Here is a 68045-nt window from a genome sequence, read left to right as displayed (position 1 = left end):
CGCTGGATCATCCGAGCATGTTGGTGTGAAAACATGCCGACGTGTTTCACAACAGCATAGAGACATAGAGTCATAGAGATCTACAGCACAGAAAAAGGCCCTTCGGCCCATCGAGTCTGCACCAGTCAAACAAGTACCTAACTATTCTAATTCCATTTTCCAGCACTAGACCCATAGCCTTGTATGTCATGGCATCGCAAGTGAACATCCAAATACTTCTTAAATGTTATGAGGGTCTCTGCCTCTACCACCTTTTCAGGCAGTGAGTTCTAGATCCCACCACCCTCTGGGTGAAAAAATTCTTCCTCACATCCCCTCTAAACCTCCTGCCCCTTACCTTAAATCTATGCCCCCTGGTTATTGATCCCTCCTCCAAGGGGAAAAGTTCCTTCCTGTCTGCCCTATCTGTGCCCCTCATAATTTTATACACCTCAGTCATGTCCCCCTCAATCTCCTCTGCTCCAGGGAAAATAACCCCAGTCTATCCAATCTCTCCTCATAACTAAAACTCTCCAGCCCAGCCAACATCCTGGTAAATCTCCTCTGCACTCTCTCCAGTGCAATCACATCCATCCTATAATGCGGATTCCAGAACTACACACAGCTGTGGCCGAATCAGCGTTTTATACAGTTCCAGCATAACCTCCCTGCTCTTATATTCTATATATAAGACATGCACTTGATGGGTTGCACTTCAAAGAGAACTCAGAAGTGAGTGCACAGTAACGTTGTGCAGTGCTTGCGAGGGTCGCCTGTCGGACTTCAAGGTTGAGGCGCGTTTAGTGGGGGGAGGCAAGAGCTGCCCGCGATTGAGTTGGTGGTGCACCAGCACATGTGGGGTTGGTGGGAGGGAAGCAGCCACGTATTAGGGAAACCTTGTATAAAGTGACAATTCCCCCACAGCTGAGACAGTTCAGAGGCAACTACATTTACACGCTTGGAGTTGGGCCTCTAGCTTATCTGCCCACTCAGGCAATGCAGAGACATGGAAGGGCCACCAAGTGTTCCAGAGCTTTTCAACCCTTGTGCACAGACTGCAAACTAATGAGCGTTTTAGTGGACTGCAGAACAATTGGACAACTGCGCATGTTGTACAATCTCCTTGCTAAAGCTGGCTGTGGAGCAGTCACTTGTGGAGGCGTTCACAGCCCTTTGCAAAGTCATCATTCCGGTTTGGACCAGTGTCCCCCATGGTACAAGCTAACAGCGCAGCCTTGCAATGTGGGTTAGGAGAATGCCTGCGCCTGAGCTGAGAGCACAGCAATTTTTTTCCCTTTTTTTTGTTCATTCATGGGATGTAGATATCGCTGGCTAGGCCAGGATTTATTGCCCATCCCTATATGTGCTTTTTCGGAGGGCATTTAAGAGTCAACCACATGTTGTGGGTATGGAGTCACATGTAGGCAAGACCAGGTAAGGGCAACAGATTTCCTTCCCTAAAGCACCAATTGTCCAACCCCATTCATGACTGTTGGGTTAAACAAACAAAAATGTTACTTAACATTGCTTTATGATGTATTGTAATCCATCATTAAGATTTGAATATTCATTTACATTGAAAATAACAGGATTTGCACATTAAAACTTAGTTGTTACTTATTCCACACATTTAGCATTGCTGCGAGTGCAAGCTACTTAGCACTGTTGCTAACAGTGACATTTAGACCAACACCTCCTGGGAGTCTAACTCAGCTTCCTTCCAGAGTCAAGTCAGGATAATGGATTGCAGCATCAGCACAAAGACAAACCGCTTCGCACCCACGTACAGTCGGAGTGTAAATGTGCTGTTAGTGTAGCAAAAATAGTTTCCAAGTAACAGATTATGCAGAATCATATCACTTAACTGGATCAAATGATTAAATAACAGGTTTTAGTTTACTAATTACAGGTAACACTGGAATTCGTACACTGAATTTAACCCCAATAAAAATATTCTTCACAGTTAAGTGCTAAGTGCAGTCTGGCAGCGAAATTAGTGACAATTCGAATATATGCTCATGGACATCTCATGACTACATCACTTAAAACAGACAATGACATCCTGTGTTAAAATTAGCATGGCAAAACAGTTCACTTCATATTCCTTATTTCATTGTGTGAATTCTCCAAGGGTCAGATGTAATTATTTGGAAATAATGTTGCAAATCAAACATTAATCTGCATTGTTAGAAGGATTCAAAGTACTCTTTGTGCTGATTAAATACACAGGAATTTTTGCCAGAAGATATTCCTTTGGATAAGACGTTAAGCCGAAGCCCTGTCTGCCCTCTCAGGAGGACAGAGAAGATCCTGTGGCACTGTTTTGAAGAAGAGTAGAGAAATTCTCTGCGTCCTAGCGAATAGTTATCCTTCCCAACATTTTGGGCTGTAATTTCTGACTAGTGTCAGGAAGTGCTTGCCCACAGGAATTAGAAGACACAAATACCGATTTACCTTGAGAATTACATTGACACTTCTGTTCGCTGTAGCTGGTTGGGGTCTGCATCGAAACATTGAAACATTTTTGCAGGCCCCAGCTGAGTGTAGCTCCAGCGTATTCAAGGAGGCCATCCCCACACATGGGGGTCAGATGGAGGTCCGTGGGGGGAGGGGTTCCGAGGTATGGCAGGGTGGGTGCTGGGGAAGTGGGGTCCGAAGTTGGGGTCAGAAATTGGTTGGAGGTCTGGGAGGGTTGTGGGGGGGTGGGTGTCCGAGGTCTGGGGGCTCATGGGGGGGCATAAGAGGTCCAGGGAGGTGGTGGGGTGGGTGGGTCTAAGATTCCTGTGGGTGGTGGGGGAAGGTCCGAGGTCCGCGTGGGTTGTGGGTGGGGTGTCCAAGGTCCAGAGGGGTTGTAGGGGGAGTCCGAGGTCCAGAGGCAGTGGGTGGGAGTCGGAGGTTCGGGGAGAGGGTCTGAGGTCTGGGGAGGGTTCATGGGGGGGTCCGATGTCCGGGAGGGGGTGGGGGTTGGAAGTCTGGGGGAGGATTCGTTGGGCAGGGTCCAAGGTTGGTCGGGGGAGGTTGGAAGGCCATGGGAGTCGGGGTGGGGTGTTTGAGGTCAGAGGCGGAGGTCAGTTGAAGGTCCAGCGGGGTGGTGTGACAGTGGGGTCAGAAGTCCATAGCGGGGGGGTGTGGTCCGAGGTCTGGGGTTGTGGGGTCAGATGTCGGGACTGTGGGTGGTGTTGGAGGTCAGGAGGGTGGGGGTGTTGGAGGTCGGTGGTGTGGGGGGTTGGAAGTCGGGGGATTGGGGGGAGTCGGAGGTCGGGGGTGGTCGAGGGTAGGAGGTCGGAGGGGTTCGGGGATGTGGGTGTAATCCCGTGGGGTTCGTCTGGGTCTTTAAAATAGTTACACAAAAGTTAGAAGAAGTTTTAATTCTTTTTCTGAGTAATTATTGGTGTAAACCTGGTGGAACCATCTGAAATTTGTGATTTAAATCGCATTTCGGATCGTTCCCAGTGTAGTGCTATTGTCCAGGGGAAGTGTGCACTTCTAGGCAATTGTCGTGCAAACCCTTACCTGGGAACTTCCCAGAGGGATTCCCCAGAGCATCTTTGGGATACCCCCCAAATCCGACGCTGGGGAGCTCAGAAGTTACGGGCCATTATATGGTCATTCTTGGGTTGCTTTTAATGGGGCCTTACTATGCATAAATTGGTGGCTGCATTTCCAACAGTGACTACAATTCAGAAGTACTTTATTGGCTGTAACAAATTTAGGGACCTCCTGAGATTGTGAATGATGCTATATAAAAACCACACACAATCTGGGAGATGAAGAGCTTCCAGGAAGACCAGGCCATTCTTTCCAAGATTGTTCCTGTAATAAAAATCCAGCACTATTTCAAGTGCAAAAAAAGCTGTCCATTTTTACAAATGTCCTCAGTGTTAGGACAAGTGATGAGTTCCAATGCAATAACTCGCAACAATTTCTGTGAACATCCACACTTGCCACACAAATGATGCCCCATTAGTACAATTTTGTATGTAAAATCTGTTAAGACAGTGAAGATGAATATGGACAGGTTTGACTGGTAACAAGTCACTTTCCCAACTCATTTGTCAACTACGTGGATAACTTTTCTGTATGGGGATGATGGGGTGGAAGAGTCCATTTTACAACAACCACCATAATTAGATGACTTTGGGAATGAAATGAATTTTTTTAGATGGCGAACACTTGTAAAAAATTTTCAGTTGTGTGAAGGGGAGACAGAAATTGTTTCAGCACAGCTGCTGACGCAGAAAATAGACACTGAACAAATCATAGCTGCCACCCTAACTCTTTGGTTACAGCCTTAGGGTAAAGTTTTTAGCTCGGCGGGCGCACACCCGACCCACTCGAGCATAAAATGACGCACAATGATGTCCTTGTTGCATAGATGTATATAGAATGCTGTTAGGTAGTGAGTTCCAGGATTTTGACTCAAAAATGATGAAGGAAGAGTCGTATATTTCTAGGACTGTGCCTGGCATGGAAGGGATTCTGCAGGTGGTGGTGCTCTGAAGTGCCTGTTGCTCTTCTAGGTGATAGAGGTTTTGGGTTTGGAAGCTGCTATTGAAGAAACCCTGTTGAGTTTCTGCAGTGCATCTTGTAGATGGTACACACTGCTACCATTGTGTGCCCATGTTGGAGAGGGTGAATGTTTAAGGTGGTGGATGGGTGCCAATCAAGTGGGCTGCTTGATCTGAATGGTATCAAACTTCTTTAGTATTGGAGCTGCACTCATCCAGGGCATCGGAGGATATCTCATCACACTCTTGATTTGTTCCTTGTAGATGGTGAAAAAGCTTTGGGGAGTCAGATTTTGAGTTTCTCACCACAGAATACCCAATTTCCAACCTGCTAGTGTAACCACAATATTTATGTGAGTCCAGTTTATTTTCTGGTCAATGGTGATGCCCATAATTTTGATGGCAGAAGATTTAACTGTAGTAATACCATTGAATGTCAAGGGGGGGTGGTTAAATTCACTCTTGCTGGAGATGGTCATTACATGGCATGTGTGTGGATGTTACTTACCACTTGTCAGCCCAAGCCTGAATATTGTCCAAGTCTTTCAAGGACACAAGAAATAAGAACAAAAGGAGACCACATGGCCTGTTGAGCCATTCAATATCATCATGGCTGATCTTGGCCTTCAACACCATTTTTCTGCCTGCTGCCCATATTCCTTAATTCCCTGGGAAACAAAAAAACTGTCTTTGCCAGCCTCTAATATATTCAATGATGAAGCGCCGTCAACACCCTGAGACAGAGAATTCCAAAGGTCATAACCTTTTAAGTGAAGTTATTTCTCCTCATTTCAGTCCTAAACGATCAACCCCTTATCCTGAGACTGTGCCCCCATGTTTTAGACTCCCTGACCAGCAGGAACAATCTCTGTGACTACCCTATCGAGCCCCTTCAGAATTTTGTAGGTTTCAATGAGAACGTTTCTCATTCTGCAAATTCCAGACAATATAAACCCGATTTACTTTTACAATTTACGTAGACTCTCATCATAGGACAACCCCCTTATTCCATGGATCAAGTTAGCAAACCTTCGCTGTACTGCCTCCAATGCAAGTACATCCTTTCTTAAATGTGGAGACAAAAACTGTACACAATATTCCAGATGTGGTCTCACCAAAATCCTGTACTGCACAATTGTAGCAAGGCTTTTTTATTCTCGTCCTCCAATTCCTTTGGCCAAAATGCTATGTGCCTTCCTAATTGCTTGCTGCACCTGCATGCTAACTTTCTGTGTTCCTTGTACAAGTGTACTCAAGTCCCTTTTCAACATCAACATTTCTTTTTTATTCTTACAACCAAAGTGAATAACTTCACACTTCTCTACATTATACTCCATCCACTCACTTAACCTGTCTATATCTCTTTGCAGCCTCTGTCTGTCCTCTGCAGCCTCTGTGTCCTCCCAACAGCTTACCGTCCCACCTAGCTTGGCACATGATACATTACACTATTTCTTCATTTATGTCATTAATATAGATTGTAAATAGCTGACACCTCAGCACTGATCCTTGAGGCACTCCACTACTCACTGCCTGCCAACTTGAAAAAGCCCCATTCATGCCCACTCTCTGCTTTCTATTGGTTAACCAATCCTCTCTAACTCCAGGAGCCCTTATCTTGTCTATTAACTTTTGTGTGGCACCTTATCGAATGCCATTGGAAATCCAGGTAGATTACACCTAATACTTCCCCTTTATCTACCCTACTAGTTATATCCTCAAAAACTCTAATAATTTGTCAAACAGGATTTCCTTTTAGTAAAACCATGCTGACTTGTTCTAACCATACTGTGCTTTTCTAAGTGCATTGTTAAGACTTCCTTAATAATAAATTCCAGCATTTTCCCTGCATTTTCCCTTCATTACTGCATGCGGGCATGGACTGCTTTGGTATCTGAGGATTGGAAAATGGAGCTGAACACTGTGCAATCATCAGCGAACATTCCCCACTTCTGATGTTATTATGGAGGGGGATTCAGTGACGAAGCAGCTGAAGGTACGTAGGACTAGGACACTGCAGAGTAATTCTTTTAACAATGTCCTGGAACTGATATAATTAACCTCTAACAATCACAAATATCTTCCCTAATGCTTATATGAATCAAGCTGGTGGAGAACTTTCCCTCTGATTCCCACTGAATTTAATTTTACTTGGTCTTTTTGATGTCAAATTTGGTCAAATGCTGTTCTGATGTCAAGGCAATCACTTTCCCCTCACCTGAGGAATTCAGCTCTTTTGTCCATGTTTGAACCAAGACTGGTGGTCCTAGTTGTCCAAGCGGAACCCAAAGTGAGCATTGGTGAGCAGGCTATTGCTGAATAAGTGCTGCTTAATAACAGTCAACAACACCTTCCATTGCTTTTCTGATGGAAAAGTGAATAGGCTGAACTGGTGGTAGATTGGCCAGATTGGATTTGTTCTTTTGTGAACTGGACATGCCTGGGAAATTTTCCATATTGTCAAGTAGATGCACTGTACTGGAATAGCTTAGCTAGGAGTGCAGATTGCTCTATAGCACAAGTCTTCAACACTACGATAAAAGCAAAAAACTGCAGATGCTGGAAATCCAAAACAAAAATAAAAATACCTGGAAAAACTCAGCAGGTCTGGCAGCATCTGCGGAGAGGAACGCAGTTAACGTTTCGAGTCCGTATGACTCTTCAGCAGAACTAAGTAAAAATAGAAAAGAGGTGAAATATAAGCTGGTTTAAGGGGGGGTGGGTGGGACAGGTAGAGCTGTATAGAAGGCCAGTGATAGGTGGAGATAACCAAAAGATGTCATAGGCAAAAGGACAAAGAGGTGTTGAAGGTGGTGATATTATCTAAGGAATGTGCTAATTAAGGGTAGAAAGCAGGACAAGCAAGGTACAGATAGCCCTAGTGGGGGTGGGATGGGGTGAAGGGAAGGGATCGAAATAGGCTAAAAGGTAGAGATAAAACAATGGATGGAAATACATTTAAAAATAATGGAAATAGGTGGAAAAAGAAAAATCTATATAAATTATTGGAAAAAAAAGGGGGTTCGGAAAGGGGTTGGGAATGGAGGAGAGAGTTCATGATCTAAAATTGTTGAACTCAATATTGAGCCCGGAAGGCTGTCAAGTGCCTAGTCGGAAGATGAGGTGTTGTTCCTCCAGTTTGCGTTGAGTTTCACTGGAACAATGCAGCAGGCCAACGACGGACATGTGGGTATGAGAGCAGGGTGGAGTGTTGAAATGGCAAACGACAGGGAGGTCTGGGTCATGCTTGCGGACAAGCCGAAGGTGTTCCGCAAAGCGGTCACCCAGTCTGCGTTTGGTCTCTCCAATGTAGAGGAAACCGCATTGGGAGCAACGAATGCAGTAGACTAAATTGATGGAAGTGCAAGTGAAATGCTGCTTCACTTGAAAAGAGTGTTTGGGCCCTTGGATGGTGAGGAGAGGGGAAGTAAAGGGGCAGGTGTTGCACCTTCTGCGGTTGCATGGGAAGGTGCCGTGGGAGGGGATTGAGATGTAGGGGGTGATGGAGGGGTGGACCTGGGTGTCCTGGAGGGAACGATCCCTGCGGAATGCCGCTGGGGGGGATGAAGGGAAGATGTGTTTGGTGGTGGCATCATGCTGGAGTTGGCAGAAATGGCGGAGGATGATCCTTTGAATGCAGAGGCTGGTGGGGTGATAAGTGAGGACAAGGGGTCCCTATCATGGTTCTGGGAGGGAGAGGAAGGTGTGAGGCGGATGCGCGGGAGATGGGCCGGACACATTTGAGGGCCCTGTCAACCACCATGGGTGGAAAACCTCGGTTAAGGAAGAAGGAAGACATGTCAGAAGCACTGTTTTTGAAAGTGGCATCATCAGAACAGATGCGACGGAGGTGAAGGAACTGAGAGAATGGGATGGAGTCCTTACAGGAAGCGGGGTGTGAGGAGCTGTAGTCGAGGTAGCTGTGGGAGTCGGTAGGCTTGTAATGAATATTGGTGGACAGTCTATCACCAGAAATTGAGACAGAGAGGTCTTGGAAGGGAAGGGAAGTGTCAGAGGTGGACCATGTGAAAATGATGGAGGGGTGGAGATTGGAAGCAAAATTAATACATTTTTCTAGGTCCAGACGAGAGCATGAAGCAGCACTGAAGCAATCATCGATGTACCGGAGAAAGAGTTGTGGGAGGGGGCTGGAGTAGGACTGGAACAAGGAATGTTCCACATACCCCACAAAGAGACAGGCATAACTGGGGCCCAAGCGGGTACCCATAGCCACACCTTTTACATTGGAGAGACCAAACACAGACTGGGTGACCGCTTTGCAAAACACCTTCGGTCTGTCCACAAGCATGACCCAGACCTCCCTGTTGCTTGCCATTTCAACACTCCACCCTGATCTCATGCCCACATGTCCATTCTTGGCCTGCTGCATTGTTCCAGTGAAGCTCAATGCAAACTGGAGGAACAACACCTCATCTTCCGACTAGGCACTTGACAGCCTTCCGGACTCAATATTGAGTTCAACAATTTTAGATCATGAACCCTGTCACCCATCCCCACCCCCTTTCCTATCCCCCCCCTTTTTTTCCAATAATTTATATAGATTTTTCTTTTCCCACCTATTTCCATTATTTTTAAATGTATTTCCATCCATTGTTTTATCTCTACCTTTTAGCCTATTTCGATCCCTTCCCTTCACCCCACCTCCACTAGGGCTATCTGTACCTTGCTTGTCCTGCTTTCTACCCTTAATTAGCATATTCCTTAGATAATATCACCACCTTCAACACCTCTTTGTCCTTTTGTCTATGACATCTTTTGGTTATCTCCACCTATCACTGGTTCTCTATCCAGCTCTACCTGTCCCACCACTCCCCCGTTAAACCAGCTTATATTTCACCTCTTTTCTATTTTTACTTAGTTCTGTTGAAGAGTCATACGGACTTGAACCGTTAACTGTGCTCCTCTCTGCAGATGCTGCCAAACCTGCTGAGTTTTTCCAGGTATTTTTATTTTTGTTTTGTCTTCAACACTACAGCCAGCCTGTTGTCAGGGGCCATAGCCTTTGCTGGATCTAGTCTGTTGAGGCAGGAAACATGGCAGCTGTGGAGGCTAAAATATGCAGAGTTATGGGAAAAAGGCAGGAGATTGCACTAAGTTAAAATGCTTAGAGAGCTGGAGCAGACACGATTGGCTGAAAGGCCTCCTTCTACACCATAACAATTCTGTGATTCTTCCCACTCCTTCCCAACATCCCTTTCAGTTCTGTACTTGTGGAAGTTTTATTGGGCCTTGTTTCTAAAATACAGAAGAATAAGTTCAATGTGAGTAATTTTAGAGAAATCTATGTTTCCTTTTCAGAGAGGCTGTTTGTCTGCTACTTTTTCCATACAAAATCAATGTTGTGATGTTTGATCAACTGAATTGGTAGAATCATTAATTATTTACAATAAATATGGATTGGTATGTGAAAAGCTGTTGAGTCTTTTTGCCCTGTGTTTTTCAGCAGTATGTTTACTTAACTGCATGTTATATAAGAGCATAAAAACAAGAAATAGCAGCAGGACCAGATCATATGGGACCTCGAGCCTGTTTCACTTTTTAAAGCAATCATGGCTGATCTTCTGCCTCAGCTCCACCTTCCCCCTCATTCCCCATATCTCTTGATTCTCTGAGACACCAACAGTCTGTGTATCTCAGCCTTACATATGTTCAACAACGGAGCATCCTCAATCCTCTGGGGTAGAGAATTCCAAAGATTCACAGCCTTTTGAGTGAAGGAGTTTCTGCATCTCAGCCCTAAATGATAGGGCCCTTGTCCTGCATGAAATTAAGTTAAAGGTAATCTATGTAAAATGCATAAGACAGGGTGTTTTCATTTTCAAGATTTTCTTCTGTCAATGCAGCACTGCTTCAATGAAAGCTTCAATTACAAAAAAAAATGTTTATTTTACAAATGTCCTCAGTGTTAGGACAAGCGATGGGTGTCAATGCAACAACGGGCAATACACTCTGTGAACATCTGCACTTGCCACAGTGTGATTTTCTGTCCCATTAGCACAATTTTGTATTAAAAAGCTCATGAGACAGTTGTTTACATTGTTAATGGTATATTAATTATATTATTAAGATTAAGGATACACAAGTGAAAGGCATTAATTGATTAAGCATCTTGAGCACATATAAAGAGAGACTAGAGGTGTCAGCTGTGGCTCAGTTCATAGCACCCTCGCCTTTGAATCAGAGGGTTGTGTGTTCATGTCCCACTCCTGGAAAAACCAAGAACTGTGATTGTACTCAAAGAGTTGCAATCTGTGACTGTTGATAACTCAAAAGAGTATAAAGAGAGACTTGGAGCTAGAGTGCATCATCTCCCCCTCCAAAAAATGTTATTTTAATTTGATAAGTTTCATTTTAACTATTTGTTTTCATTACAATAACCTGAAAATACCCCCTTAAAAGGGGTTATCATTTGTTTAATTAGTTCATTTATTAATGAGTACTCAAAGAGTATAAAGAGAGACTTCTGGGATTCTGGGTGTTGGTTATGGAGGATGCAGATATATATAAATTGCATTTGATAAATAAATCTAGCATTAATTAAAAGATTGGCATCTGGTTTCCTCCTTCAACCACTTGGCTTCAGAATGAATTAATATGCATCCTTCCATCTACATGAGATGATGGACATGCAGCAAATCCACTGTTGATGGAATAGTTTCACATGGTACACTTTTGCATATGGTTGAAGAGACCAATCTGTGACAGACACGTTCTGCATGTGAGGTGATTATCAGGTGTTGTTGTGGGGCAGTTTTCAGTATTGGCACCTGATGTCAAGCTGTTTTGGCCACTGATTGTCATAGTAGGACTTGCCAGTCCCTAGGTACTGCTGCATTTCTCTCCTTTGTTGGCCAGTGCTTCCCATGTGTGAAAACCATGTTTATTGCCTTCATGTCATGTTTGTAAGCATCCTTGAAGTGGACTGGGATATGTCTATGTTCTATCCTGCGAACGTGCCTAAACTAACATAGTCACCTCTGCTTCTTTTTACTCATTCATAGGATGTGGGCTTCGCTGACTGGGCCAGCATTTATTGCCCATGCCTAGTTGCTCTTGAGAAGGTGGTGGTGGGGAGCTGCCTTCTTGAACCGCTGCAGTCTGTGTGGTGTAGGTGTACCCACAGTGCTGTTAGGGAGGGAGTTCCAGGGTTTTGACCCAGCTACAATGAAGGACAGCGATATATTTCCAAGTCAGGATGATGAGTGACTTGGAGGGGGAACTTCCAGGTGGTGGTGTTCCCATCTATCTGCTGCCCGAAGTTCTGCCGAAGGGCCATGAAGGCTCGAAACGTTAACTGATTTCTTCTCCGCCGATGCTGCCAGACCTGCTGAGTTTTTCCAGGTAATTCTGTTTTTGTTTTGGATTTCCAGCATCCGCAGTAGCTTTTAGCTTTTTGTTTTTATATCTGCTGCCCTTGTCCTTCTAGATGGTAGTGGTCATGGGTTGGGAAGATGCTATGTAAGGAGCCTTGGTGAATTCCTGCAATGCATCTGCTTGATGAGTGTGGGCATATTTGGGAAATTTTCCTTTGAGAACACAGTTGCATTTGTGTTTTTGTCTTTCCATGAGATGCCAGGAATGCATTGCTGATATTGAACATGAAAATTGTTGAGCTTCCTTTCTTGATTGCTGTAAGTCATCCATGTTTCAGGCTGCACAACAGTGCTCAGAACACAGACCTCATAAATCATCAAACTTTACAGCAGGCAGAAAATAGCCCTGTTAATTATGAGCGACCAGATGGGCTGTTGTTCTAGCAGTTAGACATAAAGAACAAAAGTTGGACTTTGCCATGAAATTTCAATTATTTACTTGTACATTTGCCACTTGTGTGCCAGGTTTGCTCTGACCTGAAGAGGTTTGTTTTCCGGGCAAAGTGTAGGCGTGCATCGTGCACTTTCAATCCTTCATCAAATGTCCAACGGTTGGAGAATAAATTAGAGGAGATTATTCAGTAAAGTAACTCATTTGAGCGGTGGCAGGTTTATTAATTACGAAGAATGGTCTGCATCTTAGCAGGCAGAGGGCATTTGTGACCCTTCTCGATGACATTACATTCACTGTCCATAGAAGATGCCAGAACTTTACTTCAACTCATTTGTTTACATTTTGAGATTGTGTATTTTGTTGTATTACAACTGTAATCATTTGTTCTTACATTTGCACTAAGCTGCTTTTGCTGCAAAATTGCTGGAGAAAGATCATTTATTTGTGTCGTATAATGTCTTCAAGTGAACGATTAATAGTTACCGTTTACTGGACTCACTCTTATTTGATTAATTTTCATATAGGAATCACATTTTTCAATACATGAACCATTCCGATTGAAAGTTGCAACCTGGCCAGAAACAATTAACTTGGGACACGAAGCCTACGCCAATCTCTCTCGCGGCTTACGCGCAGTTGCTATGGACAAATTTACAGCGCATTCATTTCCTTTTTTTGCACTCGGTGCTTTGCAGCGGCTTTTGTTGCGGAGGTCGGCTGAGGCTCGCGAACGCCTCAGAACCTTGCCCGGGAAAGGAAAGAGTAGCGGGTCACCCGGAACATCGGTACCGGGGACAGAAGGGCAGGGGGGACAGCGATACCCGGGGACAGAGGGGCAGCGGGGGACAGCCACACCCGGGGACAGAGGGCCAGCGGGGGACAGGGACACCCGGGTACAGAGGGCCAGCGGGGTACAGCGTCACCCGGGATACCGGCTCCCGCCCCGCCCGGAAGTGGGGGGGGGGAGAGAGCGGTTGGTGCTGGCTCGGCTCTCCCCCCCCCCCCTCCGGTGTTATCTATGGCTGCGCAAACCTCCCACCAGGACAAGGTCTGTCCGACAATGTGAAGGACCGTTTGGTCCAGGTCAGTAGGTGAAATGAGTTGGTTTGACAAACTCGCGCGTTGTATGTTTTTTTTGCTGAAATGCAGCCTGACTGAATAATTTAAGGGGTTTAGGATTCAGTATGACACAAGAGTAAACTTCCAGGCTCTGCACCTTCACCCGGGGCGGGTCGGATTTATATTTGACGCAACGTTTTGATATAGTTTGGGTGTTTGTCTTTCTTTCTGGTGTCCTTTTTTTTGCAAAACAGCTGTAATTTTCCTCTCCACTTGTTGGGGAACGTTTTTCCCCAGTGACTGACTTGCCCGCTGTTTGTGCTCAGCCCAGTGAGGCGGTCGGTTTATGGGCTCAGGGAGGGTTTTTTTTTTCCGCTCCTCCGCAGATTGGGATCAGACGCCAACGTGAGGAAAAAGTGATACTTTAACTTTTAGGTTTTTTTTTCTCGTACGGTTAAAAATCGTTCTTCTGTCCTCCCCGGATCACCTGGAATGGAGAGGGTGAGTAACTAGTTTCAGGCTTCCCCCGAAAACACTGTCTTATCAGAGAGCTGCTGGAAACTCCAGTGATCTGTTGAAGGGAATTGTTCAGAAACAGATCCAGCTAGCCCAGCGAGGAGCACCTTGTAAAGATCAAGGGATATGGAGCAAATACAGTAAAACGGGGATTGAGGTACAGATCCAATTGACAGGCTCAGAGGGATGAATGGCCTGTTCTTTTGACCGGGGTTAGGTTTGGGAACTCAGCAGCATGGGAGATTTAATCTCAATTTTAATGAATTATTTTAAATTATTTTAGTCACCATTAAGCGAGAAAGGCCAGCATGGCAAAGGTTGTGCTGGGAAAAGGATATTTCTCTGGAAAAAACCATTTGATGAATATCTAGTTCATGGTTCATGTTAATGTTTTAGATGTAATGTTTAGCTTTGTAATGTTTAGTGTAATTTAAGTGTAGAAAATGGGATAAATGCAGTTAAAGTGTTTATTACGCTTAAAAGGTTGGGGTGATATAAGGCAGGCTTGTCCTTCGGAGCCATTTTTCAAAATTCTGGTCAAACGGGCCAGTTTTTTTTCTATTCATTCATAGGATGTGGGCATCACTGGCTAGGGCAGCATTTATTGCCCATCCCTAATTGCCCTTGTTCAGAGGGCATTTTAAGAGTCAACCACATTGCTGTGGGTCTAGAGTCACATGTTGGCCAGACCAGGTAAGGACAGCAGATTTCCTTCCCTAAAGGGCATTAGTGAACCAGATGGGTTTATACGACAATCGACAATGGTTTCATTGGGCTTTTAATTCCAGATTTTTATTGGATTCAAATTCCACCATCTGCCATGGTGGGATTCAAACCCGGGTCCCCTGAGCTTTACCATGGGTCTCTGGATTACTAGTCCAGCGACAATACCACTATGCCATTGCCTCCCTTTCAATGGAAGATTCTGCATGGAGCTGTTCCTCCAATCAAAGCCTGTGTTTGCTGCCAATAGGCTCACTGTGAATTGAGCAGCAGTGAGTGTGATGAGGACTGTTGGGCCGAGGGAAGCGCAGGTGAGTCGGGGCTGAAGCCGGGAATGGGGGTGGGTGGTGGGGATATCAGACGAGGTCACGTCAGGCTCAGTTCAGGATGCCGGGAGTCTCACGAAGTCGCGTTAGGACCCAGTGGAGGGGTGGGGGTGGTGGTCAGACAAAGTCATGGAGGTGGGTGGGGGGGGCGAAATCACGTGGTGGGGAGGAGGGGGCGACCAAGTCACGTGGGGGGGGGGGGGGGCAGGGCAAAGTCACGTGGGGGGGGGGGGGGGCAAAGTCTCAGGGGGAAGGGGTGGGTGGCCAAGTCGCAGAGGGGCGGGGGGGTGGGTGTGAAGTTTTGGCAGTTCTGGGGAGTTCACGGTGCCATAGTGAGTTCGTCGGAATGTGAGCGGGGGCGAGTGAGTGCGAGACACTGAGCGACTGTGTTTGTGGCGGGGGTCAGAGTGCGAATCCACCTTACACCTTACCTTGGGTTTCTCTTCCTCACCACCACATACCAACACATAGACATAGGGAGTGAGTGAGCGCCCTGAGACTGGGAGTGAGCCAGACACACACGCACTCTCTCTCTAAAACTCCCACACTCTGGTCATTTTTATTAATTACTCTTTTTTAATTTAACTTTGATATTGCTGCACTTCTGCTCAGCAATTGTTTCTTTCCTTAAAACCGGGACTTTTTTTTGAAATTCAGTTTATTGTTGTACCAAACCTTATCTTTCTGAAATTTGCTCAGTTGACCCTTAATTATTTTTTTAAACATGGCAGGCCTGCTGCCTATTTTGGTGCCCACCCACCAACCATGTTTTGGGGGTGAGCTCGGAGGTAGGTAGGAAGGTGGTGGGCTGTGCATCCACCCTATTTTACGTGGCCTCCTGCCAAAAACATGGCTGGCAGGAACATGTAAAATCCAGCCCATGATGTCTACACTGCTTGCAAAAAAGTGCAGTCTAGAGAGAGTGAAATTAGCTTAATAGCATTTAGTGAACCTTGAAAGGTGATGTTGTCATGGAAATGGGTGGAGCTTCAGGTCCTCTGGTTTCAGTTTATCTGTGTGTTTGCTGGGGGAGTGAGTGTGCTACAGCAGGGGAAGAGGCTGGATACCAAAAAGCTGCTGCTGTTCACAGGCTTCAGGTAGTTAGGGCTCAGAAGCCCTGGGAGCTGAGAAGTTGGCAGAAGGTTGCTGGTTCTGTGCTGGAGGCAGTTGGCGCTCAGGAGAAGCCCTGGAGCCATTTATAACTCGGTGCAGCTAGGAGACTGGAATTGGGAGAAACCCTGGGGCAGTGCCTGCTTAGTGAAGCTAGAGGCCTGTGAAAGAGTTGGAAGTGTGCTGGTAATTAGAGGCGGGAGTGCAGCTTTGTGAATCCCGTGGAATGCAGTCTCAGGAGTAGAGATTGACCCATCAGGAGGTGAGCAGTGGTTGAGGCAGTTCAATCAAAGCAGCTTGTGAGGGAATTCAGAGGCTAGACCTTCAAAAGTGAAGAGTGGAAGTCCCTCCTGAAGGAGACAGCTTTAACGAGATTTTGTGAATCTCAGCAGTCACTGGCGTCTGGTGGGTTGCTGAGAAATCTGTGGGATATGTCTTAATCACATCTGCCATCTCATGTGCAGTGTGTTTTTGACCAGTTTGTCTGTTAATTCATAGTTACCTTGTTAATTCTGAATGTTGAGAGTATAAGATAGATATTGTAGAGTGTTTTATTTTTCTGACTTTGTATAGTGAAATTTATTTTGTTGTTTAAAAAACATGGAATTCTGTGGCTTTATTCTCCTAGTGGTTAATTGGGTTTTCAAACTGTGTCCACTTTAGCAAAAAGTTACTGGTCCCTGGACCGTAATGCTTTGTCATCATGCCTTTAGTCAGAGCGTTAAAAGCATTTGGGCCTTTTTCAGTTGTACAAATAACCAAGGGTTGTGCATACAGTAGGAAAAGGCACAGAGTTTCAAATATAGTACACAATGAATGTGGAGAAATTTGTAGAGATGCAATCGGGGTGATGTTGGCATTCTGTAGACCAGGTTCAGACTTTGTAGATACCAGTATATGACAACAGTGTACATTTATATAATGCCTTAAAGGTAGAAAAGTGCCCCAAAACACTTTGAGGTGCAATTAGTAAATGGATGACAAGCTAAAGGAGGAGATATTTGGAGGAGTGACCAAAATCTCAGTCAGAGAGATGTGCTTTAAGGAAGGCCTTAAAGGAGGAGAGGGACCAGATGGGCTTAGATGCTGGGAGTATAGTTGCAATGGGAGTTCACGACAGGTAAGAGGAACAGTGTGTTTAGGGAATGTGCTGAATGGAGGAGGTGACAGAGAAAGGGAGGGAGAAGGCATTGAGGGATTTTAACATGAGAAATTTAATTTTGAGGTGATGATTCGGTGAAGATCATTGGGGTGGGGAGGTGATGACTGAGTAGGACATGGTGCTGTTTAGGATACAGATAGCAAAGTTTTGAATGAACTGAAGTTTATGGAGGGCAGAAAGTGGGAGGCTGGCCAGGAGGAAATTGGAATAGTCGGGCGTGGACGCATGGATGGACTGAGGTCATGCCAGTTGTGGACAACGTTAGAATTGCGGTTGTAGGCATCATAGTTCCAGCATTATTTAATGTTAAACAGTGCAATCTCTTACCTCCCTACAAATTTCCGATTGAAAATTGAAGAATTGTATTCAAAGTGATCTTTTCCACTGGGATTTGGTTGAAGTTGTGTTTATAACATGACACACAACTGGAGCTGTGTTTCCTGTGATATTTGGGAGCTCTTTTTAAACATTTTCTTTCTGACACTAGGTTGGCTGCTTACCACAAGCTTCCTGTTGCTTGCAAACTTTTCACCTGATGTTAAAATGGCAGAGTAGAGTTGGTGGGATATTTAAAAGGAGGGACTTACCACAAACAGCAACAAATGTCTGGTATTCATTGTCTTTGGTGCATCCTCATAGTTTACAATAACTAAGATGTCTTTTTAAATAATAACCTCGCTTTCAGGACCTGATCCATCTACAGGAAAGTATATTGTTTTTTGCAAAACTCTAATGTGCTTTGTGAAATAGCTGTTGGGTTAGTAAAATTAGTTTAAAATACCATAAGACCATAGGACATAGGAGCAGGAATTAGGCCATTCGGCCCATTGAGTCTGCTCCGCCATTCAATCATGGCTGATAAGTTTCTCAACCCCATTCTCCCGCCTTCTCCCCGTAACCTTTGATCCCCTTACCAATCAAGAACCTATCTATCTCGGTCTTAAATACATCCTTGACATGTCTTTATTTTCTCCCTTGACTGAAACCTTGTGCTCCATTTTGTATTGTAATCCCAACAGCTCCTGATCCATCTGCCACCATGTAGATACAGAACAGCCTTCTTAATTTTCAAAATGTTGGCTGTGTGATGCTTACCTAACTTGTAACATTTGATCCCAAAGAGTGGTGCATCATCAGCTACTGGAGCTGATATTTTGAATTCTATATTAACTGCTGTTCCAATGCTGTTGAAAAATGAGACTGTGATATAGCAACAACATATACAGTGCCTTTAATGTAATGAAATGTCACAAGATACGTCACAGGAACATTATAAAGCAAAACTTGATACCAAGTCACATTAAGAGATATTAGTAGCAGATGACCAAAAAGTTTCAAGGAATGTCTTAAAGGAGGAAAAAGAGAGGGAGAGCTTTAGGGAGGGTATTCCGGGGTTTAGGACCTTGGCTGCTGAAGGCATGGCCACCAGTAATGGGGCAATTAAAATCGGAGATGGGCCAGAATTAGAGGACTGTAGATGTCTTGGAGGATTGTGGGGCTGGTGGAGATTGGAGGGGTGAGGCCATGAAAGGATTTAAAGACAAGAATGAGAATGTTAAAATTAAGGTATTGTTTAACCAGAAGCCAATGTAGGTCAGCCCTGGATTCCCCTCCCTTTACTCCATTAAGATTGTCCTTGAAACCTACCAGATAACAGGGACTTAGTGCAAGTAGGGATAAGGGCAGCAGAGATTTGGATGACCTTAAGTTTACAAATGGTAGAATGTAGGAGGCCTGCCAGGAAAGCATTGGAATTGTCAAGTCTAGAGACAAGAAAGTTGTGGATGAGGGTTTCAGCAACAGATGAACTGAGGCGGAAGAGGATTCTGACAGTTTTATGGAGGTGGGAATATGTGACCTGTGTGTGGATTTTGGGGTCAGGTCTGTTTCAGCATCAGAAATTTGCTAGGGAGAGCAATTGAGTCAGTATCTAAGAAACAGATTTTGTAATGCGGACTAAAAACAATAGCTTCAGTTTGCCCAATATTTAATTTGTTACAGCTATGTGAGAAGGGGTGAAATTTGACTGTAACAGGTTTTCAGGAAGATTTAGAAGGATGAAGGAATTTACTCAATGTCTGTGTTTAATCATTTATGTACTGATTACAAAGAAACAAGTCTGGCAGGCATTCTTGAGTTTCAAACAAAAAGGGGGTTAGTTGTTATTGAGTTCAAAACACACCCAGGTAAAGGTATGTGGCTCAACCTTTTGCAACCCACATTCACACAAACAAGCATGCAAAATCTATAAGTAACACTATAGGTACTTTGTTAGCCAAATTCAAGTTCAATGCTGAATGGTAAAAAAGTTGAGAGTTCAGTATTTGAGTCCCGGCTGTGGCAGAAGTTTTTTCCACGTTCGTCTTTAGATTTCCGGAGTTGAGTTGAAGCCCATGTAAAATTGCAATTGCTGAAGCCAATTTCTTTTTGGAAACATAATCCGTCTTTTCCAAAAAGTAAATGATTTTTACACCTGATGTTCCCTTCGATGGATTTCTCTGTGCTGGATTTTTAAACAGACAGATATAGGGGCTTGGCTTGAGGGAGAGTAGAGAAGGGACTTCCTTGCTGCTTCATTGGCAGCATTTCCAGGCTACTGATTACTGTGCTTAGCAGCTGTATTAAAAAAAAATTGAAAATGGTTACTTCGATCACATGACCTCTCCCCATAATGATTTCGGAAGGGGTTTGTTTATCTGATAGAAAAACAGAAAATGCTGGAAAAACTCAGCAGGTCTGACAGCATCTGTGGAGAGAGAAACAGTTAACGTTTTGAGTCCACATGACTCTACTTCAGAGCTGTTTATCTGATGCCTGAACTGATGGTTGCTTTTATTTCATGGCTGGGTGGGTGATTAGATTCTGTAATGTCCCACCCATTAACCCCCCGAATGAGTATATGAAAACATCTCTATATAATCATCGTTCTAACAGTGTTCTCTCTGCTAGAGAGGTAGCCTTATAGAGATGCAAATGTTACGTCCAGTACATTTCATTTTTGAAGTTGTTCTTGATACCCTCGGGTGTGAAATTCCATGAGGGTGTCTGGGTATGTCTGAATTGTAATTCACATTGGAACTTTCCAGAAGCTGGCTGACTTGAAATACCAGATGTCAGGTGACTTGTGGCAGCCACCTTTAGACAGTGTCTGTATTCTTGTCTTTAAAAGGTCCTTTTTAAACAGTTCAATATATGTTTGGGATCGACAGGGCCCTCAACTGTTTCCGACCTATTTCCCGCACTTCTGCCCTCACCGCTTCCTCTTCCTCCCAGAGCTATGATAGGGTTCCCCTTGTCCTTACTTTTCATCCCTCCAGCCTCCTCATTCAAAGGTCCATCCTCTGCCATTTCTGCCAACTCCAACATGATGTCACCACAAAACACATCTTCCCTCACCTCCCCTATCAGCATTCCATAGGGACCGTTCCCTCAGTGATATACTAGTCCACTCCTCTATCACTCCCAACACCTCATCCCCTTCCCATGGCAACTTCCCATGCAGTCACAGGAGGTGTAATACCTGCCCTTCATCTCATCCTTTCTCACTGTCTGAGGCCCCATACTCAGGTGAAGTAGCGATTCACTTGCATTTCTTTCAATTTAGTGTACTACATTTGCTGCTCTCAATGCGATCTCCTCCACATTGGGGAGACTAAACACAGACTGGGTGACCCCTTTGCAGAACACCTTCACTCAGCCTGCAAGCATGATCCTGATCTTCCTCTCGCTTGCCATTTCAGTTCACCATCTCATGCCCACATTTCTGTATTCGGCCTGCTACCATGTTTCAGTGAAGCCCAATGTAAAGTGGAGGAACAGCACCTCATCTTCTGATTAGGCACTTTATAGCCCTATGGACTTAACATGGAGTTCAATAACTTCAGACCTTGAATTCAGTCATCTATTTTGATATTTTTTTCCAACCCCTTTTCCCCCACAGGAACCAGTCTGTAACTTGCTCTGCTTTCAGAGAGCACTGACCCTTGTTCTGCTATTAACATTTCTGCTGACTGACCTTTATGCCACTGAATACCTGCCTTAGTCTTTAACACTATCATTACCACTCCACTTTTGTCTCGTGTCCATGGCGTGTTTGTCAAATCTCTCCTGAGCTCCTACCTACCCCATACCTCCTATTTTGCTCCCCAACTTCTCTTCAACAGTATAAATTCCATCACATTTCTACCTTTCTTCATCTCTGAAAAAGAGTCATGCAGACTCAAAACGTTAATTCTGCTTCTCTCTTCACAGATGCTGCCGGGCCTGCTGAGTTTTTCCAGCATTTTCTGCTTTCATTTCAATATATGTTTGATCAGCCTGTGAAATTACGGATTGATATCACTCATGCCCAAGTCTCATCATTGTGACAAAGTGGAGGAAAGTTCTGTGCATCCAGAACTGGATCTTGGACAAGCAGCCTGCCAAGCTATGGATAGTGGAGGAGTCAAAGAAAAGATAGTGGTGTGTTCGAGCTGGGTGTCATCAGGAAACTGACACTGTTTTCAGATTATGTTGCTGAGGGCAACTTGAGATGAGAAATAGGGAGCCAAGTATAGATTTTGGGGGACATCAGAGGTAACCAACGCTAGTTGTTGGGACTGTTTTCTTTAGGGATGAATAAATGCTGCACTGAAATTCCTACTGCAGTTAAAGACTTTCGTTGTTCTTATTTTGTGATTGTCCTTCAGAGCAAAACCTTCCAATATATTCTGATATAATTTTTTTTGAGGTTGAGATCAAGGGGGGCCAATAACTTTCAGCTGATTATAGTTTTTCTCATCCACAGTCCTCTTGTTTTCTACTTTGGTTCATAAAAGGATAAACATGTCTAGTCAGTTGTTACAACTTAAGTGACACATTTTATAGTTAATGTCAAAGTTAGTGAATCATTGGTTTGTTTACCTCTCTTATCAGGTAGCCAGTTTGTTTTTTCTGTCACTTGGCAGAAATGTCTAATCTAGGCACTTCAGTTAATTAGCAAATTATTTGTGCAGCTATCTTTCTTTAAAAGCGCACTGCCCTGACACAAGCTTGATATTTTTACGCTGATAAACTTAGCTGCACTCATTGTCCTTGTTTGCCTTTCTTCTTCTTCCCTTGGATCATTTCAAACAAAACAGCAGCAAAACAGAACTTCAGGAGCATCATGGCAACCCCTGCCTCTTTCAATCTCGAATGTTTAGTTCTGACAGAGAGTTATACCCAGAATATTAACCTGTCCTTTCTCCTTACAGGTACTGGCTGACATATCCATTTTCTGCTTTTGTTCCAGATTTCCAGCAATTTTGTTGTTTTTCTGAGAATGTAATGCATCGGTTATCAATTAACACAAACGTGCATTAAAACATTCTCTTAACAGACTTTCTAAAAACTTTATTAAACTGGCAGTCCTTTTATAAATTTCCACCTGGATCTGTGCCAGTAGAGAAATGAATAATGTCAGCTGTTTATACTATAATCGGAATCAAATCCAATAGTAAATGGAAAAATTTGAAATGATAGTAGTTAAACAAAGGAACTTCCAGGTCAGTTTTTTTTTGTACAAATGAGGACAGGGAATTAATTTGAGATGCAGTAAATTTTTAATAAGGTGGATTGTGAAAATACATATTTCTTTTTTAAAGGCAGCAATAGACCTCATAAAGCTTCTACAGTGTGCACTGGGTGTCATTATTTTCCAACATGGAAATCTTTGCAATGAATCTGAGCTACAGCAGACCTTGCTTTTTGGAATGACTGATTCAGGTTCATTTGCTCATTGAAGCCACTTGGCTGCTGACATGACAAGAAATGACCAGAAATTTGCATTAAATTGCTTTCCAGGAGGAGTGAATCTGTTGAAGAGTCATACGGACTCGAAACGTTAACTGTGTTCCTCTCCGGAGATGCTGTCAGATCTGCTGAGTTTTTTCAGGTATTTTTATTTTTAAATTTTTTTTTTTGTTGTCAATCCGATCACAGCAGGTACAATTATCTGAATGCATCAGCTGCTGGGAATCTAATTAGCTGATTTATATGCAGATTTCCTCCTATTTGGTGTATAATATACACTTCTTTCCATACAGCAGTAATGAGATACTGATCTGAAGCATGGAAATTTGCTGATTTTTGCACAAAAAAACTGAGGTGTGACTGTATTTGCCAGGACTATAATAAAAGCAGATACTAGAAATCTGAAATAAAAACAAAGTCCTGGAAATACTCAGGCCTGGCAGCATCTGTGGAGAGAGCTAACACTTCAAGTTGAATATGACTCCTCCAGAACTGAAGGAATGTAGGGTTTTATGCCATTTAAAGCAGGAAGGTGGAGGTGGGGGGGGGAGAACAAAAGGGAAGCCCTGGGATAGGGTAGAGAGTGGGAGAAATTAAATGACCAAAGATGCCATGGAACAAAAGGAAAAGGGAGTGGTAATGGTTGTAGAAAAGAGACAAAGATTTGCCCATTTGAAAGAGAAAAAAATTTTACATTTATATAGTAGTCCCAGACCAACAGCATCTCAAATCTGCCTTACAGTTTTTTTTGTAAAAATATACTTTATTCATAAAATATTTGAAAGAACATTACAAAACATTTCTAAATGGCCATCACAAAAAGTGCAATCAGATTCAACTTTTACATATGGATCACAAGGTGCTTCAATATAATGAATGAATATTACAGTCATTTCAATATGGTCATTACAGACAGCTCCAATCCCATTGTACTATCGACATACATCACGTTGCACTCTAAGGTGCTCCAATACAATTTAATACATTTAGTGTTCGCTACATACATTTATTGTGAGTCGTACAGCCCGAGGGGCCTTCACAATTCCCAGCCCCTGGGTGCACGATGACTGAAAGGTCTTAGACAGTGACCTTTCCCCATGTGCCTTTGCGGTGGCTGCCCCAAGCTTTAGTACACCCCTCAGCAGGTAGTCCTGGACCTTGAAATGTGCCAGTCTACAACACTCGGTCGGGGACAACTATTTGCACTGGAAAACCAACAAGTTTTGGGCAGGCCAAAGAGCAAAGAGCTTTACAGTTCTTTTTTGAAAAATATACTTTATTCATAAAATATCTGGAAGAACATTACAAAACATTTCTAAATGGCCATCACAAAAAGTACAATCAGATTCAACTTTTACACATGGATCATGAGGTGCTTCAATACAATCAATGAATATTATAATCATTTCAATATGGTCATTACAGACAGTCAGACAGTGCAATGGTATTGGGGTTATCAACATACATCATGTTGCACTCTGAGGTGCTTCAATACAATTATAACACAATTAGTATTCAATGCATACATTCATTGTGAGCCGTACAGCCCGAGGGGTCTGTACAATTCCCAGCCCCTCGGTGCACTATGGCAGAAAGGTCTTAGACAGCGACCTTTCCCCATTGCACCTTTGTGGCGGCTGCCCCAAGCTTTAGTGCGTCCCTCTGCACATAGTCCTGGACCTTGGAATGTGCCAGTCTGCAACACTCGGTCGGGGACAACTCTTTGCACTGGAAGACCAACAAGTTTCGGGCAGACTAAAGAGCGTCTTTCACCGAGTTGATGATCCTCCAGCTGCAGTTGATGTTTGTCTCGGTGCGTGTCCCTGGGAACAGCCTGTAGAGCACAGAGTCTGTCACTGAACTGATCGGGATGAACCTCGACAGAAACCACTGCATCTCTCTCCAGACCTTCTTTGCAAAGGCACAATCCACAAGGAGGTGAACAACGGTCTCTCCCCACCACAGCCATCTTGAGGGCAACGTGCAGATGGGGTGAGACTCCTGGCATGTTGGAAGGATCTGACGGGGAAGGCCTTTCTCACCACCAGCCAAGCTACATCTTGGTGCTTGTTGGAAAGTTCTGGCGATGAGGCATTCTGCCAAATGACTTTGACAGTCTGCTCGGGGAACCATCTGACAGGATCCATCATCTCCTTTACCCTCTGGGCCTCCAAAACATTATGTGCTGACCACTGCCTGATGGACTTGTGGTCAAAGGTGTTTCTCTGCATAAATATTTCCAGGAGGGACAGGTGGTATGGCACGGTCCAACTACTTGGAGCATTCTGCGGCAGTGTGGCCAGACCCATCCTTTGCAACACCGGGGACAGGTAGAACCTCAGCACGTAGTGACGCTTGGTGTTTGCGTACCAATTAATGAAGTACTTCTGAAGTGTAGTTACAGTTGCAATAGGAAATGTGGCAGCAAGTGTGGGCACAGCCAGCTTTCATGAACAGCAATATGATGATGTCAAAATAAACTGTTTTTGTGGTGTTGATGAGAGACAAATATTGGCCAGCATTCGGGAATAACTCCCTTATTCTTCACCAAAATTGTGTCATGGGATCTTTACATTCAACCAAGCAGGCCGACAGGGTCTCAACCTAACATCTCATCTGCTTCTCCCAACAGTGCAATACACTCTCAGTATTGCACTGGAGTGTCAGCTTTGATTTTTGTGCTCAAGCCTTAGAGTGGGACATGAATCTGGAACCTTGTGACTCAAGAGGTGAGAATGTCATCAACTGAGCCAAGGTTGACACACAGGAGAATTGGTTTTATGTGAGTCATTTTAGAAAAACCCATGTTTCCCTTTTCATAAAGACAGTTTGCCTTCAATTTTTTCTATACAAGATCAATTTTGTGCTGATTTATCAAATTAATTAGTGTGAATCAGTAATAGTTTATAATGTATATTGGTACATGAAAAGTTGTTGAGATTTTCATCCTGTACAGCAGCATGTTATCTTAATTGAATGTTATGATACCCTGCTTTTTAGTAGATATAATTTACGTAAAATGCACAATCATACATTTTCAAAAAACATAGTGATGCGAAATGTTTTTGGGGCATAAATTGGTTGATGTTGATTTTCTGTAATCAAAGTTTTTTTTATTCATTTACGGGCTGTGGGTGTCCCTGACTAGGTGAGCATTTATTACCCATCCCTAATTGCCCCTGAGAAGATGATGGTGAGCTGCCGCCTTGAACCACTGCAGTCCATGTGATGTAGGTACACCCACAGTTCTGTTAGGGAGGGAGTTTTAGGATTTTGACCCAGCAACAGCAAAGGAGCAATGATTATATTTCCAAGTCAGGATGGTGAGTGGCTTGGAGGGGAATTTCCAGGTGGTGATGTTCCTATGCGTCTGCTGTCCTTGGCCTTCTAGATGGTAGCAGGAGTGGGCTTGGAAGGTGCTGCCTAAGGAACCTTGGCGAGTTTCTGCAGTGCATCTTGTAAATAGTACACAATGCTGCCACTGTTCGTTGGTGGTGGAGGGAGTGAATGTTTGTAGAAGGTGTGCCAATCAATTGGGCTGCTTTGTCCTGGATGATGTCGAGCTTCTTGAGTGTTGTTGAAACTGCACTCATCCAGGCAAGTGGAGATTATTCCATCACACTCCTGACTTGTGCATTGTAGATGATGGACAGGCTTTGTGGAGTTAGGAGGTGAGTTATTTGCTGTAGGATTCAAACCCACAACCTGCTCTTGTAGCCACAGTATTTATATGGCTGGTTCAGTTTCTGGTCAATGGTAACCCCCAGGATGTTGATAATGGGGGATTTAGTGATGGTAATGCCATTTAATGTCAAGGGCCGATGGTTAGATTCTCTTGTTGGAGATGGTCATTGCCTGACACTTGTATGGCGTGAACGGTACTTGCCACTTGTCAGCCCAAGCCTGGATATTGTCCAGGTCTTATTGCATTTGGACATGGACTGCTTCAGTATCTGAGGAGTCGCGAATGGTGCTGAACATTGTGCGATCATCAGCGAACATCACTTCTGACCTTATGATGAAAGGAAGGTCATTGATGAAGCAGCTGAAGATGGTTGGGCCTAGAATACTACCCTGAGGAACTCCTGCAGTGATGTCCTGGAACTGAGATGATTGACTCCCAACAGCCACAACCATCTTCCTTTGTGTTGGGTATGACTCCAACCAGTGGAGAGCTTCCCCCCGATTCCCAATAACTCCAGTTTTGCTAGGGCTCCTTGATGCCATGCTCGGTCAAGTGCTGCCTTTACGTCAAGGGCAGTCACTCTCACCTCACCTCGGGAGTTCAGCTCTTTTGTCCATGTTTGAACCAAGGCTGTAATGAGGCCAGAAGCTGAGTGACCCTGGCAGAACCCAAACTGAGCATCAGTGAGCCGGTTATTGTTAAGCAAGTGCTGCTAGATAGCACTGTTGGTGACCTCTTCTATCACTTTACTGATGATGGAGGGTGGGACTATTTGGGTGAACATGTAATTTTAATCTTGAAGGTTCTAATTCAGAAGGAACCCCATTACGTCATTGCCGGCACTTGCTCTTCAGGTGGGACTATCTCCTGGAATTTACTTACCCTGGCCTACCTCAATAAACTTTTTTTCATTTTATATTCTAGAAGTTGTAGTCATGAAGAAAGGCTCAAAACTGCTGGAACAGCAAATTAAGGGGAAATCTAATAAGCTAACTCACACTTTACAAAGTTAAAAAGTGGAAGATTGTTTCTGCTGCTTGCATCTGACATTGATGCCAATCCACAGACTAGCTGGATTGGGGAATCTTTCAAAATGCAAAGTAATTTTTGATATAGACTTAGAAGGAATGTGTGTATGCTAGTTCTTTGTAGCCTTGTTTCTCAAAATATGGTTCAATACACACTGAAAACCTAAAGAGATTTAGGTTTGGGTTTGACTTTTCTTCCATGCCTCTTTGGCTAGTGCACCAACAGCAACTGTGTGTAATTCACTTAAGCAGCTGGTACTGCTTAAAACTAGCTGAAGAAATTTGAAACAGCAGACCAGAGCAGCTCTCCTTCTGTCACCATGCAGATGCAACTCAACCACTTCCTTGACAGCGTTGCAGCTAAGACCAACAACAACTTGTTTATATTGTACCTTAAAGTATTTAAATATCTCAAGGCGCTTCACAGGAGTGTTATAAAACAGAATATGAAACCGAGCCACATAAGGAGATATTGGGTCAGATGACCAAAGCTTGGCCAAGAGGTAGGTTTTAAGGAGTGTCTTAAACAAGGAAAGTAAGGAAGATCGGGAATATAAGCTGAAGGAATTGAAATGGTGCCCTATCACTCTGTTTTAACGTGTTGGAGCTCCAAAATGCTGTTCCATCTGCACACGCTAATAAAAATTAATCTGTTGTGCATGATTTTTTTTTCAAACTGCAAACATTGGCACGTTTCCAGGAACCTTGTCTTAATTTCCAAAAGAAAACATAGGTGTCAGAAGGAAAATTTTTTTATTGCAGAAAATATTTACTACAGTTTATATATAGCAATTGAAATAATAAAGGGCCAAATCTTCCTCTGGGCTCAGGAAATCCCAACCTGTACACTTTCACGGCTTGCAAACTGCACACCTGACCCACATGTGACTTCCCACATTGTTTTGTCTTTTCATGCCAGGGCTGGGTTTGTGATGCAGTTGAGCAGCACTGGAGTGCAAGAGCTGTGTGGCTGCTGAGGTGGGCCATTTAGAAGACCATTTAGAACTTGGTTCTCCAACACAGGATTTCAGTTCCCACCAGTGTTTTAAAGGCTCCCTAAACCTCATCCCTCAATCCCCCCCATTCACCTCTATGTAAGCACATGCCCCCTCAGATACACCTATGTATCCTCCATGCCCCCTCAGATCACCCATGTATCCTACATAGCCACTCGCCCAGTATGCACCATGCAATATCAACGGAAAATATTTTACATTCCTTGGGGAAAGGAAATAAACCCCTTACTATCTAACAAAAGTGTCCATATCATTGGAAAAAAATGCATTTTAGCCTGTGAAAAAATCTTGTAATACTTTTCTCTTAATCCTATTGGTTTGTGTCAACTAACTAGGAACCATATCAAAGGGGCAATCTGCTTTTAAAACTTCTTGAAACTGTTATTCATTCTCGGATAACTGGAACACCTACAGTGCTGAAACTCATTAGCGATTGAAACTCAGCGAAACATTCAGAATGGCCCCAGCTGTCCAAACAATAGATTACTTTCTGGAAGGAAAGAACAGAAGGCGCTTATTTCCATTTCAAAGCAGAATGCCTGTCAATCAATGTAAGGGAGCAGGTGGTTAGTTTTTTTTTCAAGTGTCAAAACCAGGCTTTTTTTTATTAGTCAGAGCCGTTTATTTCACAACAGAAAAGATGACCATACGGGCTGACAGGACAATTTGTAACATTTTTCATTGCATTATGGTGCTTTCTCCATTGGAAAAGCACTATAATGCATGTGAACAAATACACAAGGCTGGTCAATGTAAGGGTCAACTTACCTTTAAAGGACAGACCCCTATGATGAATCACTGCATTAAAAACATACATTACCATACAGCACCTAAATAGTGATATTTGAAGGTGTGAAAATACTTTTATATTTACCTTTCAGAGTGCTCCAGACTCCACAGCAGGCTTTCCATTTTCTTCAGGAACTCAAACCCGGTGTGCTTTTAATGGGTTTCCAAAACCCTGCAGCACCAGCAGCAACATGGTTTGCAGGAGGAAATCTGATTTTTGTCCCTCATTTAAAATGGGGAACCAGACCTCAGCAAGGGTGGGTGTGCATTTTGCACACTAGGCATTCCTGACTCACGAAAAGGCCAGAGGAAAGTGTTGTGGGGTCAGAATGCAGAGGAAAATCTGATTTCCTTTGTTTAAAAAAAAAATTAGATATGGCCATTGACGCACTGAAATGTGCCATTGTACCCAGATGACAATTTGGTCCAAAAACTTGAGTAAACCCCATGATCTCTCAGATCCTGAATGGATTCCCTTGGGTCTGGAAAAGCTGATTTTGATGGACTACAGCATAGGGAATTATAACTTTGGGGAATATTATCTTAGTGGAGCAAAAGTTTCGACAGCCATCAGATGCCTTTAAAAATAACCCACATTACTCAGTGTTGATATAAAAACTTGGGGCTTGTAGTATTCTGTTTTTCTCACCTAGAAACTGGCTAACAAATACTGCATGGTGTTGATGTGTATGAGAGTTTGTGTAATTGCTAATTCATTCGTGTTTTTCTTTTCACCCAGGAAAGAATACATATGCAAATATTACCAAGATGCTTGATCTACAGAGGGTAGTTTCTTGAATGTCTCAATTAGATACTTCCAGCTGACGGCATAAATTTAAAGAATGGCTTCAACTGATATGATTCCAGAAAATTTGAAACATCATCAGCTAAAGAGCAGGAGGATTCCCAGTAGGTCATTTAACCATCAGACTGAAGCAGATGGCAGTTTTCTTTTTGAAGCAGATGAAGCTTGGAAGGAATATCACCGTGCTCTCTATCAGTTCTATGAAGCCAAAGAACTTTGTGATGTAACGTTGAAGGTGAGAGGAATATTTGTCCCTCTGTCTGTGCATTTATCCTAAAACTTAATTTCTCTCATCAAAATATCCACTCCTTACAGCTTCAAGTGGAAAGTAATTTAAAATGTGAAAATCAATCTTCATATGAAGATCGTCCTTATTAGGAGATTTTTAATTATAAACATTCTTTGCTGTGATAAATTATCTAATTTTATTGAGCTGACTATCACAGTTACAACATTAGTGCAATTTAGAAAACGCTTAACAGTAATGTTCCAATGTCTTAATAAACTTGTCCAAGTCCAAACATTTCAGAATTTATGCTTATTAGAAGCAAGATTTGTAGCAGTTGCACTACAATGTTGTATTATAATCCTTCTGGTGGCAGAATTTAATGCACTGCTTTTGCTGCTAATGGAACTCTTTCTTGCTGTGTCATTGCCTATCCCTTGTGTGTAAAGCGTTGTTCAGTCAGGATTGGTGGAACATGTAATGGCATGGGGAAATTTCTGACTTGAAGATTGAATTTTTGAAAACCGTCAGAGCTAATCCTCCAATGCAACTTCCCTTAATACAGTCTGGATCAATTTTATTGTTTTGCTAATAAAGCCCAACAGATTATATTCCATGTTGTGGGTCACTGGGTCTTGCTGCGCTAAGGTTGTCCAGGGAAAAGCTTTGAACCCTGACCTATGCATGTTTAATGTTTTGAGAGTGTACACAGCAGCAAGTGCATTCTCATTGCAACATTAGAAGGACTTTGCACTCAATTTCATTAATTCATCAGGCTGTCCAAATGAGACCTCAGTCATTCTACACCTGCAAAGCTAGAGAGATGTGAAAGCACCTACTGCAAGTGGCTTACTTATTGGCCAAAATGTCCTTTGGAGTCTGTAAACTAATTACGCTCCTGATTTTGTGCTAATGTTTCCTTGTAGAACCCACAAGAAGTATAAAGGCAGTCTAAATATTCTTTTCACATCCTTTATTTTCAGACAATTACAGTGACAGAGAACAAAGTTCTACATAGCCTGAAGTATTTTTGCATGTTCTAATTGAGATAGTAGGCATTTGATCTAGTTCCAATCAGCAATATGTTGGATGTCTTTTAATGCAATGCAGTCTGTAGTAGATTTGTTTGTCAGCAATATAAATAACAGTTAATGTGGTCAACTGGTCAATAATCAGAATATAATGGTGCTTAAATATCTTTTCCCAATTGGAATTAAACAACCATTTTATTTGTCACCTTTAAATTCAAATTTTTGTTTTAAAGTAAAATACAATACTGTAGTTGATAAATGAAAACTATGCCCAATGTCAACAAGCTTAGTTTTTTCCTCTTCACCAGCCCCTCTACACCTCCATCCCCACCAGGATGGTCTGAGGGCTCTCCACTTTTTCCTTGAACAAAGCCCTGAACAATCCCCATCCACTACCACTCTCCTCCACCTTGCTGAACTTGTTCTCTAAATGAACAATTTCTCCTTCCTCCAAATAAAAGATGTGGCTCTGGGTACTCGCGTGGGCCTGAGTTATGTCTGTCTTTGTGTATGTGGAACATTCCTTGTTCCAGTCCTACTCTGGCCCCCTCCCACAACACACTCTTTCGGTACATCGATGACTGCATTGGTGCCGCTTCATGCTGTCGTCTGGATTTGGAAAAATTTATCGAATGGTTTGTTTGTTTGATTATTTATTTATTTAGTTTTGCTTCCAATTTCCAATCCCCTCTCTCTTTCGCATGATCCATCTCCAACACTTCCGTTCCCTTCCTTGATCTCTCTGTCTCCATTTCTGGTGATAGACTGACCACCAATATTCATTACAAGTTCACCAACTCCCATAGCTACCCCGACTACAGCTCCTCACACCCTGCTCCCTGTAAGGACTCCGTGCAATTCCCTCAGTCTCTTCACCTCTGTCACAGCTGTTCAGATGATGCCATCTTCCAAAATGGCACCTCTGAACTTTTTTCCTTAACTGAGGGTTCTCCCCCAGACCACTGATTGACAGGGCCCTCAACTGTGTATGACCCATTTCCCGCACCTCTGCCTTCATCCCTTCTCCTCCCTCCCAGAATCATGATCGGGTCCCCTTTGTCCTCACTTTATACCCCACCAGCCTCCGCATTTAAAGGATCATCCTCCGGTATTTCTGCCAACTCCAGCAAGATGCCACCACCAAACACATCTTCCCTCACCCCCTCCCGTCAGCCTTCCATAGGGACCGTTCCCTCTGTGACGCTCTGGTCCACCCCTCCATCACCCCTTATTCCTAATCCTTTTCCCACAACACCTTTCCATGCGGTCGCAGAAGGTGCAACACCTGCCCCTTTACTTCCCCTCTCTTCACCGTCCAAGACCTCAAACTCCTTTCAGGTGAAGCAGCGCTTCACTTGCACCTCCTTCAATTTTGTCTACTGTATTTGCTGCTCACAATGCGGTCTCCTCTACATTGGGGAGACTAAACGCAGACTGGGTGACTGTGTTGCGGAACACCTTCACTCGGCCCTCAAGCATGACCCAAACCTTCCTGTCATTTGCCATTTCAACACACCATCCTGCTCTCATGCCTACATGTCCATCCTTGGTCTGCTGCAATGTTCCAGTGAAGCCCAACATAAACTGGAGGAACTTCATCTTCCGATTAGGCACTTTGCAACCTTCTGGACTCAACATCGAGTTCAACAACTTCAGACCATGAACACACTTGCCTCCATCTTGAACCTTTTTTTAAAAATCCAATTGTTCTTTTTTTGGTTCCTTTTTATTTTTTGTTCATTCTTTATCCTTTTTCCCCAACCTTCCCCCACCCCACCCCAAACAGGGCCATCTGTCACTGGTTTCTATGTTGTGCTTTCACAGAGCGCTGATCCTTGTTCTGCTATTAACACACTCTGCTAGCTGACCTTTATGCTACTTTCAGCACCCTCTTTAGTCTTTACCACTACCATTAGCACTCCCTTGTCTTGTGTCCCTGACATCTTTGTCAATCTCTCCTTAGCTCCCACCTATCCCTGAAGTCCTATCTTGCCCCGCCTGATCACCCCCTCTTAAACAGTATAAAATCTATAACATTTCTGCTTCTCTTTAGCTCCAAAGAGTCATATGGACTCAAAAGGTTAACACTGTTTCTCTCTCCATAGATGTTGCCAGACCTGCTGAGTTTTCCCAGCATTTTTGTTCTTATTTCAGATTTCCAGCATCTCCAATATTTTGTTTTCATATTTTTTTTAATAATAGTGAGGTTTGAAAATTATTTAAGTTGTACGTAATTAGTACAGTTTTATCTTTGTCATTAGCTGGTTTAGGAAAGTACTGATAAATTAACTGGCCTGCTGGAGTTTAACTGTAAATTACCAGCTTTCTAAACTAGGGGTTATCTAATTCTGATAATGCAAGTAATAGATGAGTTTAATTCTAATAAGTTTTTTTTTAAAGTTATTTGACTCCTTTCTTCAAATAGTAGCAGCACTTGTCTAATGTTGGTGCTATCACACATATCACACCCACTCAAACTCTTCTTGACTTTCACCTGTTTCGGGGTTGCTAGTGATCTCTCTTTAAATAATAATTTTTACTTTCTTTTTACAATGAATAATATTAATTAATGTTTAGCTTTTCAGGAGCTAGATTTCACACTTAATACGTTAACCTTAATTTTGTTCACATACAATCAATTTATCTGATTATGTCTAGTCAAAACTGCAAAATAAATTAGATGATCAGAAGCATTCAAAATACTCATGCTAATCTCTTATAAATATTATTTGCTGTTTATTGCTTATTGTAGTTTTGTAAGGAAAGTAATCTGTCATAGCTATCATTCCCAGCTTAGTAGAGTTGGATACTTATCAAGTGTGCGAACGCACCCAAAGACCATAGGTTTAGCTCCATTTTAAATTGTTACTAAAGTGATATTCTTTGTTCCCTCTTCCTAATAGGTTGGGTCCAAATTAATCCCATGCCACAAATTGGTGCTAGCCTGTGTGATTCCATACTTCAGAGCAATGTTTCTTTCTGACATGGCTGAAGCCAAACAGGACCTGATAGAAATTAAAGATTTTGATGGCGATGCAATGGATGACCTTGTCAAGTTTGCATATTGCTCCAGGATTACACTTACTGTAGACAACGTGCAACCTCTACTATATGCCGCTTGCATTCTGCAGGTAGAACTTGTGGCTAAGGCTTGCTGTGAATACATGAAAGCCCATTTTCACCCATCAAACTGCTTAGCAGTCCGGTCGTTTGCTGAGAGTCACAACCGAGTTGACTTGATGGGCATGGCTGATAAGTACGCCTGTGAACATTTTAATGAAGTAGTAGAATGTGAAGACTTTGTAAATGTTTCGCCGAAGCACCTCATCGCACTCCTTTCATCCAGTGATTTGAATGTGGAAAAAGAGAAGCAAGTATATAATGCTGCTATGAAGTGGCTGCACTCAAATCCACAGCATCACACCAAGTGGTTGGACCAAGTGGTTGCCCAGGTAGGTGACACTAATTTATAGTTGGAGATTGGCAATGTAGTCTCTTTGACAAGGTTCAAAAGATCTAATTACTTATTTAGAATTATTAACTTATAGCGCCGTTGATCAATGCTCAGGGTCCAGTGTGGCATTCAGTAAACATTATTGATGTAATGGTATTAATGCTGTAGAAAAATAGCTTTTTAGGTTACTTCTGATCACTATTGCTCCATACAATTCTATTTAAAATGAGAAGCTTAATGAACAGGGGTATTTGAGCAGTATGTGAAGGATCTTCAGGGCCTTAGGAGGCATGGGTTATATTGAAATTAAACAAAAGACCAGACAAACTGGTGAATAACACAATTTCAGGAGTAACTGCAATCTATCATTGACCTTTAGTAGCCTGATGGCGTCTGGTTCACTAGTGGTCCCTTTTCTTCTGGACGCTCTTGTCTCCTCCATACTGTTTTGGTCACTGTTTTACCCATCGTCCATATCTGTTCATTGTCAGTGCAAGTGCTGGGTGACTAGTCATGGTGGCACAGGCTGTGATTTTTGTTCACAGATTTGACTTCATATTTGTTTTGAAGTTAGCAAGTTTAGAGTAAATCTTTGCCGCTGCCTACGTTATTAAGCCCCTGAAATGCTTGGGTTATAAGGGGCATTGCAGCTGAGTAAACCAGGCAGAGGACTTGGAATTTTACCGGGACGTGTTTCCGATGGATCTGTGCCCATTTTATATATCATAAAATTCCAGTGGAGGCTGGGGCACTGACTGAGTTCCTCCTCATGCTGATGTCAGAAAAGAGGGTGGGATTGGCAGGATGGTCTCAGCTGCCATATCTCACCAATTGCCTCTCTTTGGTCAGCCATCACTTTGACCAGGAGTCCCCCCCCACCCCCACCCCCACTGACCAGCGGACCCTTCCACCTGCCTCTAGTCATTCCCCTCCACCTGGACCCCTTCCTCTGGCCTCTTACTGTTCTTGATCTTTTCATTGTGAACTCTCAATGTGACATCAGCCATTTTAATTTCTCTGCTTCCCTCACTCAAGCTAACCTGTTTCCCTCTGAACCTGCTGCACCCTGTTCTCTTGGGTCAAACCCTGACTTTATCAAAACTGCAGACAAGGATAGTGCTGTTGTTGTCTGGCCTACCAATCTTTACCTTGCAGAGGCTGCCTGCCAACTCCCAGACACTTCTTCCTACCTCCCCCTCGACTATAACTCCACCATTGAACATCAAGTCCTTGTTTCCAAGACTGTCACTGACCTCATCTCGTCTGGAGATGCTCCCTCCATATAATCTCATAACACCCCTCCCCTCCCCCACCAACCTCAAACAGCATCTACCTCCTTCCCAAAACCTATAAACAGGACTGTCCTGGTAGACCCCCCCCCCACCCCTGCAATTTGTCCAGCCTCTTTCCATTTACACCCGTGATATCTCTGAAGCTCTATGGCATTTCAACAGTTTTCAGTTTCTAGGCTCTAGCCACCTCCTCCTCTTTATGGACATCCAATCCCTCTACACTTATGCAGCACCCCCCCCCCATCACCACCTGCCTCTGCCTAGCTGAACTTGTTCTCTCATTGAACACTTTCTCTTTCCAAATGAAAGGTGTTGCTATGGGCACCGACATGGATCCCAGTAATACCTGTCTTTTTGTTGGGTATATGGAAAATTCCTTGTCCCAGTCCTCCTCTGGTTGGGGGAGGAGGTCCCCAACCTTTTTCCGGTACATGAATGACTGTATCGGTGCCACTTCTTGCTCTCACCCAGAACTGGAAAAACTCATCAACTTTGCCTTCCAATTTTCACCCTTCTCTTACCTTCCCATGGTTCGCCCCCGACACTTCCTTCCCCTTCCTCGACTTCTCTGCCTCTGTTTCTGCGGATAGGCTGTCTACTAATATTCGTTATAAGCCTACTGACTCCCACAGCTACCTCAACTACACTTCTTCACACCCTGCCTCCTCTAAGGACTCCATTCTCCCAGTTTCTCCATTGCATCTGTTCTGAAGATGTAACCTTCCACAACAGCGCTTCTGACATGTCTTCATTTTTACGCAACTGAAGATCTCCCCCCCCCCCCCAGCCCGCACCACTGGGGCCCTCAACTGTGTCCGACCCATTTCCCGAAATTCTGCTCTCATCCCTTCCCTCACCCTCACAGAACTATGATAGTGCCCCCTAGTCCTCAGTTTCCACCCCATCGGCCTCCACATTCAAAGGATCATCCTCTGCCATTTCCACCACCCTTCAGCATGACGCTAGCACTAAGCACATCCCCCTCCCACCTAAGTATTCTGAAGGGACTGTTCCTTGTGCGACACCCTGGTCCATTCCTCAGTTGCCACCAATACCTCACCCCCTTTCTAGAGCACCTTCCCATGCAGTCGCAGAAGGTGTAACATCTGTTCTTTTACCCTGCTTTCTTCTCCTTCCAAGTGAAGCAGTAATTTCCATGTACCACTTCTCTTAGTTTAGTGTACTGTATTCACTGCTTACAATGTGGTTTCCTCAACATTGGCGAGACCAAACGCAGATTGGGTGACTGCTTTGCAGAACACCTCCACCTCTGTTTGCACGCATGACCCCAACCTTCTGGTTGTTTGCCATTTTAATTCTCCACCTTGCTCTCATGCTCACATTTCTGTCCTTGACCTGCTGTAGTGTTTCATTGAATTTGGGTGCAAGCTTGAGGAAGAGCACCTCGTCTTTCGATTAGTCACTTTACAGCCTTCTGGACTCAACATGGAGTTCAGCAATTTCAAACCATGAACTCTGTCCCCCATTTGGATTCTGGTTTTTTTTGCTGTTCTGAACCTTGTTTTTCATGTTTTTGCTTTCATCTGAGCTGTTCATTATTCTGCCATTTGCACTCACTCTGGATAAATGCTTTACTTCTTTACTACAACCTTCTGTTTAATGACATTTTGTCATTTAATCCACCCTATACCAGACTTCCCCTATTATTCTTCATCCTCCTCTTTCCCTCTCATCCCCTCCTCCCCCCTTTCAACAGCATAAAACCCTCACGTTCCTACCCTCCTTCAGCTTTGAAGAAGAGTCATATTTGACTCGATGTTAACTCTGTTCACGTATGTTTTCTGCCTCCTTCCCCAACAGACTGGAATGGTGCCACTCTGAAGCCACGCTATAAATATAAACAAAATGCTGGAAAAACTGAGCAGATTTGGCAGCATCTGTGGAGAGAGAAACAGTTAACGTTTCAAGTCCAATGTGACTCTTCTTCAGAACAGAGCAAGTGCCCAAGAATTTTGAGCTGTAAACTTGCATCACAGATGTTCTTTTCAACGCAAGCTTGAGGAACAGCTCCTCATTTTTCGATTTTAGGCACTTTGTAGCTTTCTGGAGTTCAGCAATCTTAGACTGCAGACTCTGCCCCTCTATTTTATTTCTTCTTTCTTGCGTGTTCTGGCCTAAATCTTGTTTTCATGTTTTGGCTTTTGGGCACAGCTGTTCATTATTCTGCCATTTACACCCACTGTGGACAAATCTTTCGTTTCTTTATTACAGCTGTTGCCACCACCATTGCCTTTGTTCCATGGAATCTTTTATCAGTTATTTTCTCCCACCCTCTATCCTGTCACAGAACTCCCCTTTTGTTCTATCTCCCCTTTCCTCCTTTCACTTGCTCAAAATTTGTTACATTTCTACCTTCCTTCAGCTCCTGACGAAAGGTCTTGACCTGAAACATTAACTCTGTTTCTCTCTCCACAGATGTTGCCTGACCTGAATATTTCCAGCATTTCCTGTTTTCATTTATGTTTTGTCATGTGGTTTTACTTCAAATCACAGGATTGTCTATGGTGATACCATGTAGAGTTTAGCTGGACAATGGAAAAAAAAATGGTAGCACTGTTTTTTCCCTCTATCCAGTTGGTTCTGTTTTCCATGTATGCAAAATTATCTAATCTTTCAAAAAAAAAGCCAAACTCTGCGGGCAAAATTGTTTAATCAGTTACTTTCATTTGTTTCATGCAGCCCTCTCACTTTTTGTTGTTAGAAGATTGCCTGTCAACTTTGGAGGCACTAAGCTTTGACTCTTGACATTCACATCTTGACTACTCTGCAAAAGGGTTTTTGTTATTCATTTAGTTATTAATGTATAGTTCTTTATATTAGCTCTGTATGAAAGAATTCCTTAGTTTGAAAATCTTACTTGCTAAGGAAGGGAAAATGAATGTTGCTCATGTTGCTATTCGTGCCCTACCTCTAATGTGCATGCCTACTTGAATTAAAAAGGCTGTTTCACTGTTATAGCATTTGCTGCCAGTAGAAAGCTAAACAATGCACCTAAGATAAAAGCAAAATACTGCGGATGCTGGAAATCTGAAACAAAAACAAAAATTGCTGGAAAAACTCAGCAGGTCCGACAGCATCTGTGGAAAGAAAGACAGAGTTAATGTTTCGAGTCCTGATGAAGAGTCATACGGACTAAAGAAGTAAAAATGTGGTGAAATTTATACTGTTTAAGGTGGGGTGGGGCAGGTGAAGCTGGATAGAAGGCCATTGAAAGGTGGAGTTAAAGGAGAGATTGCAAAAGATGTCATAAACAAAAGGCCGAAGGGATGTTGGTGGTGGTGATACTGCCTAAAGGAGGCGCTAATGGTGACATTAAGAGTAGAAAGTAGAAGGAGCAAGTGACAGATGGCCCTAGTGGGGGTGGGGTGGGGGGAGGGTACGGTGTGGGGGAAAAAAGATCGAAATAGGCTAATGGAAATAAATTTTTAAAATAATAATAAAAAATAGGTGGAAAAAATACTGTTTCGGTGTCGCTTCACGCTCTCATCTGGACCTGGAAAAATGTATTAGTTTTTGCCTCCAATTTCCACCCCTCCATCGCTTTCACATGGTCCATCACTGACACTCCTCTTCCCTTCCTTGACGTTTTTGTTTCAATTTCTGGTGATAGACTGTCCACCAATATTCATTACAAGCCTACCGACTCCCACAGCTACCTCGACAACAGCTCCTCACACCCTGCTTCCCGTAAGGACTCCTGTTCTCTCGGTTCCTTCGCCTCGGTCGCATTGGTTCCGATGATGCCACTTTCCAAAACAGTGCTTCTGACATGTTTTCCTTCTTCCTTAACCGAGGTTTCCCACCCACGGTGGTTGACAGGGCCCTCAACTGTGTCCGACCCATCTCCTGCGCCTCTGCCCTCACACTTTCCTCTTCCTCCCAGAACCATGATAGGGTCCCCCTTGTCCTCACATTTCACCCTACCAGCCTCCACATTCAAAGGATCATCCTCTGCCATTTCCGCCAACTTTACATGATGCCACCACCAAACACATCCCCCCCACCCCTCCCCAGCATTCCGTAGGGACCGTTCCCTCCGGGACACCCTAGTCCACTTCTCCATCACCTCAACCCCCTCCCATGGCACCTTCCCATGCAATCACAGAAGGTGCAACACTTGCCCTTTTACTCCCACCCCTCCCCGCCACCGCCCAAGGGCCCAAACATTCCTTTCAAGTGGAGCGCATGCACATCCTTCAATTTGATCTACTGCATTCGCTGCTCCCAATGCGGTTTCCTCTACATTGGAAAGACCAAACGCAGACTGGGTGACTGCTTTGCGGAACACCTGTCTGTCCGCAAGCATGACTCAGACCTTCCTGTCACTTGCCATTTCAACACCCCATCCTGCCCTCATGCCCACATGTCCGCCCTTGACCTATTGCAATGTTCCAGTGAAGCTCAAAGCAGACTGGAAGAGCAGCACCTCATCTTCCGATTAGGCACTTTGCAGCCTCCAGACTTAACACTGAGTTCAACAACTTCAGATCATCAACTCTGATGATCTGAAGTTGTTGAACTCAATGTTAAGTCTGGAGGCTGTAAGGTGCCTAATCGGAAGATGAGATGCTGCTCCTCCATCCTCACCCCTTTTTGATCCCCTTTTTTCAAATAATAATTTTAAAATTTTTTTATATATATATATATATATTTTCCCACCTATTTATTTTTAAAATTTTTTTTATTTCTATTCATTGTTTTATCCCCACCTTTTAGCCTATTTCGATCTTTTTCCCACACTGTTCCCCTACCCCACCCCCACTAGGCCATCTGTCACTTGCTCATTCTGCTTTCTACTCTTAATGTCACCATTAGCACCTCCTTTAGCTAGTATCACCATCATCCGCACCCCTTCGACCTTCTGTTTATGACCTCTTTTGCAATCTCTCCTTTGCCTCCTCCTATCACTGGTCTTCTATCCAGCTTCACCTGTCCCAACCCCCTTAAACAGTATATATTTCACCACATTTTCACTCCTCTAGTTCTGAAGAAAAGTCATACGGACTCGAAATGTTAACTTTGTCTTTCTCTCCACAAATGCTGTCAGACCTGCTGAGATTTTCCAGCAATTTTTGTTTTTTGTAAACAATGCAACTGTCTGTCAACTTATTTGATGTGGCAGAGGATTCTGTTTTCTGAATTTATATCATGCCGGCCTCCAGGTTAAAAAATGTATATTCCGTTTCTTTGACATGATCTTGAAGTATGCCTGCTTGAATCATTTAATAGGCCTAGAGTTGAAATGTTGTAGCCTGTTTCTGACATCTGTTTCGATCCTCTTTTCTGTCAGTGAGACTAAATTCTGTGAGGCTATGTTCCAGAGCAAAGCCTTTCTGGAAGGGAGTGCAAGTTACAGATGGCACAGATTAGGCAATCTAGATACAGTGCTAGCAGAACTGCTCTTGCTGGGATGTTGTGCACACCTGAAGTGGAATGAGCTGACTTTGTATCATGCTAAGAGATCAGATCACAAATTGCTGGTGCACAGTCCATGATGTTCTGGGGAGCACACCTGGGTTGAGGGAGTGGTTATCTGGTGCCAGCACCTTTTACAAACTGTTATTATTGAAGAAAGGTCAAATGGCGAAGTAAGCAGGCAAGTCAGAAATGCCTCATTCAAATAAGTAGCTTTGGAGGCCCTGCACAGACGAGTGATCTTTTTTTGAGGCAGAGGTTATCCATCAGTCAAGAGCAGCCTAGATGGAGGTGGCTGAAAGAGTGTCGCCTGCAACCTGAACCTGGCAGTAGGAGGAATTCATAGTGCTCTGGCAGGTGTTCTCAAAACTTTACAAAAGCACAGGTCTATCCAGCTTTCATTAAGGCACTCTGTCGCAGATGCATCAATGCACTAAATAAAGGGTCCTGGAGTATCAAAAGGTGCACAGGCAGCTAACCAATACCCCATGTAACCTACATTGTAACAGTGACTACACTTTAAAAGTACTTAATTGGTTGTAAAGCATTTTGAGATACCCTGAGAGACATAGGACTTAGGAGCAGGAGTAGGCCATTCAGTCCTTCGAACCTGCTCCGCCATTCGAGAGGATTGTGGCTGTCTACTAGTTCTAGTCTTCTCCACAGGAGGAAGCATCTTCCCGTTATCCACCCTATCAAGTCCACTCAGGTTGAGGTCATAAAAGGGCGCTATCTAAATACAAGTCTTTCTTTGTTACTTCCTTCGCGATCAATCAGCATAACAGCGACAGCAGGAATTCAACCTGTTGGGTCGTTCTTCCCAACAGGAATTAAAAGCTGGAGAACCACATTAATAGGAATTACAATAAACCTTTTTTTTTCAAAAGACCAAATGTTCATACTGCCTCTGGAATTGAACAAATATTGGCTGAGAAATGTCACGCCATTAGAAATCTTCATAAATTAAAGCACTCAACGTAATATGCTTCAAGGCAGTGTATGGTATGAAAGGGGAAAAACCACCAGTTTGATGGCAATGAGTAAAATGGTAAATAGAGGATAGCACATTTGTTCTGACTCCATAAAACTCTACTGTTGAACACTTTTTAGTGTTTTCTTTAATGGGGAACTTTCTGAAAGCTGTCATGTGAGAACTTTTATGGTTCATGAAGAGAATTGTAAGTTATGTTGAAGCGTAGCAATCAGAGTTAATGTTAATTTCTGTTTGTGTTTCCAGCATTTTCTGTTATTTAAAATTTTCAGTATTAAAAATTCTGCTTTTTATCTTCCTTATACTTTCAATCCATGCTGAAGTTGGATTTTTTTTAGCCTTATGAAGGCTGCGTCGAATTTCATTGTGATATTTTAGTATTTGTACGTTAAGCCAAATTGGCTATGCAATGCCAAATACAGCAGGAACAAAGGGTCACTTTTGACTATGTTCAGAAGGGCAAAATCCACTACTTTTTGCAACATCACAACAATATTCCTTTTGGTTTCTGAAACTCATTATAAAATCTATTTCTAATTTAAATAGTCAAGTGTTCATGCACAAGGGGAAACAAAATAGTTAAAAACAGTTGCAGTTCTGTAACAGCTGTACAAACTCTTGTACAAATTTGCAAGTAATATAACCTATTAGTACCTTATCACATTGTCAACGTCACATACCTTTTCATACATTCAATTACTTTTGATGTGCAGTGGTTGTTAGGTACGCAAGTACAGATTGAAATACTTAACTACTGTATAAGCATAGAGTAACATGCAGATAATTTTCTATAAATCTCTGCTTTACTGACAGGTTCGATTGCCTTTATTGCCTGTTGAGTTTCTCATGGGAGTTGTGGCTAAAGAGAGCATAATCAGACAGAATCTGAAATGCAGGGACCTGTTGGATGAAGCTAGAAACTACCATCTTCAGCTGAGCAACAAGCCAGTACCAGACTTTGAATATTCCATACGGACAACATCAAGAAAACACACTGCTGGTAACTATTTTTATTTATCTGACTAGAATAGCTGTATTTTAATGAGGATATGGAAAAACTTTCCAACTGTTTCTTAATATTATATTGACAGGAGCAGTAATGGCTAATCTCACTTTTTGCCTAATAGAGTTGCTGCTATGAATCCTACTTCAAACATTTCATTGAGTATCAGTAACACTCATCTCCTGTACACAGCCTATATTTCCCCCTCCACTCTTGCCTGGGTCTGACAACGATAAGTTTAAAATTCAGGCCTTTGAGCAAATGAGGCAGCGTGTTTGATGAGTGGTAAATGGTCTGCAGGGACCTCTAGGCTAGGGTCTGTTTTGTGTCACTGATATACGTTCCATATTGGTCTTCAAGTATGACATCAGCACACAGCAATTGAGGTTGTAAATGTGGAATCTTTGTGCACTGTATCAATTGATGAATGCATAGCAAGACCATTTCATGAACAATAGCAGAGCATAGGTTTGACAAAGGTAGGAAGCCTCCAACTGCAAATTTCCACAAAAGAAAAAATGAAGTGCTATACATTAGAGTGGTATCAAGTAGCTAGAAGCTGTCCTGTGCCTGGGGGCAGTGAAAATTATTATGTGGCTTATGGGGGAGCAGTGTTGGAGCCAAATTTATGGTTAAGTTTAAAGGTTTGTTGTGGTGCTTTTGTTTATGTAGGTTGGGAGCATTTAGTGTATGAGAAGAGCGTATATAATGAGCAAAACTTGTATCAATTTTTTCTGGAATTCAAGTCCAGGTTTTTCTCTTTCCGTATTATCTTTTGTGACTCTCATTCTATTTTGGACTATTTTTTTTCCTCAAGCCGCTTGGCAATCTGATAGCTCAGTGGGTAAAACAGTAGTTTCATTTGAGCCATACAGATCAGGAAGATCCTGTGTTCTAGCTCTGGTTTGTGCTGAGTTAGCTAACCTAATCTAATCAAAAGAATTTGTAAGCAGGAAGGGAAGGGTGGAGATGAGTGTAGGTACCAGCATTATCAGGCTAGGGTGGGGAAGATAGAACTGTGGTCTCTCTTTGATTATTATACAGCAGATCCCAGTGGGAATTCACATCTGTAGACATTGGGTGGAGTTGAGCTCCATTGTGATGACACAATGGTGGAATAAACTGTAGGCAGTTTTTATCCAGGCTACAAAATGGCAGCTTGAAAAGAGGGGTGAAAGGGGTAAAAAAAAGGTCAGACTGCCTGTGTCTGTGTAGGCAGAAGAAAAAAAAAATCAATCGTAGAACTAAATATAGTTCTAAAAGGGAAACTGTTATAATAGCTGTTGTGGCAAAAATGCATTTTTCTGTATGAACAAGATTGTATCTCACCAGATCATCATTATCCTTCATATAAACAAAGAAATCTACAGGCTTTTTTTTTGTTTTTCTTGAAGTTCGTTTCCCACCATGTGAAATTTGAGAGCTTTTAATCAGCCATTTTAGTATTACAGTACTGTCAAAATTTCTGATAAATTGGGGAAAACTGCAGTTTTTCTGGAGGCATTGTTTTCTTAAAATAGGTTATGTTAAATTATTTATATTGACTGTAGGTACAGCACTGCAATTCTTAATGTAGTTTGCCTTGAAGATGTGTGAGTACTTTTAAAGAATTCAGTTTCAGTGGACATTGCCGTAAACATATCGAAATCACATATTCTTATTTAACAAGACCATGTAAATTTATGCTGTGCCTGAAAAGGATGGCAATTTGTTTCTACCAGTTAATGTATTAATTTTAATTTGAAGTTAAGCCGTACATAGCCTGTACAAAACAGAGTTTAGGCCAGACTAAAGTCAGTCTCAAAAAACGCTGGAAAAACTCAGCAGGTTTAACAGCATCTGTGGAGAGAAAGATAGAGTTAACGTTTTGAGTCCGTATGACCTCTTCAGAGCTAAAGGGAAGTGGAAATGTGGTGAAATATATACTGTTTAAGGGAGGTGGAACAGGTGAAGCTGGATAGAAGGCTAGCGATAGGTGGAGGCAAAAGAGAGATTGCAAAAGATGTCATAAACAAAAGGTCAAAGGGTTGTTAATAGTGGTAGTACAGGCTAAAAGAGGTGCTAATGGTGACATTAAGAGTGGAATTCAGAATGTGATAATGGCCGGACCAGGGTAAGAACTCTGGAAAGTGACAGATGGCCCTAGTCGGGGTGGGGTGGGGGGAGGGGACGGTGGTGAGGAAAAAAGACCGAAAAGGCTAAAAGTTGGGAATAAAACAATGAATAAAAATGAAAATAAATTTTAAAAATATATAATGAAAATAGCAGGGTGGGGGGGGGGGAATAAAATATATAAATAAATAATTTAAAATGAATATAGAAAAAAGTTCATGGTCTGAAGTTATTGAACTCGATGTTAGGTCCGGATGAGCTGTAAAGCACTTTAATCGGAAGATGAGGTGCTGTTCCTCCAATTTGCTTCACTGGAACATTGCAGCGGGCCAAGGACAGACATGTGGGCATGAGAGCAGGGTGGTGTGTTGAAATGGCAAGCAACAGGGAGGTCTGGGTCATGCTTGCGGACAGACCGAAGGTGTTCTGCAAAGTGGTCACCCAGTCTGCGTTTGGGGCCTCCAATGTAGAGGAGCCGTATTGGGAGCAGCAAATGCAGTGACCAAATTGAGGGAAGTGCAATTGAAGCGCTGCTTCACTTGAAAGGAGTGTTTGGGCCCTTGGACGGTGAGGAGGTGGGAAGTAAAGGGGCAGGTGTTGCACCTTCTGTGATTGCATGGGAAGGTGCCGTGGGAGGCGGTTGAGGTGTTGGGGGTGATGGAGGAGTGGACCAGGGTCCCGGAGGGGGGTGGTGAAGGGAAGATGTGTTTTGTGGTGGCATCATGTGGGATGATCCTTTGAATGCAGAGGCTGGTGGGGTGTAAAGTGAGGACAAGGGGGACTCTCTCATGGTTTTGGGAGGGAGAGGAAGTTGTGAGGGCAGAGGCGCGGGAGATGGGTTGGACACGGTTGAGGGCCCTGTCAACCACTGTGGGTGGGAAACCTCAGTTAAAGAAGGAGGAAGACATTTCAGAAGCACTGTTTTGGAAAGTGGCATCATTGGAACAGATGCGACAGAGGCGAAGGAACTGAGAATAGGATGGAGTCCTTACAGAAAGCAGGGTGTGAGGAGTTGTAGTTGATGTAGCTGTGGCAGGCGGTGGGCTTATAATGAATATTGGTGGATAGTCTATCACGAGAAATTGAGACAGAGAGGTGTCAAGGAAGGGTAGGGAAGTATCGGAGGTGGATCATATGAAATTGATGGAGGGGTGGAAATTGGAAGCAAAATTGATAAATCTTTCCAGGTCCAGACGAGAGCATGAAGCGGCACCGAAACAGTCATCGATATACCACAAAAAGAGTTGTGGGAGGGGGCCTGAGTAGGACTGGAACAAGGAATGTTCCACATACCCCATAAAGATAGAGGCATAACTGGGGCCCATGCGGGTACCTATAGCCACATCTTTTTATTTGGAGGAAGTGAGACCAGTTTAAGGAGAAATTGTTCGGTGAGAGAACAAGTTCAGCTAGATGGAGGAGAGTAGTTGTGGATAGGGATTATTCGGGCCTCTGTTCAAGGAATAAGCGGAGACCCCTCAGACCATTCTGGTGGGGGATGGAGGTGTAGAAGGATTGGATATCCATGGTGAAGAGGAGGCAGTTAGGGCCAGGGAACTGGAAATTGTTGATATGATGTAGGGCATCGGAGGAATTGCGGATGTAGGTGGAAAGAGACTGGACAAGGGGAGAGAGAACGGAGTCAAGGTGGGAAGAAATGAGTTCCGTGGGGCAGGAACAGGCTGACATGATCGGTCTACCGGGACAGTCCTGTTTGTGGATTTTGGGGAGGAGGTTGAAGCGGGCTGTCCGAGGTTGGGAAACTGAGGTTGGAAGCTGTGGAGGGAAGGTCTCCAGAGGAGATGAGATCACTAACAGTCCTGGAAACAATGGCTTGATGGTAGGGTCATGGTCCAGGGGGAGGTAGGAGGAAGTGTCTGAGAGTTGGCGCTCAGCTTCTGTGAGGTCGAGGTCAGTATGCCAGACAACAACAGCACCACCCTGTCGGCAGATTTGATAACAAAGTCAGGGTTGGAGAGAATGGAGTGTGGCAAGTTCAGAAGGAGACAGGTTAGAGTGGGTGAGAGGAGCAGAGAAATTGAGGTTGCCGATGTCACGCCCACAGTTCTCAATAAAAAGTTCAAGGGCGGGTAAGAGGCCAGAGGGAGGGGTCCAGGTGGAGGGATAATACTGGAGGCGGGTGAAAAGATCTGTTGAACGGGGGCTTCTGCCCAAAAAAGTGAGCACGGAGACGAAGGTGGCGGAAGAAGAATTCAGCATCATGACGAGCCCGGAATTCATTGAGATGAGGGCGTAAGGGTATGAAACTGAGTCCTTTGCTGAGTATTGAACGTTCAGGGTCAGAGAGGGGAAGGTCGGGGGTATGGTAAATATACGGGAAGGGGTCAGAGGAATGGGAGGGGGTAGAGGGTCCTGGATGGGCATTGGTATCAATGAGTTGTTGGAGTTTACGTTCCTCGGCCATTTCCGCCAGCTTCAGCATGATGTCACCACAAAATACATCTTCCCTTCAACCCCCTCTGGGCCACGGCACCTTCCCATACAATCACAGAAGGTGCAACACCTGCCCCTTTATTTCTCTCTCTTCCCCCCCCAACCCCTCACCATCCAAGGGCCCTAACACTCTTTTCAACACTTGTACTTCCCTCAATTTAGTCTACTGCATTCGCTGCTCCCAATGCGGTCTCCTCTACATTGGGGAGACCAAATGCAGACTGGGTGACCACTTTGTGGAACACTTTCAGTCTGTCCGCAAGCATGACCCAGACCTCCCTGTCGTTTGCCATTTCAGCACACCACCCTGCTCTCTTGCCCACATGTCTGTCCTTGGCTTGCTGCATTGTTCCAGTGAAGCTCAATGCAAATTGGAGGAACAGCAACTCATCTTCCGACTAGGCACTTTACAGCCTTCCGGACTTAACGTCGAGTTCAACAACCACAGACCATGAACTCTCTCCTCCATCTCCACCCCTTTTTGATCCCCCCGCCCCCCCCCCCCCCCCCCCCCGCCCTTTTCTATATTCATTTTTAATTTCAAATTGTTTATTTATATTTTATTTTTTCCCTCACTTATTTTCATTATTATTGTTTTTTAAATTTATTTCCATTTTTATTCATTGTTTTATCCCCAGCTTTTAGTCTTTTCGATCTTTTTCCCCACCACCGTCCCCTCTCCCCACCCCACCCTGACTAGGGCCATCTGTCACTTTCCAGAGTGCTGACCCTGGTCCTGCCACTATGACATTCTGCTTTCCACTCTTAATATCACCATTAGCACCCCCTTTAGCCAGTGCCACCACCATCAACACCCCTTTGACCTTTTGTTTATGACATTTTTTGTAATCTCTCCTTTTTCTCCACCTATCGCTGGCCTTCTATCCAGCTTCACCTGTTCCACCTCCCTTAAACAGTATATATTTCACCACATTTCTACTTCCCTTTAGCTCTGAAGAAGAGTCATACGGACTTGAAACGTTAACTCTGTCTTTCTCTCCACCGATGCTGTCAGGCCTGCTGAGTTTTTCCAGCATTTTTTTGTTTTTGTTTCAGATTTCCAGCATCCACAGTATTTTGCCTTTATCTTATTATAGAAGTCAGTCTCTATTGTTACAACCTTGATCAGGTTTCTGGTGGTATGACCTGTGAAATGAAACAATATCTTGCATAATACATCATCATATTTTTACATTTAACTTATTTATGCTTTCTCTGGCACAAATACTGTGCACATTACTGTAAAAACACCAATGAAAGGGGAAAGGAATCTATTTGCAGCACTTATATTACTCCATTTTGGGATTTATGTTAAACATTTATTTTGTTTGTTGACCAACTAAAAGTTTTTTATATTTAAATTCAGTACCTATCTTTAATCTGCTTGCTGCAGGTGTCTTGTTCTGTGTTGGTGGCAGAGGAGGAGCAGGTGATCCATTCCGTAGTATCGAGTGCTACTCAATTAGTAAAAACAGCTGGTTCTTTGCACCTGAAATGAACAGCCGGAGGCGACACGTTGGAGTAATCTCAGCGGATGGTGAATAATAATTTAAAGAATATTCCATTTATGTTTGATAAACTGGTATCATTTCTAATTATTTTTACTTTGTTGAACCACAGGGAAAATCTATGCAGTTGGAGGGCATGATGGAAATGAGCATTTAGGCAGCATGGAAGTATTTGATCCACTAACAAACAAATGGATGATGAAAGCTTCCATGAACACTAAAAGGTAGGGTTATCTTTAAATGGATGCATTTAATTTCTGGGTGCTTTGGCTTGATTTTGGTACAATAATCTGAATCTCCAACCTATGCTGTAAAATGCTGGTCCCTTCAAATCTTGACACTGTGTTTCTTGTTATGACAAATTGAAGCAATCACTTCAGTGATTTAGAAGAGGAAGCAAGGAGACATGGGTGGGTGAGCTCATGGTGTCTTGGGAACACCCAGCTGGTTCCAGTGCATCTGCTACCTCTATCCTATCCTGCACTAAGCCCTGCTCACCTTTCATTGCTGACCTACATTGGCTGCTGGTCCCCTCTACTTTAGAAATTTAATTTTAAATTTTTGCTTCTGTCTTTAAATCCTCAAAGGCCATTCCCTACCTCTAATCACCTGCAGTGCTAAAAACCTTTCTCTTCAATCTCTGTTCCTGGCCACTTCCTTCCTTCACCTTACCTTTTGGTGACTGTCTTCAACTGCCTACATCCCACACATTGGAATTCCATTCCTCTTCTCCTCCATCCCCACTTTTCAAGACCCTCCTTTAAAAGTCACTTCATTATCCAAGCTCTTGGTCATCCCTCCTAATTATTTCTTTGAGCTTGTGTCCATTTTCTTCACATCTGTGTGAAGCAGCTTCAGACTTTTTCTATGGCGAAGGCGCTATATAAATTCTTCTAGCACTACTACCACAGCACTATAACCACTGTAACATGACTTAAAACCATCTTTTAACGTGGAAGTTTAATTCCCTTGGTGACAAACTCGCCAACTGACCTGTCCAAATGCCAGCTTATGATGTTTCAGTTGATCAAAGTGATTTGCAAGGCAGCAAGTGAAAAGTCAATGGCATTATACAGTAAACGGATAAAAGATTGAGTGAAATATTCAGAAATCCACGAGTTATAAGTTCTGGTGAAAGAAAAGTCCTTTTCCATCAGGGTTGAATGCTGTTTTGCCCTTTCACTTGTTTTAAAACAGACTTTCTGCAAAATGATAAGTTGGGCTTTTGATTTCAGAATTTTAATTTCTTCATTTGCACTCTTTGTTCACACTCCTCCTGGTGGACAGGCTACTCATGCTGGAGAATGAAATAATTTACTATTTTAAAAGCAAAAAACTGTGGATGCTGGAAATCCAAAACAAAAATAAAAATACCTGGAAAAACTCAGCAGGTCTGGCAGCATCTGCGGAGAGGAACACAGTTAACGTTTCGAGTCCGTATCGGACTCGAAACGTTAACTGTGTTCCTCTCCGCAGATGCTGCCAGACCTGCTGAGTTTTTCCAGGTATTTTTATAATTTACTATTTGCCAGCCAGTGACCACATAATTAGCTGCCTGATGAAGTGTAAACACAGGCAGCTGAGATTACTTGCATTAGCCAATTGTGTTTAAATATCTGCTTCCAAGTTGCTGTCGCCTTCACCACGTATTATTTTTCCTGCTCTAGTGGAATTTGTAGGTGTACTCTTTTCTGAAGTTGAATAAGGAACACAAATTATAACTTGTTCAAAGTTTTTTAGTGTATAACTTGATGCGATTCTGATGTTAATGTGATTTTATTTTCTACAGGAGGGGTATTTCTCTGGCTTCACTTGGGGGTCCAATTTATGCCATAGGCGGTCTGGATGACCATACATGCTTTAGTGATGTTGAGAGATATGATATTGACTCGGACCTGTGGAGCACTGTGGCAGCAATGAACACACCAAGGGGTGGTGTAGGTTCCGTTGCGCTCAGGGCAAGTACTGCATCATTTCTTAACTAGGAAGTTACCTTTATTTCTGAACATTTTAAGAAGATTATTAAAACGATTTAATAATTGACATCAATAGCACACCATGGCACAATGAAGGCACTTGCTGGTATCCATTGACATGTTATAAATATGAATTCTAAAGCTATAAATTTAAAAAAAACTCTTGGGTTCTTTTTTAGAGGCATAGATTTGAAAAACAGAGATTTTGTTAAACTTAGAACCTTGGTTAGACCACACTTAAGACTACTGTGAAAAGTTTTGGTCTCCATATTATACAAAGAATATAGGACTGGAGAATGTGTTTAAAAATAAATTATTGGAAACCAGAACTGAAAAAGATTATACCTATCAGGGAAGATTAAACAGGCTGGGGCTCTTTTTTCTTTAGAAAAGAGAAGACTGAATGGAGGCCTTTTAGATTATGGGAGGGTATGGCAGAAGAAACCTAGAAAAGATGAAGAGTGAAACCAGTACTTAGGCCCATAAATATAAGAGAGTCGCTAATAAATCCAATAGAGAATTCAGAAGAAACCTCTTTACCCAGAGCTTGGTTAGAATGTGGCACTTGTTATCACAGGATTGAGGCGAACAACACAGATAGATTAGAGGGGAAACTAGCTAAACACAAGGAATATATATGATGGGATTAGATGAAGAAATTTTGGTGGATGCATATATGGAGGATAGTCACTGGCGTGGACTAGTTGAGCAAAATGCTTTGTAAAAGGAACCCAAGCATTTGAATTCACTGTATGATATTTAAAGGGAATTCTTAATGAGATTGCAGGTTACCATTGAATTGTCCATTGGTCTTCCCAAACTGAGGGGTGCTGTCCCTGGCACTGCTGCTAGTAACCAAGGAGAAAAGAGGAAATTTGAGCTTGTGCACCTCAGGCAAACTCCAGTGGAGAGCACCTAGGAAATATGGCAACAGTAATGGTAAAATCAACCAATAACTGGAAAAGTAGGAAAGGCTGTGTACGGGGAGTATGAATTTAAAGCTGAACAATTAACCTCTGCTCCTGCAGCATTCCAGTTTTCTTCCCAATGTAAATAACTCGTGCAGATTCTGAATATAGTATTGGGTCAGATCTGTCAGGTGAGGGCAATTGATTTAAGGGTGAGGATGACAGCAATGGGTGGCTGCTTTGAGATGTGATAAAACATACAGGTAACGTGACAGGAGAAATAGGGCATATTGCATGATCTATCCTCCAGGAGTATGTTGAATGCAATCCTTGATGCAAGTTATCCATTTCATGGCAAAATTTGTTCATTGGCAGCTGTCCTGGATTTGAGCCGCAGCAAGAGCCCCCAAGGCCCCAGCAGGGCATTAAACTTGCGGGATTGTATATGCAGACTAGCAATGGATGTTGTTAAGGATTTCCTAGTCTATATTATGGCTGACAGCATTATTTTAATCTTTTCTTGAATAATATTTAAAGGTAACCAAGAGTGAATATTCAATTTTTTCAAAACTATGACCAAGATTGTTACTTGCTTTCCCATTTTAGGATTTTGTCTGGTGTTCACTTTTTAACTGTTAACATACAAGTAAGATGAGGATGGCATTGCTGGAGCATCTACCTTTTACTGTAATGACATGATGGTCAGTGCTTGCCAATTCTAAGAAGCCTTTATCCACTGACCTGAGCCAGAAGGTTGAACAATTTATTTTTAAGATGTGATAATTGGCTATGGTGTCTTTCAAAAGTCTTAGTCTAAAACAGTCATAAACACAGGAGAAGGCAGTCATTTGCCTCCGTTTATTGGACCTTTTAGGATTTGGTCTTTTTTTTAAGTCTGCCGTCTGAACGCAAACATTCAAAAATGGATTTTTAACCCTATCGTATCTTGTTTGCACCACTCTTGTTTGCAAAATTGTGTGAGCACAATGCTGAGCTTCAGTCTGCAGCAAAAGTCTTGCCTCTATGTGACTTCCTACTCTGGCTCATTTTCCTGTTTCATGATGGAACTGTATCTAACCTTTTGTTCATTTCTCCACATTTAGAACTATGTGTATGCTGTTGGTGGGAATGATGGGGTGGTATCTTTGTCTAGCGTTGAGAAATATGATCCCTATTTGGACAAATGGATGGAAATTAAGGACATGGGACAAAGAAGAGCTGGAAATGGGGTTGGTGAATTAAACGGCTGCTTGTACATAGTAGGCAAGTATTAACCTTATATTGACACACTTTCAAAATATAAATGGTTCACTGTAAATATGAATCAATGGAATTAAGAGAACATATCTTCATAAATGTAGACATTCCTTGATTGCCTTCATGTATCCACCTTATGGTTAATTCATAAAGACATTGGCTGAAGCTGGCAATAAGTAACTTGTTTAACTGTACACAACATGTGGAGACTAGGAAAAAAATGGAGAAAAAGATGGAAATGTTACTAGAAGCTGTGTAGAACCTACCTATGAACTCCTAATGAATTGAAATATCCTAATTGGGGCTTACCAATGCAATAATACTGTTGCAACGTGATTACTATCTACTTGCAATGCAAAATTACAGGAGTCTAATTTCCACTGTTTAGCCTTTAAGGAGCAATGAAATGCACCTAGTAGATCAATAGAAGCCACTGTCTGTGGAATCATTTCTCTCTCCCAGTTACACCACTTATGAGCTTGTTTATTCTTAATTTTGTTTTCCGAAAAACAGAATTTAGGAGGGATGTTTCTGATTTGGAGAAATATGTAGCACCTTCTGGTTCAGCCGCTCTCCCTCCAGAAGAAGAAAATGCGGCATGTTCTCTGAGTTGGGCAGTTTTTGAATTGGTGTTAATTGTCATTACACTAAAGTAACTACCTACCTTTTTTTTAACTTGTTTCATAATTTTGATAATAGAACTTTTATTTTCTTGTATGCAATGTTTTGATTTATGTTTGTTTTTTGAAGTTAATAAGCTCTCCTTTCCTTCACCTTTCTGTGGTGGGGAAGGAGGATGCAATTCATTCCCACTACTTTTTTAATTGGCTGCCGTGCTGTGCACAATGCTGGCCCAGTGAAGAGCCTGTTGGCATTCATCTTCCTTTTTAATTAACAGTTGATTGGTTGAATCTGGTGCATCCTGGCTGTCAAGATCCAATGCTGGAAAATATTGTAACATGTATACCAACATTTGGTGATGCTTCACACTGTTCTACCATTACAGCCATTTTATTTTTATCCATTTGTGCCCATGGTATGTTTGTATTTTTCATTTAGGTGGTTTTGATGATAACTCTCCGCTCAGCTCTGTGGAACGATTTGACCCTCGTATGAACAGGTGGGAGTATGTAGCAGAGCTGACGACACCCCGCGGTGGCGTTGGGGTGGCGACGCTAATGGGTAAAATCTTTGCAGTTGGTGGTCACAATGGCAATGTTTATCTGAATACTGTGGAAGCTTATGATCCGGTGATGAACAGGTAAATGCCCGTCTGGTTGCTCAGTAAGTTGTATGTGGAACAAAATGTGACATTATTGGCATGAGTTTTTTTTCCAGGAATGTTGTAATATTTTATAACTTTGTCCATTAATGAACATTCTAGAAAAGAGAACATTGGCTGATCTGCATCCCAAACTACTGCATTTACATAAGTTGTAGCTTGATGCAGTGTAAGACTCGTTATGTTTTACAGCCAACCTTCTCCACTCTCAAATTTCAAAATTCATCCCTCCAGTCCTCTCTAGTGTTGTTGCAGATTTAATGTTAATTTTGTATCAGTTGATGTTGTGGGCCCTGTTTTTCAGAAAAGGAACCCCCTCCCATGTATAGGTCCAAATTTGAAGGGCCAGCTTGAGCGTGAAAGTCTCATGTATACATCACTAAAATGATAGCGGGAAGGAAATTAATTTTCACCTGATGATCTTGTCCTCCCCAAACATTAAAATGAGTGAAAACACAGCCCCCCTACTACTGTATCACTGTAACACGAACATGCTATGATCTTTTTACATATTTGGGTACTCTAACCCCAATCGGTGTTACATTCCCATAACTTGGTTGTTTGATGAAGCAGACCATTGTGTGCCATGATGTCCCCACCCAGCCCCTGAATAATGTAATCATCAGCAATCTTTTCAAATGCTTCATTTTTAAATAGTGAATCATATTATTCATTCTTAGCATCTACCCTATCAAGTCTTCTAAGATTTTTTTACGTTTCAATAAGATCACCTCTCATTTTCGTAAACTTTAACATAGACCCATTCTACTCAATTTTTCCTCATGACAACCTTTTGCAATAAAAGCGAACATATTGTTTGCTTTTCTAATTGCTTGCTGTGAGTGGTGTACAAGGACATCCAAATCCCTCTACATACCAACATTTATTAGTCTTTCACACTTTGAAAGAAAAAATAGAAAAACAATTTTTTTTTAAGAAAAGTGATAATTTCACATTTCTCCATATAATACTCCATCTGCCATCTTCTTGCCTACTAACAACTGATCGTCATCCTTTTGCAGCCATTTTGTATCCTCCTTGCAGCTTATTTTCCGATCCAACCTGTATTATCAGCAAACTTGGATACATTACACTCAGTCAGATTATGAATAGTTAAGACCCGAGCACTGATCCTTGTGGTACCCTGCAAGTTACAGCTTGCTAACCCAAAAATGACCTGTTTATTCCTGCTCGCTTTTTTTTGGCTGTTCGCCGTTTTTTGATCCATGTTTATATAATATCACCAATCCCATGAGCTCCAATCTTATGTAACAACCTCTTTTCAAATTTTTTTTGAAATTCCAACTTGCACTACATCAACTGGCTCCCCCCAATCTACCTGACTACTTACACCCTCAAAATTGCCAAATTGGAGGTGTGCAGGTAACTAAGTTGTGGGGTTGGAGGAAGTTACACAGATAGGAACAGGCAAGATTATGGAGGGATTTGACAACAAGGATGAAATCGAGATGTTGCTTAACCAGAAAGCAGTGTAGGTCAGCCAGCACAAGTGATGGGTGAACAGGATTTGTTGCAAGTTAGGACACAGGTGGCAGAGTTTTGGTGACCTTAAGATTGTAAAGGCTAGAATGTGGGAGGCCAGCCAGGAGTGCTTAACAATAGTCAAGCCTAAAGATAACAAAAGGCATAAATTTGGGTTTCACCTACAGATGAGCTGAGGCAGGGGGGCGGGTATCAGGTGATAGCATGCAGATGGAAATAGGCGGTCTTAGTCATGGCACGAATATGTGATCGGAACTCATTTTGAAGACCTATATCACACCAAGGTTGTGAACAGTCTGGTTCAGCCTTAGACCATTGCCAGGGTGAGGTATAGAGCTAGTAGCTTAGGAATAGACTTTGTGGCGGGCCTGAACACTGCCTTCAGTCTTCCCAATATTTAGTTGGGAATTCTTGCTCATCTTGTACAGAATGTTGGATAAGCAGTCTGATAATTTAGCAGCAGCAGACGGGTGATGGTGAGGCAGAGCTGGACTGTACATGTGGAAACGAGAGAGCACAGCGGGTGGATAAAGTGGCGGTAGAGCAGCATCAAGAGCAAGTGTACAGAGAGACCAGCGGGAGGGTAAAAGCATGGCAGCAGCAGTATCAAGAGCACAGACACCAGCAGGAGTGTTAAAGTGTGGCAGCAGCAGTATCGAAAACAAGAGCACAGAGAGAGCAGCAGGAGGGTAAAAGTTTGGCAGCAGCAACATCGAGAGCAAGACAACAGCAGGAGGGTAAAGAGTGGTGGCAGCTGCACAGAGAGACCAATGGGAGGGTAAAAGAGTAGCACTGAGATCACAGCGAGAGGATTTTAAAAAAGCTAGGGGGGTTCAAAGCCAACCGACTCTGGAAAAACAAATGAAAGTGTGCATCACAGGAAAGCAGTGATTGGTAAATGAGTCTTCCTCTAAACTAGGGCATTCGTTCAGATTAGCAGCTGGGAAATTAAAAACTTCAAGCTAAGTATAAGAGTAAGTGTATTAATAAAAGTATTAGCACAGAGCAGGCCTAGAGACATTAATTAAAACGAATAGTTTAAAAAAGGTACTACTAGATTAAAGAAGAGGGAAAGGGGGTTATTTTAGATCACAGATGGGCATCTGAAACTTGTTGCTTGCAATTCTTGCACCATGTGGGAACTTTTGGACACTTCTTGTCTCTTGGGAGACAGCTACTTCAGTTGCTGCAACTCGTGCTCAGGATTTCTGGAGTCACTGCAGAGCTTCAAGGAGGATCAGTGTTTCCTGGATTGTGTGTTCCAGGGGGTGGCCACTCCATGGTCACTAAGAATTCAGGGTAGTAGATAGATGGCCATCCATAAGAGTAGGAAGAGACAAGAACTAAAGGAGCGTGTTCAGGGACAGGGTGACCTGGGTTGCATATGCATAGATCTTTGAAGGTGACAGGAAATATTGACAGTGTGATTAGCAAAGTGTATGGAATTTTGGGCTTAATAAGTAGAGGTATTGAGTGCAAAAACAGGCAAGTTATGCTTAACATTCGTAAAGCTCTGATTAGGTCACAATTCGAGTACTGCATGGAATTGTGGTCGCCATACATTAGGAACGATGTGAGGGCCCTTGAGAGCGTGTAGATACAATTTACCAGAATGATTCCAGAGATGGGGGATTTTAGCCACGAGGTTAAGTCACATACGAACATACAAATTAGGAGCAGGAGTAAGCCCCTCAGCTCCTCAAGCCTGCTCTGCCATTCAATAAGATCATGGCTGATCTGAATGTAACCTCAACTCCACATTCCTGCCTACCCCTGATAACCTTTCACCCTCCTTGTTAACTAAGAATCTATCTAGCTGTGCCTTAAAAATATTCAAAGACACTGCTACCACTGCCTTTCGAGGAAGAGAGTTCCAAAGACTCTGAACCACCTGAGAGAAAAAAATTTCTCCTCATCTGACTTAAATGAATGGCCCCTTATTTTTAAACAGTGACTCCTAGTTCTAGATTCTCCCACAAGAGGAAACACCCTCTCCACATCCACCCTGTCAAGACCCCTCAGGATCTTAAAGGTTTCAAGTAAGTTGCCTCTTACTCTTCTAAACTCCAGCGGATACAAGCCTAACCTGTCCAGCCTTTCCTCATAAGACAGCCTGCCCATTCCTGGTATTGGTCTAGTAAACCTTCTCTGAACTGCTAACGCATTTACATCTTTCTTTAAATAAGGAGGCCAGTACTGTGCACAATACTTCAAATGTGGTCTTACTAATGCCCTGTACAACTGAATCATAACCTCGCTACTTTTGTAATCAATTCCCCTCTCAATAAATGATAATGTTCTATTAGCTTTCCTAATTAGCTGCTGTACCATGCATACTAACCTTTTGTGACTCATGCACTAGGACACCCAGAGCTCTGCAATCTCTCACCATTTAGATAATCTTTTTTATCCTTCCTGCCAAAATGGACGATTTCACATTTGCGCACATTATACTCCATTTGTCAGATCTTTGCCCACTCACTTAACTTATCTATGTCACGTTGTGGCCCCCTTACGTCCATTTGCAATTTACTTTCCAACCGATCCTTGTGTCGTCAGCAAATTTAGCAACTATTCTTTCAGTCCCTTCATCCAAGTCATTTATATAAAGTGTAAAAAGCTGAGGCCCCAGCACTGATCCCTGTGGCACACCATTCATCACATCCTGCCGACCAGAAAAAGACCCATTTATGCCAGCTCTCTGCTTCCTGTTAACTACCTGTCAATCTTCTATCCATGCCAATATGTTACCCCCTGCACCATGAGCTTTTATTTTCTGCAATAACCTTTGATGTGGCACTTTGTCAAATGCCTTCTGGAAATCTAAGTATAGTGCATCCACCGGGTCCCCTTTACCCACAGCGCATGTGCCTCCTTCAAAGAACTCCAATAAATTAGTTAAACACGATTTCCCTTTTACAAAACCATGTTGACTCTGCCAGGTTGCCTTGAATTTTTCTAAGTGCCCTGCTATAACATCTTTAATGATACCTTCTAACATTTTCCCTATGACAGATGTTAGGCTAAGTGGCCTGTAGTTTTTTGCTTTTTGTCTACCTCCCTTTTTGAATAATGGAGTTATATTTGCTATTTTTCAATCTAATGGAACCTTCCCTGAATCTAGGGAATTTTGGAAAATTAAAACCAGTGCATCAACTATCTCACTAGCTACATCTTTCAAGACCTTAGGGTGAAGTCCATCTGGACCTGGGGATTTGTCAGCCCGCAGACCCAACAATTTGCTCAATACCACTTCCCTGGTGATTGTAATTTTCCCGAGTTCCTCCCTCCCTTCCATTTCCTGATTTACAGCTATTTCAGGGATGTTACTTCAGTCCACTCACTTTGTTAACTCTTCTCTTATTTAGATATCTATAGAAACTCTTGCTACCCGTCTTTGTTTCTAGCTATCTTTCTCTCATACTCTAATTTTTCCCTCCTTATTAATCGTTTTGTTATTCTTTGCTGTTCTTTATACTCTTTCCAATCTTCTGACCTGCCACCCATCTTTGCGTAATTATATGCTTTTTCTTTAAGTTTGATACTGTCTGTAACCCTTTTAGTTAACCACGGATGGTGGACCCTCCCCTTGGAATTTTTCTATCTCATTGGAATGTATATATTATGCATATTCTAAAATATCCCTTTAAATGCCTGCCACTGAACTTCTATTGTCATATCCCTTAACATAATTTGTCAGTTCACTTTAGCTAACTCTGCTTTCAAGCCCTCATAATTACCCTTACTTAAGTTTAAAATACTAATCTTGGACGGACTCGTTTGTCCTTACAATTGAATTTTACATTCATTTTGATTATAATTGCTGCTACCTAGGGTGCCTTCACTAAGAGGCTATCAATTAATCTTATCTCGTTGCTCAGTACCAGGTCTAGTATAGTCTGCTCTCTGGTTGGCTCCAGAACATGCTGTTCGAAGAAACTATCCTGAAAACATCCTATGAACTCCTCAACTATGCTACCTTTGCCCATCTGATTTTTCCAGTTCATATGTAGATTAAAATCCCCCACAATTATTGCTTTCTGGCAAGCTCCCATTTTCTTTTCCTTTATACTCTGTCTTACTGTGTAGTTATAATTAGGTAATTGGAGAAGCTAAGGTTGTTTTCCTTGGAGCAAAGGAGGTTGATGGGGAGTTTTGATGGAGGTGTACAAGATTGACAGGTTTGGATAAGATAGATGAGGAAAACGGTTCCCTCCAGCTGATGGCACAGTACGTCCCCGCTTAACGATGAGTCACTTAATGTTGCTTCATTTTAATATTTAATTGCCTCCATATATCCATTTAATGTTGCCAGTTTTGCTTTAATGTCATTTGCCACAAACCACCTCTTCTGTGGCCTGCCTGCACACATGACCTTTCCTGCAGTGCTTCTGCTCCCGCCCTCAGTCCCTCTTCCCCTCACTCCTGCCCTTACCTCCAGGTGTTGACTCTTAGCCTTGCCTCCCAGAGTTGCTTCCCTCTGGAATTACCTGCCCCCCACCTTGCCTTGCCTCTTGCCCTTTGTTCTTAACTTAGTTCCAGAGTCTGTTCTTCAGTTGCTCTGCTCCTGGCCCCTGTTTTGAACTTGCACTGAAGTCCTGGGCTCCATCTAGGGGCAGAAGTTGGTTGATGCTGATAGTTCTGGGACTGACCAACTTCTGCCACTAGATGGAACCTGGTCAATCTAAAAGTACTGTAGGTGAGTATAATTTTAAAAAAAATATTGTATATTGTATTCTATTTTATTTTGCAAGTTATTTTAGCTTGGAATGCACAGTGCAGTACATGTATGGTACAGTATTTCAACTTGTACATTGTTTTTTCCAGCCAGAAAATGCCTGAAGGAACCTAACTCTGGCTTTAACATTGATTTCTCTTGGAACCTATGATTCACATAAAGTCGTTTCACTTAAAGTTGTGATTTTCAGGAATGCAACCAAAACTTTGTGAGGACCCCCCGTGCAAAGACTAGGGGGACACAGATTTAAGGTTTTGGGCAAGAAATGCAGGAGAGATGTGAGAAAGAGCTTTATTATGCAGCAAGTGGTAATGACCTGGAACATTCTACCCATGAAGGTGGTGGAAGCAGAGGCAATCAATGATTTTGAAAGGAAATTGGATGGGCACTTAAAAGAAATAAACTTGCAGGGCTACAGGAGGTAGTTGGGAATGGGACTGACTGGTTTGCTTGACAGAGAGCCTGAATGGTTCCTTCTGTGCTATATATTTCTTTGAACTGACTCTTTGTTTTCAGATGATGTCGCTGAGGGGTAGCATGTAGATGAGAAATAGCAGGCGTCAAGGATAGATCCCATGGGGCATCAGAGGTAATGGTGCAGGACCAGGTAGATAAGGCATTGCAGATGATTCTATAGCTACAACTGGATAGGCAAGTGTAGCCATGTCCAGCAGAGCCACACGACAGGCATTGGAAGAAGAGGAGGAAGGATAGTTTACCTTTGTCACACATGTTAGATGTTAATTGTGACTTTGATAAGAGCTGTTTTGGTACTATGGAAACCTGATTGTAAAGATTCAAACCTGGAGTTCAGGGGACGATGTGCATGGATTTGGAAGGCAACAACACATTCAGGAATCTTGAGAGGGAAGGGAGGTTGGAGATAAGGGTGGTAGTTTGCAAGGGGTCAAAAGGTATTGGTGAGGACAAGCGATGATGTCAAATTCTAACCCGAGGGGGAGATGGTACCTGAGGAGAGGGCACCATTGACAATATCAGCTAAATTGGACCTTGGGAAGGGAAGTTGGGTGATCAGTTTAGTGGGAATAGGGTCGAGGGAGCTGAAAGTGGATCTCGTGGACAAAATAAGCTCAGAGAGGGCATATGGGGCGATAGCAGCAAAACTAACAAGAGTTGTGAGTTCAGGGCTAGGGCATGATGAACCTAAGAGGAAGTTTGGCACGGTGGACAAGGTAAAGGGAGGGAAGTCACAGAAATATTACGACCGGTCCCCGGGCGAGGACCCCCAATCTGTTATGATCCTGGATGAGATATCCCAAATTGTTAACTTCCTGAATGGGACCACCAATTTTGTTTTGCTCCCAGGTGAGGAGGAATGAGCTGGCTCCCCTTCTTTATTCAACCCACTTGGTTGGACACAACAAGGTTAATTTAAAAAGGATCCCTCCCCTTATGGATACCTTCTCCCAGTCCAAATGTATTTATGTTTTAGAAGGAGCCAATTTAACCAGGCTTTCTTGAGTCAAAGAAAGAATAAGTTGATTAGTTACTAAAAACCCGAGAAATATAATAAAAACGCAACACACATACACACAGATCAGAAAAGAGAAGTTGAGTCCAAAAATAAAAGTTAAAAAAGACATAAAAATCAGTCCTTGGCTTGTCTGTGAGGAGTAGATGGCGAAATGTTGTGGCTGTTGAGTTGGGTGATTCCGGTCGAGGTAATTTGGGGTTGGTTTGGAGACACTTGGTTCTGCAGGTTAGCTGAAGGAGCTGTCCTGTTTTCTTTTTGACTGAGGCTTTGCTGACTTGCCTCCAGTCAGAGAGAAAGAGGAGAGACTTTTATCTGCAAACTGCAGGGCTGCCTAGTTGCTATTCTTTTGCTCTGACCTTCACTAGCCCACCAGAACTAGAACACACCAATCAGGTTTGCAGCTGGCTTTTTAACCCCTTTCCTTGTGTATTCCTGGAAGGGAAAAAAAACCATGTCTTTCGTCCTTTCAACTCGGATCATTTCTGCATTATGAGATATAACTCAACAGGCAATGATTTCTGCTGAGATGTGGTGATTGGTTCCCATTGTCTGTGCAACCACAGGAGATTAAAGTTCAGTCTTTTACATTGCATCTCCCCCTTTCAAGTGTCTCTGTCTGAAGTAGGCCTTGATGCCTTTTTAGGTGCAACATTCCAGGGCCCCTTTGGACTAGTCGGCCAAATATAATCCACATAGGAATTTTCCAGAAAGTGGTTACTTTTACATTCTCAGCCAGCTTTTGCTAATAGGTCTTTTTAAAAAAAAACACATCTTTCTTAAGTTCAATATGTCCACAAGTAATTCGGGGCTGTGATCCGCTGTCATGACATCAGAGTAGCTGATCAGGTGGTCTCAATCTTAAAGAAATCCACGAACTCCTCAGACTTTTTGGAGGGGAGAGAGGTTTAAGATGATGGCTTACAGTGGAGAAAAGAAGCCATTTGTATTCCAGGATGATCCTGGGTCTGGCGGTGAATAGCTAAACCAGTTGTCTGCCATGTTCAATCAAGCCTACCACTTTTGGTGTTAAGGGAGCATTGATAACGATCGTACCAGGAGAATGGTGGGGGTGAGAGGGAGTGAATAAAAACATTGTTCACTTTGTCTAGCCATGTTATGATTTTCTTATTGCCTTGAGCACAACCCTACTGTTGGGCAGAGTATCCACTCCATGCTTAATGTGCACTTCATGTCCCTCTGCAACTTTTCTGGCTTTTTCCCACTATGCTTGGGAATCCTTTTTCAGTCTTGTAATAGTGTTATAAATTGAGATAGAGCTATCCCAGGATTCACAAGTGAAGACAGTAGATCCTTTCTGTTGGTGTTAAGAAGGCTAAGTTAACTCGTACGTTTCAATAAGATCACATCTCATTCTTCTAAACTCCAATGTGTATTGGCCCAACCTGCTCAATCTTTCCTCATAAGACAACCCTTTTGCCCCAGGAGTCAACCTAATTAACCTTCTCTGAACTGCCTCCAATGCAAGTGTATTCCTCCTTAATTAAGGAGACCAAAACTGCCTGCAGTACTCTAGTTGTGGTCTCACCAATGCCTTATACAGTTGTGGCAAGACTTCCCTACTTTCGTACTCCGCCCTCTATGATTGCATAGTGTGGTTAAAATCTAATATTCTGATGAATTTCTTTCCTCTGTCTCTGCATATGATTTAGCAAGAATACAAATACAGAGCATTTGGACTGGATGTTCCTTTCCAGTTAAAGTGTAGGAAACATGATGGTTGATACAAGGGCTACTATGATACTAATATCTGCTTTGGCCACCTGCAGTTAACTCAATTTAGTTTCCTTGCTGGTGCACCAGCATGCTGACAAAAGATACTTAGATGAGAGAGTCAATAATCAGGATGCATTCCTAAATTAGGGTCATGAGAATGGTAAGCATCAATATAGATAATCTCTCCCTGGGAGGGAGGAAACTCAGTGGCTTTATCAGCTGGTGCTTTTCATAATGTCTTTTTTGTTTCCTTTTCCTTTTTACTTCTATTATAGGTGGGAACTGGTTGGATCGATTTCACACTGCAGGGCTGGAGCTGGAGTTGCTGTGTGTGCCTGTCTGGTCAGCCAAATCCGAGATGTGGGTCAAGGATCCAGCAATGTTGTTGACTGCATGTGACTTTTGCAAAGCCTGTGGAATACAGTGAAGTTTTCTGAAGAAAATAATGTCACAGGAAAGTTTCATTCCAACTAGCCAGTTACTGCAGAATGAGAGAAGGCACGGAAAATTGATCATACACTCTGATTCAATTGTTTTCATTCAATATATAAAGTATATAGCATTTTCTTGAAGGTAGATTTGATTTCTCAGAACTGTTCTAAATGGTGATCTTTTCCATTGTAATGAATGGAAGTGGTTTTGTAAACTGAGCCCCTGTTGGTGTCCTGCCACCTCCCTGGTTGGTCTCAATTGCATTGCTGCTCACTTTGAGAGTTGAATTTCTTAGCATCAACCATAGGTTGAGCTTTGCAGTAGTAGCCTCAGACATATAAATCTAGTTGGAGTATTCCCTGCAGCGTGGTGGCAAGAACAGATGCTGGAGAAAAACAAGCTTGGTGGTAGTTTTAAAATGTGACCAGCGAAAAGCACAAATTTTGTAGATTATATTTCTCATTGAAAATGGGTTTGTTGTTATGAAGTATCTTAGGACATATTAAATATACTTTCTGCTCCACATCTCCTGTCCCCAAGCTTTCTCTTTATAAGCCATTCGTGGTAAGTATGTGGCCTTGTTTTCTCTGTAAAACCTTTAAGCTGTACATAGGTACCTGGCTGTTCAGCAAGAAATTTACCAAGCAGTAATTCACCTGTTTTGTGAAGTTAAATGCAATGGTGCACTATCATTTTATTAGCTAGTACTATCTACAAGATTGTGCTAGAGTGCTATGATTTATAAATCTTGTTTTTGTCAATCCTTAACATTTTTGTACAAAAGCGTCTTGCAATTATCAAATTGGTTGCTAACCAATTAGTAGGTTTTTTGACTTTTGCTTTATGTCCAAACTGAACAGCTTGTTAGTGATCTGCTTTCCTGTGCAAATTGAAAGTGGTAGCATTTTCCAAATTATATTTTTTTGGGAGACCAAAATGGGCTAAAAGTTTCACGAGTATCTTTGAACCTATTTTATATCATCTTGTCATATCTTTTAAAACTATATATTCTATAAATTCTTTGAGAAAGAACACACCTTAAACGTTGCATTAGTCAACATAATTTCAGATCTCTATGAATTGACTGTTTATTTTGACTGAATTTTTTCTTGTAATTTTATTTTCAGTATAAAGGAATGATTATGGATTTTTGAGAGTGATTGAAACAAAAGTGTATATACATAATGTGCTTCTTTTTAAATTCGGGAAAGCTTTGAGTGCTTCTGTATTTTTGCACATTGTGAGTTCCCGATCACAGCCAAGTTTCTCATGGGATGTGCTTTCCCACACGGAGTGTAAAGCGCAAGGACATCTCCAGGCCTCATTTGTGGCCACTTATACAGGAATATTAGAAAGGCTGCTTAGTTGAAGAATTGTGGGTCATACAGGGGAGACTGGGACAGAAAAGAATCTTCCATATTAGGACTGGGAAGGAGATGGGAGAAAGCAAATACATGCAGAACGTCTGACTGCAAATTTATTTCTAATTAAAGATAATCCAGACTGATAGCAATAAAAAATCTGTTGGCATTTAGAATGCTTCAAGTTATAATTTATAATTTACAGCATCGGTTGAGGTGGCATACAAAAACAGTAAATAATATATATTTTTGAATGCTTTACGCTGTATAACAAATATATTTCTACTGTACTGAGTGGCTAAGAATTTTCCCTGTCATGACCATTTGTTTTCTGAACTGGCAAATAATATGCCAGCAAGGAGAATCTACTTGTTATAATTTAGCCCTTAAGCAATGTATTGTTTTAAAGCAATGTTTAGAAAGATTGATAAACTGGTGAAAAACTAGTGGTCTTTAATTTAGCATTCTCAGCAGTCATTTTCCCATTGAAATTGGGTTCATTGTAATAATGGGAGGCATGAATAATTGCTTAAAAGTTCAAGTAGAAATACCAAAATAATGTTGCGCTTATTTGAAATGAAAAGAATTTATTTTATATAGCTTTTTGCTTTATTATAATGTTATCATTTGTAAATTATTTGAAAGTTTATTTGTGGTTGTGATATTTCAAAATGCAATAAAATTTAACTACATTTTTTATTGGCAACATTGAGTTACATTAAATTTTTTGTAGCTTGAGGGAATGTTTTGCAGCGTTATAATCTTTGTAAACAAATGAGATTTGTATTTCAGGCACTGATGCCTATAATATAATGTATCTATAATATATTAAAAAAAACTTACATCTGCGTGCATTTTTGTCAACTATTTTTTCATTCTAAATTTTTATGTCCCATGTTCTTTTAAAAACCACTTAAGTAACCTCTTTATTTGCAGTTACACCCCTCCTCTTGCCCAGGTTAGGAAGGCCCAAGATGGTGAAAAGAGCTGAGAAACCATGCGGTCAATGTCTTAAATAGCCTGTCCTAATCAAATTCCTGCTGCCCAGCTTCATGTGTTGATCCCTATTTAGAACTGTGGGCAGAGATGTGAAGGTGAGTGTCTGGCACCTCAAAACTAGATAGCTCTGGGCAAATGGGGCTCATCAGCCTTGAGGGGAAACTGATTTTTAAGAACCCCACCCCCCCACTGCCAATTATGGGCCTAATGGTAAAGTGTTGTCTAACATTGCAGAAGTACACTGCCTACAGACTGGGTGGCGATGTTAGAAAGGGCAGGTGAGGCTCTCCATCTTGTTTAGCAATTCATCTAGGAGAAGGTCAACTCCGGAATGAAAAACTGCATCCTTTCAGCTGCCTCGGATGAGAGAATGGGAGCAGCGCTGCACAAAACCCCACCCACCTAAATACACTGTGCAGGTTGTTCATCAAATCAATCAACATGCGAGACATTGCCAAGTCCTGTGGTGATGGAAAAGTGGTGGCGAGGGCAGGTAGAGGATGCAACTGGTGGTCCTCAGTCATAACCCTGCACGCAGATGGCCTCTGTAATTCTTGCTTTCCGCAGATCAGGGCAGATATGGGGTT

General features: G+C 42.5%; 1 protein-coding gene across 2 annotated transcripts; it reads left to right on the top strand.

Moving 5' to 3' along the window:
* The first annotated feature begins 13191 nt into the window (after positions 1-13191).
* On the top strand, positions 13192-67306 carry klhl8 (kelch-like family member 8). Of its 2 annotated transcripts, none has more exons than XM_078544067.1 (11): positions 13192-13358; positions 30201-30501; positions 34427-34975; positions 43510-43696; positions 49659-49802; positions 49886-49997; positions 51563-51731; positions 53761-53920; positions 54974-55175; positions 64942-65164; positions 66226-67306. In XM_078544067.1, the coding sequence occupies exons 2-10, from the start codon at positions 30304-30306 to the stop codon at positions 65063-65065; spliced, it is 1845 nt and encodes a 614-aa protein (XP_078400193.1). In that variant the 5' UTR covers positions 13192-13358; positions 30201-30303; the 3' UTR covers positions 65066-65164; positions 66226-67306. The 2 variants fall into 2 exon arrangements, with proteins under 2 accessions (XP_078400193.1, XP_078400202.1); XM_078544076.1 differs by lacking the exon at positions 13192-13358 and adding an exon at positions 13468-13835.
* Positions 67307-68045: the final 739 nt, after the last annotated feature.

This window comes from Cetorhinus maximus, chromosome 1 (assembly GCF_964194155.1).
Source record: "Cetorhinus maximus chromosome 1, sCetMax3.hap1.1, whole genome shotgun sequence".
Lineage (NCBI taxonomy): Eukaryota > Metazoa > Chordata > Chondrichthyes > Lamniformes > Cetorhinidae > Cetorhinus > Cetorhinus maximus.
Note: the sequence above shows the minus strand (reverse complement) of the source record. Positions and strands in the feature narration are given on the sequence as shown.

Excerpts from the sequence above, each read along its gene's own strand:
- klhl8 (XM_078544067.1), top strand. The coding sequence starts at position 30,304 with ATGGCTTCAACTGATATGATTCCAGAAAATTTGAAACATCATCAGCTA. Across the intron at positions 34,976-43,509 it reads TGGACCAAGTGGTTGCCCAG|GTTCGATTGCCTTTATTGCC; the intron begins GTAGGTGACACT and ends CTTTACTGACAG. Across the intron at positions 55,176-64,941 it reads TATGATCCGGTGATGAACAG|GTGGGAACTGGTTGGATCGA; the intron begins GTAAATGCCCGT and ends CTTCTATTATAG.